The sequence below is a fragment of the Bidens hawaiensis genome, unplaced genomic scaffold, assembly GCF_021521415.1.
Source record: "Bidens hawaiensis isolate Kalapana, Puna unplaced genomic scaffold, B.hawaiensis_p1.1 tig00032395_1, whole genome shotgun sequence".
Lineage (NCBI taxonomy): Eukaryota > Viridiplantae > Streptophyta > Magnoliopsida > Asterales > Asteraceae > Bidens > Bidens hawaiensis.
The window spans coordinates 74,424-146,512 of record NW_027495512.1 but is presented as its reverse complement, the minus strand read 5'-3'; the positions used below and the strand labels follow the sequence as shown (position 1 = coordinate 146,512).

General features: G+C 37.9%; 4 protein-coding genes across 5 annotated transcripts; 3 read left to right on the top strand and 1 right to left on the bottom strand.

The window, feature by feature from the left end:
* Positions 1–19,930: 19,930 nt before the first annotated feature.
* On the top strand, positions 19,931–21,224 carry LOC143583414 (disease resistance protein RPV1-like). The gene is made up of 2 exons (XM_077065725.1): positions 19,931–20,425; positions 20,646–21,224. Exons 1-2 carry the CDS (start codon positions 19,931–19,933, stop codon positions 21,222–21,224), a joined length of 1,074 nt encoding a protein of 357 aa, XP_076921840.1.
* Positions 20,636–22,989, top strand: LOC143583422 (disease resistance protein RPS6-like). 2 transcript variants are annotated; one of them, XM_077065732.1, is made up of 4 exons: positions 20,636–21,772; positions 21,863–21,928; positions 22,497–22,709; positions 22,810–22,989. In XM_077065732.1, exons 1-3 carry the CDS (start codon positions 21,254–21,256, stop codon positions 22,575–22,577), a joined length of 666 nt encoding a protein of 221 aa, XP_076921847.1. In that variant the 5' UTR covers positions 20,636–21,253; the 3' UTR covers positions 22,578–22,709; positions 22,810–22,989. The 2 variants fall into 2 exon arrangements, with proteins under 2 accessions (XP_076921847.1, XP_076921848.1); XM_077065733.1 differs by having other exon boundaries at positions 21,863–21,951.
* Positions 22,990–27,830: 4,841 nt separating this feature from the next.
* Positions 27,831–29,576, top strand: LOC143583421 (uncharacterized). The gene is made up of 4 exons (XM_077065731.1): positions 27,831–28,287; positions 28,366–28,954; positions 29,031–29,110; positions 29,302–29,576. The coding sequence occupies exons 1-4, from the start codon at positions 27,913–27,915 to the stop codon at positions 29,548–29,550; spliced, it is 1,293 nt and encodes a 430-aa protein (XP_076921846.1). The 5' UTR covers positions 27,831–27,912; the 3' UTR covers positions 29,551–29,576.
* A 25,148-nt stretch (positions 29,577–54,724) lies between these two features.
* On the bottom strand, positions 54,725–55,939 carry LOC143583412 (uncharacterized). The gene is made up of 2 exons (XM_077065724.1): positions 55,421–55,939; positions 54,725–54,892 (listed from the first exon to the last, which is right to left on the bottom strand). Exons 1-2 carry the CDS (start codon positions 55,937–55,939, stop codon positions 54,725–54,727), a joined length of 687 nt encoding a protein of 228 aa, XP_076921839.1.
* Between the last annotated feature and the right edge of the window lie 16,150 nt (positions 55,940–72,089).

Genomic DNA, 72,089 nt, shown 5'->3' with positions numbered 1-72,089 from the left:
AGCAATAGATATCTTCAAGAACACTCACTCTGTTCACAGGACCAAACAAATCCATGTGTAGATGTTCTAAAGGAGTATTGATTGATTTGATCAAATTTAGTAGATGTGATTTCTTCTTTTGTTTACCTTTCTTGAACGCTACACAATGATGTGATTTCTTCTTTTGTTTCCCTTTCTTGACCTCATATGGTTTGGTTTAAATGGTAATCATCATTTAGTTAACATGTTGGTTTTGGGTAGGGTTATTCTGGTATCGGAAATTTGGACTGATTAAAAGCTATAAGTTGAGTTTTGCAACAATAGCCACCAAAGTGGGTTACACCCATAGTAGCATAAAAAAGCGAAGTTGTTCAAGAGATCAATGACATGTTACTAGCAAGGTTTCTCGGAGAACATAATAAATACCTAAGTTCTGATAGTATTGACAAGCTTGATTACGTAAACGGAGATTTTGATATGAACTTATATTCACCTGATGTTCTCAATGGTTTAAAATTTCTTGGTTGTCCTAGTCACCACTGAAAGTGGGTGTCCTAGTTATGCTAATGTTAATAAGAAGAATAGATTATGTAATGGAGCAAAGTTCATAGTAAAATCTTTTAGGCTCTGTTTGTTTTTTAAGACAAAAATTGTCTACAATCTGATTAATCTGATTTCATGTCTGCAACTGAAGATGTGGTCTAAAGGTCTGCAATTTGAAAATATAATACTGTTTGTTTTATAAGCTGGATATCGTCTGTATAAGCTGAAAATTAGTTACCTATCATGTATATCATAATTGATAGAAGTCATTTAACGTCTGTAGACTACTAAAATAATTGGTGGTGGTGTACAAACTTGGAAGTGGGTAGTGGTGGACTATTGTGGTAGGCGGTGAACGGTGGTGGACGATGGGTGGTGGTGATAGACGGTTGTGGTGGGTGGTGGACGGTGATGGTGGTAGTGGACGGTGGGTGGTGGTGGTGGCGAATGGGTGGTGGTGGTAGTAGACGATGGTTGTGAGTGGGTGGTGGTGATGGACGGTGGTGGTCGTGGCGGCGGATGATGGTGGTGGCCGACGGTGGGTGGTGGTGGCCGACGGTGGTGGTGGTGGGTGGTGGATGGTGTTGGTGGCGGACGGTTGGTGGTGGTGGTGGCGGACGGTGGGTGGTGGTAGTGGATGGTAGTTGTGGCTGGCGGTGGTGGTGATGGACGGTGGTGGTGGTGGGTGGTGGACGATGGTGGTGGCGGATGTTGGTGGTGGGTGGTGGTAGTGGACGGTGGTTGTGGCCGACAGCGGGTGGTGGTGGTGATGGACGGTGGTGGTGGGTGGTTGTGGTGGCGGATGGTGGGTGGTGGTGGTGGTGCACGGTGGGTGGTGGTGGTGTTAGACATTGGGTGTTGGTAGGATGCTAAGAAGTGTGAAGAAGTTGAACAATAACTTATTTTTTAAGACCATAAAACATTTTTCAGATCTTAAAAAAAAAACAGCTCAGAGCTTATGTCTGTGCGCCCGCAGACATATGCCCCCCGCAGACCTTTTATAAAAAACAAACATAACCATAGTAATCTTGTTATGGAGGTAGAGATCATATCAATATATAATGCAGTAGCATTGGCAAATGTCATGCTATATTCATAGTTACTTTGACTCTACCTGATAAAAGGTTTCCATTCAAATTCCAAAGAAGATATTTTCCTCTTTTTGTAAGCTTTTTTATGACTATTACAAGAGCCAAGGATAATTTTTTTCTAGGGTTGGTTTATTCATATGATGTCCTGCTTGTTATCTAATATTGCATAAGAAAATTATCTTTTTCCATAAGCTACATGATTGTTCTTTGAAATGTGTATAAAATCTAAAAACTATTTTTAAACATTTTTAAAAAGTGATATATATAAAACCTGAGGATTTAAGTGATTAAATGTTTTTAATATATATATATATATATATATATATATATATATATATATATATATATATATATATAAAAAAAAGATAACAATAGTTATACCATTTTGTTAATGTTCAAGCCAAAAGGGTGTTAAATTGCCCTTACCCACTTGTCTAACAAACATCCCATTCAAGTTGAGGCTAATGATTTTAAAATTTTTATCGATCTTAGCTATGTTGTTCTACGACCCCTGAATAGATTGCCTAGCCAACCTACCATCCTGAAAACAAGTATAGCAGATCGATTTCACACACTTCGCACAAAGGAGATCTTTTTCGGTTCTACACCACCACCATTGATTTAGGCCACCAACTCCTAGACCACCATATTGTTTGGGTTTAAGTATAGAGTCCCAAGCCACCCAATTGATTTTCCTTTTGTCTTCAAGACCGCCTCACAAAATATTCCTCAGTTTCTCAATCTCTTCAATCCACTTTAACGGGGCTTGAAAAAAAGAAAGAAATTATAAGGGCAAGCTCCCAAGAACAACTTTAACAAGCACAAGGCTACAATTGTAACATTCCAAAAATTTTCGTACCAATTTTTGACAATATTTTTAAAAGTTAAGGTCTAGTTGGTCATTTAATCAAAGTTAAACTACAAGGACTAAATGATTCTTGCTATGTTACCGACCTCCGAAATGGTCAGCCCAATCCCATACAACTAACTTTTGTTGGAGTTACCTTATGTCCCGAAGCTATCTAAAAAAGCACTTTATACTAGCCAAATTGATTGTATAAATTGCATTCCAATACCGATGAAGATAACATCATCCGTGTTCATAACGTAACATAGAACTAGTCCGTCATGTGTTAAATCATGACCTTAACTAACTTGTTCATAGTGGCTGATTTCATGACCTTGTTTAACCCCCTCCATCACCAAAATGAAAAGGAAAAGCGCTAGGGGCTCACCTTATTTTACTCTGTTTAGCACTGCTAAATTCATTTATGTTTTAAACTCTTGCATTACGATATTTAGCGCAAATATTGCCTATCGCGTGTGATGTAGGCTGTCGTGGTCTACTCAAAAACAATTAATTAACACTTAAATACCTATAAACTAGTACAGGTAAGTAAGGTCGTCTCCACAGGAACTCAAGGAAAGTGCTAATTTTAATATGACTAAATTAATTAATTAACTATGGCGGATAGACGATGTCAAGCGGTTTTTAGAAAAGATTTAATTAAAACTTAATTATTACTTAAAAATAATTTGTAAATAATATTAATAAAAACATTCATTCTAGGTTCGGGTAATGTGACATTCAACTTAATCACATATTTACTTGTCTTGATTGCGCAGTAATTACTAGACCTAGTAGTTTGATTGTGATGACAAACGATACCCTAACCGAATTGTTGACACAATTGAACTCGATCTACATAATTACCAATTTATGTCTTATGACAAATAATTAAGTAGCATGAGCCGATGATTATAAGTTCAATGACACAAGCGCCTAACCCTAAGTGTTGATGAACAAAACCAAACAAGTGATGCACTAATCAATACTCACAAATATAAATTGTTTAAACAACCAAACAATCAATTAAACAAGATAAAAGCAATAACTCAAATCAAGTTCATAACTTTAAGCATAGAAAATCTGGTCTCAAGAGGAATTACACAAAACCCTAGCCTAGAATGAACAAAAGACTTAGCCGAACATAATCATAATGTCAAAACACTTATCTTTGATGAACATGCAAACCTGAGATGATCCGGAAGCCTTGGAATGGTGAGAAGTCGTCTAACACAGCCTCTTTTGCCTCTGGAAATCCTCTCTAACCGAATGGGGAGGTAAAAGGGTTTATATAAGGCAAAACCTAAATTTTTGGCCGACTTAAGCATCTTCGCATATCGCGAAGATGTCCCAGCATGCTTCTTCGCGTATCGCGAAGGACAAAATAGTCGCGGCCGACATCCTGCAACTTCGTGTATCGTGAAGTTGCCCTTCTTTGCATCTTTGCGTATCGTGAAGATGTAAAACTTCATATTTTTCATTTTTCTTTTCTTGAATGCCTCGTGATGCGTGCACGTCCAATCTCTCACTTCGTTCCAAGCCCGTAAATATCCTCGTTAAGCTCCATAGCTTCCAATATCCTAAAACACGTAAACAATGCTTGAAGTACCAATGTTCATTCGATTATTTAACTAAATATAACTAATTAATATATAAAACTAGCTATATTTTACCTAACCATCAGCGTGTAAATTGTTTCCTCACTGTTGTTGATGATTATACTAAATCTGTTTGAGTTTTTCTTTTAAAACACAAACATGAGGCTTGCATGCCTAACCAATTTTCACAAAATGATAAGAGATAAAAATTGAAAAAATCTATTAAGAAAAGTAGATGTAACAATGGACGAATGCAGTTACATCTAATTTCATGAATAAAATTTTAATTATGCCCAAAAAGGAATTTATTAGGACCTACTTGCTTGTCCCCACACACCACAACCATGACCACATGAAGGTGTTTTGTTGCCTTGTTAATTTATTTCAACTAGTGAGTTATCCGCGTGTTGCGCGGTAAAATCGGTCAGCAAAACCCGGGTGCTGCAGTGATGAATCAACGTGAATTCAGGTAATAGTACCTACGATCATTACAGTGTTGAAACTAAATCAAAATTGAAACAAAAAAACAAGAATAGAAGTTGCGGTAGTCCATTAGGGTAGCGTCGGTTGGTCCCGGACGACAACAGCTAGTGAATGTGAATGTAGTTAGTATTAACTGCGTTCGTTATGGTAGTGGAACTAAAACAAAACGAAAACAAAAAATAAAAACAAAAGGTAAGGTGAGCGAATAGGGTGACGTCGCGATCAGTCCCTGACGCTGAGGCAGTGACTCTAGGACACTCGTATAACATATTATACTTTTTTTCCTTACCATATTTAAAGCAATGTTTATTTGGTCGGTAAACCCGAGCGTTGGTAGAAGCTGATCATCGAAATGTCGACTCGACTCGTATTCAGGCATTTGTGGTAGTGAGTCGGTAAAACTGGGGCGCTGGTAAAAAACCGAGCTTTTCTGCGGTGGGTCAACGCGAATTTCATAGTTTTCGTTTACATTTGTTACAGTTCGGAACTAAAACAAAGTTTGGAAAAACCCGGGCGTTGGTAAAACCCGAGCGTTGTCGGTACTGGACGTTGTGCGATGAGTTGGTAAAACCTGAGCGTTGTTAGCCCAGACGTTGTGGTAGTAAATCAACACGATTTCAGTAAAACAAAAAACATAATGCTTGTTACGAATGTAGGAAACAAAAAAAAGAAAACACATTTAACCGATAAAAAAATTAAAAACAAAACTTAGCACCAATTAAAAAACAAAAAAAAGTAAAATAATAAAAAATGAATCTTGTGGCACCGACATGTGTACTTTACTTCTGTTAGGCCCCGTTTTATATATTTAGTCTTTTGTATTGATTCGGTTATGTATTTGGGCCGATAGGTCATTTTGTACGTAGTTGGGCCACGGTCCATTGTAAAGAAGCCTATTGGGCATTGGATAAGTTTTACTTCTCATGCATGCTTCCCTATAAATAGGAAGCATTCCATGAGAAGTAGAGAGTGGATTTATTCAATAGAAAACCATTTGGCAAAAATTCTATCACTCTAACTTTTTCTCTTCTCATCTCTCGGCTCTCTCTCACTAACCTTTCCTTAACCGAAAATAAACTCAAGATCCGAGACCTCTTGGTTGCTTAGTGTGATTTCCGCTAGCACTAAGTTAGGTTGATCCAAAGGCGTTGTTAGATCCACCCACGTTGGGACCTACAATTGGTATTAGAGCATCGGCTCACTAGTTGAGGGATTTTGGATCACAACCTTGGGTTTTGATCTTGAAAAGAAGAAAATAAGTGTTCAAGTGTTCTTGACAAGAAAAATATCAAAAATACAAAAGAATTGGCAAAAACTTCATAAAATGTCTTAGAAAGTGTTCTTGGTGAAAGTCTTAAGTGTTAAAAGTGGTGTTTACGGGTTTCAAGTTTGTTGGTTTGATAAGTTAAAATTTCGCTTCGCTCAAGCATTGTACCAAACCTTGTACTTGTACTGACAAAAGTGGGTGAAACAAATCCCAAGGAAGATTTGCTTTCAGAAAGATAAAATTCTTTTGCTTCGCTTGGATCCTTTCGCTTCGCTTGGATCCTTTCGCTTTGCTTGAAGCTGTTTCGCTTCGTTTGAAGCTGTTTGTGCGAAAAAGTTGACTGTTTTGAAGATTAAGCTTTGTTGAAGGCTTGTAACTACTTAGACCATGGCTAGCACTGATTCAGAACTATTGAAGGGTTATTTGCTATTGGAAAATCAAGTGGGAACACCTCAAAAACCTCCTAAGTTTATGACCTTAGATGATAACTTTATTGATTTTAAATGGAGGTTCATGAATTTTATCTCATTAACTGAAACTGTTTTGATGAGATGTTTTGAAGAGGGTCCTCATGTTCCAGTAACTCGCATTGATGCTGGGGAACAACCTAAGGCACCTGAAAATTCTGATCAAGATGATATGGATAAGTTAGCACAAGACAAGAAAACGTTTCTGCTGTTGACAGTTTGTCTTTCAAATGAGATCACAGAGACTCTACGTGAACACAGAAGTGCCAAAGGATTGTGGGAAGCTCTTGTTGAGATGGTTGAAGGAAATGCTAAAATTAGAGAAAACAAGAAAGCACTGTTGAAGGAAGAATTCAACATGTTCAACCATCTTCAAGGTGAGCTGTGCTAGACTTAGTGAAGAGGTTTGAGAAGCTCATGGTCAAAGTAAGAGCTGCAGGTGTTAACATTCCTAACTCTGAGGTCAATCACAAGTTGATGAACTCTTTGCCTTACAGTTGGAGTGTAAACACAATAACGATCAAGAGAACCACCAATCTGAATGGGATGACAAACAGTGAATTGATATCCACTATCAAATCATTTGAAATGGATGAACAGATAAGAATGAACAATCACATGAATTCTCTGAATCAAGCCGGAGTAAGTGCTACATCTTCAAGTGTGCCAGCTGCTTTTGTCAGCAAAACCCAACAGAATGTGTATCCTGTAACCAATCCTAAGTACTTACCAAGTGTTCCTTCACAATCAACAGCATTCATTTCTACCAGCAACCCTTCAACTCCATCCAGTGCAAGTTCGTTTCAAAAGGCAGTTGACAGTGCAGTTGCTCAAGCTCTGAAGGCTCATGGAATTTCTGCAACAAAACCTCAAGCAAACAAGCCCTCCAGCTATTGTGAAGCCATTCCCATGCTGAATGATTCAAATGTGACACTTGTTAAAGCTTTTCTGTCTTGTCATGAAGAGCTATTGCAAGGGGATCTGTTACCGGCTCAGTTTGAGATAGGTGATTTGAAAGACATCAATCAAAACGGTCTTGAGAAAATGGACATCCAGTACCAGATGGCCATGGCTGTGCAAAGGGTCACCAACTTCATCAAAACCTACGGGAAAGACAACTTCAATGATTCTGATCGAAAGCAAATTGGTTTCGACAAGAGCAAGCTTTGATGCTACAATTGTGCAGAAATGGGTCACTTTGCCAGGGAGTGCACAAATCCTCCCAAACCAGCAAACGATATTCATGTGACAGAAGTAACTGATGAAGAGAATGCGAAAGCTGCAGGAAAGAGGCCTGAGGAACAAAAGCTAAACAACTCAGCTCCAAGAATCGAGAATCGTCCACACAAGGGCAGCTCAAGCTCAAACTCAAGAGCCCTTGTCTCTCAAACAGAGGTCCACACCGGTATGGATTGGGATGAATAGTTTCAAGAGCTGCAGAATCCTCTGAATATGGCTGGCATGGCTTTCACTTCAAACAATGAAGCCTCTTCATCTTCTGCTTCTGGTTCAAATGCATCGCACCTTGATGAGGTAAACGAAATTTTTGCACGGAGGCTTGTGTTAACAAGGTTACATACTATAGATACTTACAAGACGAAGTTTTGAAAGAAAATGCAAAACTTCGTTAGTTGAACACTGAATATGTAAAAGCTGATAAGATCTACATTGAAAAGATCAAAACTCATCATGATGATGTAGCTAATCTTAGACTTGAAACTTTTTGTTCAGCACAAACTCCCTCACCGCCCCAAGACGGTCAATTCCATAAACTCCACTCTTCAACTGTTGCATATGGATCTTTTTGGTCCCGTTCAACCAATGGCAATAGGTCGAAAAGCCTATTGTCTGGTTATTACTGATGATTACTCGCGTTTCAGTTGGACTTTTCTGCTAGGACACAAGGATGAGACATCTCAGTTTCTTATCAGATTTATTGTGTTGGTTGAGAATCAGACGGACAAAAGCGTCAAGTGCATTAGAAGCGACAATGGAACATAATTCTGCAACAAAGTAATCAACGAATTCTATCACAACAAGGGGATTCTTCGTCAATTCAGTGCACCCTACACTCCTAAACAAAATGGGGTGGCTGAACGACAAAATCGAACACTGGTTGAAGCCGCAAGAACCATGCTGTCATACTCCAAATTCCTTTATTCTTCTGGGGGGAAGCTATTAATACTGCTTGCTACACTCAGAATCGTGTGTTGCTGAACAAAAGACTGAATAAGACACCTTATGAAGTCTTTTATGGAAACAAGCCAAGGGTTAATTTCTTCAAGACATTCGGATGTCCTTGCACAGTGCTTTAGTCAAATGTTGCTACAACTTCAAAGTTTACTGAAAAGGCGGATGAGTGCTATTTTGTTGGTTATTCCACTGTCAAAAGTGCTTATTGTGTGTTCAACAAGAAATCCCGAGTGATTTTGGAGTCCTACAACATTGATTGGCAAGAACCGAACCCTACCGATGCACACAATGGTCATGATTGGATGTTTGATTCTGAAGGTTTGTTCAGGCAGTTTCGAGGAATGCATGTACCACCTTCTGCACTAGTGATGTCTCCTGTTGTTTCTGCACCAACTCCGACAAATGTTGATCAGTCAATATTGATGCATGCCGTTGTGAAAGGTCTGACAGATATTCAGATTGCTGCATCTGCACCCGCACCTAATGTTCCACACGTGGCTAATCAACCAGTCCCGATAGTCAATGTGCAAACATCTGCAGACTCTACTGAAATACCCACTGTCGAAGACACAGATGATTCAGACACCGACTTATTTATGTCAGCTGACAATATGGATAACGTCCAGACCAATCAAGCGGCGGATCAACAAACCCACCAAATGGAAACTTCCCCAGCTGATGATCCAAGTATAGTTGAATCAGTTCCTACACCTTCTTCTGAAGAATACATTCATGGATCTGCTGAGGAAACTATTCAAGAAAATGTGCAAAATGACACCGTTCCTATTGGAACTTCTCGCAGTACTGACTCATCGTTGGTTCCTGCAATCGTCGTACCTTTCTACGACAATCTATGGGAAGGCACCATCGCTCAGAAACATTTGGTTGATCAAGAAGAAGATGCAAGCGATCCCCAACCAAATGCTGTTGTCGATGTGACCGCAGTCTTTCATCCCATAGAGATCTTAACCATTGAGCTTGAGGCAACACCAGTCGAGAGTGTCGAACAAATTCCATAGTTACCAATCCATCGCCGACATCCGGCTGAGAACATCATTGGAGATCCGTCCGCTGGCATCCAAACACGCAGAACCTCTGGTAACATTAACAAATGTCTTTTTGCTTGTTTTTATTTCACAGGTAGAGCCCAAAGACTACAAAGTTGCTTTGAAAGAGAACTCTTGGGTTGAAGCAATGAAAGAAGAGCTGTTGCAGTTCAAGAAGCTGAACGTTTGGAGGCTAGTGAAGAAACTAGATCACAAGAAGCCGATCGGAACAAAATGGGTGTTCCGGAATAAGAAAGATGACAAAGGAGTGATTATTAGAAATAAAGCCAGGCTAGTTGTGCAAGGTTTTTGGCAAAGAGAAGGACTTGATTACGATGAAGTTTAAGCACCGGTGGCCAGATTGGAAGCAAGTCGTATCTTTTTGGCCTACGCCTCGTACATGAATTTCAAAGTATATCAGATGGATGTGAAGAATGCTTTCTTGTACGGGAAAGTAAAAGAAGAAATTTATGCTAGCCAACCACCAGGTTTTGAAGACCCAAATTATCCTGACCATGTTTACCAACTTGACAAAACACTTTATGGTCTTCACCAAGCTCCTCGTGCTTGGTATGCCATACTGGCTGATCATTTAGTGAAGAATGGATACAAGAGAGGCATTGTTAATCAAACTCTCTTTGTCAAGAGAGTGAAGGATGATTTGATTCTCGTTCAAGTGTATGTTGACGACATTATCTTTGGGTCCACGAATGAGAATCTGTGCAAGGAGTTTTCTGAGATCATGCAGAAGCGATAACCGGACATCATGTTCCCTGTTTGTCAATGTGCCAGATATCAATCTGATCCAAGAGAATCCCACATGACTGCTGTCAAGCGTATCTTCAGATACTTAAAAGGGAGACCACGTTTGGGTCTTTGGTATCCAAAAGATTCTCCCTTGGAACTTCATGCTTACACCGACAGTGATTATGGAGGGTGCAACTTGGACAGAAAATCTACATCTGGTGGATGTCAATTCCTGGGAGATCGGTTGATCTCATGGCAGTGCAAGAAACAAGTCACTGTGTCTACATCCACAGCCGAAGCCGAGTACATCGCCGCATCCAGCTGCTGCTCTCAAGTGATATGGATCCAGCATTAGCTGCTGGATTATGGTTTGAATTTCTATGGATCAACGATCAAATGTGATAATGAGGCGGCCGTTGCTATTGTCAAAAACCCGGTCCAGCACTCAAAGACTAAGCACATTGACATCCGGATACATTTTATTCGTGATTGTTATGATCGCAAGCTTGTCGACATAAAACGGGTCCATACTGATTTTAACTTTGCAGATCTCTTTACAAAAGCTTTCAGTCGTGCCCGATTTTTGTTTCTCGTTGAGTCATTGGGCATGATTTCCTTTCAGTAAATTTTATCGTTTATCTTTTAATTTAAAACTGTAAATATTTTTCAAATATGTCACAATTTTAGAGGGAGAAATGAGTTAACTTTAACTCACCAAAAAGATTTTAAATTTACTTTCAGTAAAACAAAAATCGAGTCACTTGACTTAACAAAAAGATTTTATTTTAATATATAATATTGATTTCATCTTTACTCCTATTAAAGTAAATTCTAAGAAAATTCAAAAAAGAATTGTCCCGTTTAGAGGGAGCTCCTGCTTAGAGGGAGTCAGATAATTAAAATTCTCAATCAAGAATTTGATCCGACTTTATGGAAAGTGAGAGTACATTGGTTTGTAATGATTCTAGCGCGTTAAAAGAATAGAACAAAAGGCTACAAGGTCATTCATTGATGTGTAGGTAGGCTTGACAAACAAGTAAGTGTCGGGTGATATAAACTTAAACTAATGCCGGTACTAGTGGATATACAATTATGAAGCGGTTGCATGATTCTGTAAAGTCATATTCATGAAGGCAAAAATGTAACTATACATGTCATACCCAAGCCTCTCTTTACCCGATCACAGTCGTCTTATGAAAGTCAGTGTTAATTTTAATTTTCATTGAGTAAAGAAAAGAGTCAAGAAAAAGGTCAAGAAAAGCAAGAAAAAGAAAAGAAAAGAAGTCAGAAAAAGAGTCAGTCCTAGGAATTTTAACTTCTGCTTTATTTCTTCATTTATTTTCGACTCAAGCCTTGGACTTTCTACGTTTGTAGTCATACAAGATCTGATTGTTAAGGCCCTGAGTCTTCTGCTTTGTTTTATTTTCTTTCTTTTGTTCAAGCCTTGGACTTTCTCTGCGCGATAATATGGTATTATCCGACCTGATTGTTATGGCCTGAACTTCTACCTTATTTTAATCTTTCTAGATTGAGTCAAGTGTGCAAAGCACAAAGTGTCATGTGTACTGTGTACAATAAGTCAAGTTTGTTAATAAGATTACTATGATCAACTAAGAAAGGTCTAAGTCAAGTTGAGGTGATATGTTAACACAAAGTAGGCCTGAGATATGATGGAATCAGTAACATGTCTGATTAAGTGGGGACCACATAATCACCGTGCCTAATTGTACTTTAAACGTATCATTTCTGGCATCAAAACACTTGTCAAGTTAAAAAGGAGGACAATATCTACAGTCAATGATGAACTTGTGTCACAATAATTTCAAAATGGTAACGCAATCTAGGGTTTTGCAAATCAATATGATTCCATATCGTGATCATTCTTTGAAAATTAACCAAAGAAAATACTATGTAAATTAATTTAATATTATTGATTTTAACTTTAAAATGTTTTAAATTTTTAAGTATCTGCATAGTTTAATTTTTAATTTTATTTTAATTTTTATTTACTTTTTTTATCTTATCTTTAATTTTAATTTTAATTTTATTTTTGATTTTATTTTAGTGTCTTCTTTTATTATGTTTTGTTTTGACAAAAGAGATCGATCGTGCAAATGTTAACAGTTAAGGATCTACAAAAGAAAAACCTTATAAATAATCATGTGGTCGGATTTGGTGGGTAAATGTTTTTCGGGTTTGAAAATGCATATATTTTTAAAGACCGAGGTCTGAGAGTGTATTTTCGGTGAATAGTCACGATGTTTTGACCTTATCGCGAGATAGGCTGACCCTATATATAACGGAAACCTAAAATATCTTTCAATATTCACCAAACACTTTTAAGTTTTACTCTCTTCTCTCTCAAATCTTCAAACTCTCAAACCCAGATCTTCATCTATTTTTCAAAGAATCCGGCCCTCATAATCACAAACATGACGTTGAATCCTGAGTATCAACCCTCGGTATAACATCAAAACACCATAAATCATTTCATCTTCATGTTTTCTGGGTTCTCGTGGATCGAGACGACGGTTTAGATGAACCGTCGGCTAGATTCATGACTGATCTTCGTATGAAATTTATTCATATGTTGTGAATATTTGTTGTTGGACTTATTGATCTTGATTATCATCATTAATTATTAGAATTAGGTTTGTTTGTGTAAAGTTCGTAGATTTAAGTGTTTGTTCATATGTTCTAAGGACAAATTGACCTAGTAAACAAAGGAGTTTCAAGTTCAAACTTTTCAAAAACCTGATTCGCATCTAGGCGACCTTGAGTAAAGAAAGGGAAGGATCAAAAGGGGATAAGTACAGGTCTTCGCATGAAAGGGTCTTTCGCTTCGCTTGAACCCATGCGAAGCGAAACACCTTTCTGTTTCGCTTCGCTTGAACCCATGCGAAGCGAAACATGTTTCTGTTTCGCTTTGCTTGAACCCATGCGAAGCGAAACACCTTGAACCCATGCGAAGCGAAACACCTTTCTGTTTCACTTCGCTTGAACCCATGAGAAGCGAAACATCTTTCTGTTTCGCTTCGCTTGAACCCATGCGAAGCGAAACACCTTTCTGTTTCTCTTCGCTTGACCCCATGCGAAGCGAAACAATGTCTCATGCGAAAAACCTATACTTAGCAAAATTTTTAGAGTCTCAAACCAATTGCTACTGATCTGTTTTTAATCAAATAAACTGTTTGGTCTAGTGGACTGGTTAGAACTTGATCTTTGTACATTATGATCTAATTAACTTATAGATTGACTAAAATTAACTTATTAACTTATTAAATCTAGAATGTACATAATGACAGTATTAAATCTAATTTATCTAATATGTAAATACTTAATGTCTATGTACATATCTTGTTTGTCTTGTTTTGTCTTAATGATGATTCTCATGATCTCTTGACTTTCAATTTCAGGGTCATAATAACTTCTGTGCTCTCGAGTTGCCTAAGGCAAAGGCTGATAAGGTGTTCACTCCTATGGTCAAGAGGCTCAGGCAATCACCCCTTGCCTATGCTATCACTGCAAATCCAGCCATTTACTACAAGTGGATTTTAGTTTTCTGGGCATTCGCCAGGGTTGCGGATGATTCTCTATCATTTACAACAACCGTTGCCAGACAGGAATTAACTATTACCGAAGATGACATTAGAAGGGTGTTAAAGATTAATGACCAGCCCGATTACAAGTATGAGAGAGGAAACAAAAGGAAGCTGGAAGGTTTTGTTGCTCAGATGGGGTACGACACGGAATGGAAGAGCTTAGAGAAGAGTCATCTGTCACCATACTGGAGATTTCTCTTCCACATTTTCACTCATTGTTTCATAGACATTCGAGGTGGTTTTGACAGCATGAGTATAGACCGGGTTCATATTATGTCCGCATTGACCAACAAGGAGAAGTTCAATTACTCAAGACGGATATTTTTGTGCATGCTTGTGAACATCAAAAGCGGGGCTACATGGTTGATGTACCCAAGATTCGTGCAGCTGTTGTTAGATGATATGATTCCAGATGTTCAAATGCCGGGATTCAAGAAGGCAGAGGACAAGAAGTCACACCCCGATCCATTTCATGTACACGAGATCAAGGTGTCAGTTTTTGGTGTGTTGTTGAGCACCAAGGGCAAAGGTCATCAGTATACAGGACCACGACCTGGGCCCAAGTTTGGTTTGTTTGAAGAGACAGAGCCTGCTGGGGAAGAGGCGTCTGGTGAAGATGAAGGTGATGAAGAACCCGTAGTTGAAGGTGAACAAGATTCATCTGATGAGCCGGCCGAGGATCGAACAAAGGCCAAGCATGATTTGAAGAGAAAGGTGGCTGAAAAGGGCAAATTGATAGAACTTGAGGAGGAGGAAGAAGACCAGCCGCCCCTGAAGCATTTGAGGAGACTTGGAGACTCCCATATGTCAACCATGTCTCATGTCAAGTCTCCCTCACAAGACAAGCCCTCAGACAAACCAAAAATAATCAAAGAAGCCTTGGCCCAAGCCTTCAAAACCCTAGATGTAACTAAAATACAAATCCCTGCCTACAAGCCACCAAAAACCAGAAAGAAAACCAAAGCCAAGAAAACCAAGACCCTACTTCATGACTCACCTGAATCCTCACCTGAACCCTCACCAACAGACCAACCAATTTCAACATTCCTACCCCAAATACCTTCCTTACCACACTCACCACCACAACAACAAACCCAACCCGAACCAACTCAAGCCTCAACACCACCTACACAACCAACCTCATCCATATTAACTTCTTCAGTCTTTAGCTCCCCAATACAAACAACAAGCCTATGGAGCAAAACCATCCTTACTTCCCCAACCCAAACCGTCACACCATCTACAATAAGACCAACACCACCCACCACTATAACTCCACCAATCCTTACTCAAGCCATCACCTTACCTTTTCCAACAACCTCACCACCCATAACGACCACCACCCCACCATCCACCATTATCTCACCCAAACCCATCTCTTGAGGGATGTCTTCGACACCTCCAGTGTACGTTGATCCTATCCTCGATAGGATCGTCGCACTGGAGGGATCAAACGCTAAAAGGGCGGAACGAGAGATTGTGCTCCTCAAGCTCATCAAAGATATGAAGCAAATGGCTCTTGAGGATGAAAAGGAAAAGACAGATCTGAGGGAAAGGATCCGGGTGTTGGAAGAACAGAAGGCAGCAAGCGATGAAATTGCTGAAAATCAAAGGTTATTGACCAACACCTTCCACACCCGAATCCAGAATCTACAAACGTTGATGAATCATGAGGCCTCTGAGAACGCTAATCTGAGAGCAGATCACACTAGACTTGGAGATAGACTGGCTACACTTAAAAGAGACTTACCAAGTGCTAGTGCTCTCAGAACTAGCGTAAACAAGAAAATAGAGGATGCAACACGTAGGTGGGATGTTGAGAATGAAGCCACAAACTCCAGAGTCACAGCTTTAGAGAATCAGCTCACCTCAACTGCTTCCCTGGATTCACTTAGAGCCGAAATGGAGAGTGTTCAAGAGAAATTAAAGATGCAAGATCGTCTAAATGAGCTTCAAGTCAAGACAAATGAAGAAATGGTGGGAAAGTACCAAGCGGCCTCAGACCTAATGGGTATTCATGAAGATGATTTTCACGGTCTAGAGGATAGGCTTGACGCTATTTTTGGAACTTGGAGAAGGTCTGGTGAGACTTCTCAAGTTGGTGGTTCACAACCTGCCGCAGGTCCTTCTGTGACCGTGCGAGGCGTACAGGCTGTTGTGTCTGAAGAAGAGGCGACTGTTGGTCGGTTAGTACAACAGGGCGGCCAATCTAGCGGTGTTGGTGGTGGTTATGATGGTGATGAAGAAGATGACAGTGATGAAGATGATGATGATGATGAAGAAGAAGATGACGATGATGATGAAGTTCATGACAGCTTTGATGATGATGATGGTGATGGTGACAACGGTGGTGGTGGAGATGGAGGGGCCGGGGCGGCAGGAGGTGGAGGTGGAGATAACACTCAATCACTTCCACACTCTCAACACGATGCTCAAGACCTTGCTAACCCCGGCTCAGCCAGCAAAGTCAGAGAGGATGACTCACTACTTGATAGCTTGTATAAAGATATCATCTCTCCGACTGACAATACAGGTGTGATCGTTGATTTTATTAATGTAGGTATGAGCTTTGAGGAATTCATCGAGGGAACGAGAATGGAGGAGGCAGTAAATGAACAAGACGATGACATTAACTACTCGCCAAATCCGGATACTCCTCCCGCTCAAGCTTTAGAGGCTCCTGCAACCGATCCTGTCATTGACCATCCGCCAAAGAAGAAGCAAAAGACGCACATTGTCTCAAGCTGTGCGTCTGCCCGCGTGCTCAACTATCCATATCATGACGACTCGCTGATCGCATATGCAAAGTATGATCAACGGAATAAAGTTTGGGCCATCAGACGTTACAGCGGGGACCTCATCTATCTCAGTCATCACGAGTTGAAGATTCTACCTGAGCTTGATCTGAACTATCTACAGAAAGCTCTAGGTCATGGTGCTACTGGAAGTACGCTGGAAAGTTGGGTCCCGACTTATCTACAGCGTCAATCAAGAGTCAACTACAAGGACTTCAAGCCGAATAAGGGTCGCAAGTACAAGAACCCAAGAAAGATAAACCCGGCTACCGGAGAGCCTCGCACGATGTGGAGATACAAGGCACCGAAAGAATGTCACGAGATTTATCATGGCGAGCCTTATCTTCCCAACACTCTCCGAGACTTCATCGATTGGGAGTTAGACAACACAACCGGCGAGGCCGTCATTCACTGCCGTGATATGCACGAGATCAGAGTGTTTGACGAGCATGAGCTTATGGGACTACACATTGAAGATGTGAAGAAGCTCTACAACAAGCCGCTGGGAACCGTCTAGGATTTGGGACGTCAGAATACCGACCGGATAGTGAAAGCCTTCAACAAGTTCGTGCGTAGACTTGTTGAACTTCCACTAACCGAGGACGAATGCTTGATATACGACACCGACGGGTTTCAATACTAAAGACTAGAGGGAGATTGTTAGGCCCCGTTTTATATATTTAGTCTTTTGTATTGATTCGGTTATGTATTTGGGCCGATAGGTCATTTTGTACGTAGTTGGGCCACGGTCCATTGTAAAGAAGCCCATTGGGCATTGGATAAGTTTTACTTCTCATGCATGCTTCCCTATAAATAGGAAGCATACCATGAGAAGTAGAGAGTGGATTTATTCAATAGAAAACCTTTTGGCAAAAATTCTATCACTCTAACCTTTTCTCTTCTCATCTCTCGGCTCTCTCTCTCTCTCTTTCACTAACCTTTCCTTAACCGAAAATAAACTCAAGATCCGAGACCTCTTGGTTGCTAAGTGTGATTTCCGCTAGCACTAAGTTAGGTTGATCCAAAGACGTTGTTAGATCCACCCACTTTAGGACCTACAACTTCTATACGAAACGTCGAGTCGACTCGTATTCGGGCGTTTGTGGTGGTGAGTCAGCAAAACTGTGGCGCTGGTAAAAAACTGAGCTTCTCGGCAGTGTGTCAACTCGAATTTCATAGATTTCGTTTACGTTTGTTACGCTATCGGAATTAAAATAAAGTTTGGCAAAACCCGGACGTTGGTAAAACCCAAGTGTTGTCGGTACTGCACGTTGCGCTATGAGTCGTTAAAAGCCGAGCATTGTTAGACCCGGACGTTGTGGCGGTAAAGCAAAACGATTTTAGTAAAACAAAAAAATAATGGTTGTTACGAATCTAGGAAAAAACAAATAGGAAAAGCATTTGACTCCCATCACGATTTCGGTAAAACAAAAAACTTAACGCTTATTACGAATGTAGGAAACAAAAAAAAAAGAAAACACATTTAACCAATAAAAAAATTAAAAACAAAACTTAGCACCAATTAAAAAACAAAAAAACAAACATATTTTGAAAGAAAACAAAAGTAAATAATAAAAAATGAATCTTGTGACACCGACATGTGCACTTTACTTCTATACGAAACGTTGAGTCTACTCGTATTCGGGTGTTTGTGGTGGTGAGTCAGCAAAATTGTGGCGCTGGTAAAAAACCGAGCTTCTCGGCAGTGTGTCAACGCGAATTTCATAGATTTCGTTTACGTTTGTTACGCTATCAGAATTAAAATAAAGTTTGGCAAAACCTGGACGTTGGTAAAACCCAAGTGTTGTCGGTACTGCATGTTGCGCTATGAGTCGTTAAAACCCGAGCATTGTTAGCCCCGGACGTTGTGGCGGTAAAGCAAAACAATTTTAGTAAAACAAAAAAAATAATGATTGTTACGAATCTAGGAAAAAAAACAAAAAGGAAAAGCAGTTGACCCCAACACGATTTCGGTAAAACAAAAAACATAACGCTTGTTACGAATTTAGGAAACAAAAAAAAAAAGAAAACACATTTAACCAATAAAAAAATTAAAAGCAAAACTTAGCACCAATTTAAAAACAAAAAAACAAACATCTTTTGAAAGGAACAAAAAAGTAAAATAATCAAAAATGAATCTTCTGACACCGACATGTCTACTTTACTTCTATAGGAAACGTCGAGTCGACTCGTATTCGGGCGTTTGTGGTGGTGGGTCAGCAAAACTGTGGCGCTGGTAAAAAACCGAGCTTCTCGGCAGTGTGTCAACGCGAATTTCATAGATGTCGTTTACGTTTGTTACGGTATCGGAATTAAAATAAAGTTTGGCAAAACCCGAACATTAGTAAAACCCAAGCGTTGTCGATACTGCACGTTGCGATATGAGTCGTTAAAAGCCGAGCATTGTTAGACCTGGACGTTGTGACGGTAAAGCAAAATGATTACTAAAACAAAAAAAATAATGGTTGTTACGAATCAAAGAAAACATAAAAAGAAAAAACATTTAACCAATCAAAAAAATTGAAAACAAAACATCTTTTAAAAGGTAAGAAAAAAAAACAATAAAATATAGTCTTGTGGCGTACCCTTTCAACTTTACTTAGATTAGATAATAGCAATGAAACAAATAAAGATAAGTTCAAATGAGAGGGAGACCCAGCCAGGGTATTTTTGGGTCATACCTATCAGTAGGGTCATCTTCGAGAATCTTTTAAAATTTTGGGGCTTGTGACAAGTAAAAAGAGGACCCCTAAAATCGTGTTCTCAATTATGTAATAGATGATTTGGCAATTTTACTAATAAGATTTTCTTTTAAAAGACCCAAAACAAACAAATAATAATAAACATATTACTAAAATGACTCGTTTAAAACACAAAGATTTGAATCCATGACTTTTGTTTTCATAGTTTAGGACACTTTCCATTTAACTAAAGACTCATTTTGTAGGTTTCTTTTTTTTTTTAAACAATATTATATATAAAATATAAATTTTACAGTTTGGATTTGATCAGGTAAACGGTTTGAGCCGTTAATATCCTTGCATATGCAGAAATGTGTTCTGAAGGGGCTTAAACGGTCGTGTTTCATGCACGTAAGAAGTAAAGGCAATAAATATATTCAATGTGAAAGTATGACTTTTCAGTCATTTTTAATGGTAGAAATATGAGTCTAATGACGTATTTTTCCCTGGATATTTTGACCTTTTGATGGCTTTATATTCTTCTCCACATTCACTTCATTTCACAACCTCAGAACCTCTTGTTATCTACAAATGGCCTCTTACCTAGTTTCAATGGCTTCTACTTCATCTGCTCCAACCCCTCATAAATATGACGTGTTTCTTAGTTTCAGAGGTGAAGACACTCGGTATTCTTTTACAGATAATCTTTATGAGGCCTTATGTAAAGCAGGAATTACTACCTTCAGAGATGACGATGAAATCCGTGAGGGTCAAGAACTGAAGCCAGAAATTGAGGGAGCGATAACAGAATCTGGGGCTTCTGTAATTGTAATTTCCAAGAATTATGCAAATTCAAGTTGGTGTCTTAAAGAGCTTTGGTTGATCCTAGAACAAAGAAGGACGACCCGCCATTTCGTTTTGCCGGTGTTCTATGGCGTCGATCCTTCAGATGTCAGGAACCAGCAAGGAAGCTTCAAGATCAAAGCAAAGCATATATTTACAAGATCAAAATGGATAAAGGATAATGTAAACCGGTGGAAGGCAGCCCTAACAGAAGTGGCTGATTTGAAAGGGATGGTTGTTTTGGTATGCAACAATATCTCTATATAAATAAATTGCTACTGGATAGTTCATATAGCTTGTTACTGCTACTTTAATTTTGACTAGCAATTTTAGGATTTTAATGACCCATTCAATCTAAATTGTTTTTTTGTTTTTTTTGGATCTTTTTGATCTAAATGTTTTGGATTTTAATGCCTTGCTCTGAATCTGCTTTTTTTTTATTCTTTATTCCAGCTATGAAAAGGACTTAATTGCCAAAATTGTTGACAAAGTTTACCATCAACTAGGTTTGAAAATCCGCAATACTCCCACTGATTTAACAGGGATAGAGACTCGAGCTGAACGTATAAATTCATGGTTGAGATCTGAACAGCCTGATCACCCGGTTCTAGCAATTTGCGGTATGGGAGGAAGTGGCAAGACAACACTTGCCAAACATATTTATTATTCAAACAAGCATCACTTTGACGGTTGTTGTTTACTTGAGGAGATTGGGAATCAACCTTGTGATTTGCTAGGTGCACAGAACAAGCTTCTTAGGGATATATCTAGAAACAATAATATGATGATATCAGATGTTTATGAGGGAGCACTTCTGCTTCTGAACGTCATACAAAAGAATAGGGTGCTAGTTGTTGTTGATGACATTGATGACAAAGACAAACTAAGCACTTTATTTGGAATGAAGGTGTTCCATACTCAAAGAAAGATCATCATAACTACTAGGACTCTAAACATCGATACATGGTTTGGGTCCATATCATGGAGGTGTAATGCCCATGAAATTGAATTGTTGAATCCGCTTGAATATTGGAGCTTCTAAGTTTGCATGCCTTTGGAGCCAAATTTCCTATGGAAGATTTTGAAGAGCTTGCAGTAGGGTTAGCACAATATTGTGGAGGCAATCCGCTAGCTCTTAAAGTATTAGGTTCTTCTTTAACTGTTAGGGCTCAAGATGATCAGTGGACACAAAATAACATGATTGAAGTATGGAGAAGTAGAATGAATTCACTTAATTCCTTGAAAGGAGATCTTGATCATAAAATCCAATGTGTTTTACGTAAGAGTTTTGAATCGTTGCCAAGTCACAGTCTCAAAGAATTGTTTCTTCATATTGCTAGCTTGTTTATTAGGGAAGCTAGATATGAGGTGGAAGAGGTACTCGAGAATGATAATTGGCATGCTACATATGGGGTCGCCACCCTCATTAACAGATGCCTTGTTACCGAATCAAGATATGGTTCTTTGGAGATGCATAAACTCCTTCAAGATATGGCAAGTCAGATTGTTTCTGAAGAGTCAAAAGATCTTGCAAAACTTAGTAGAGTCTGGCATAAAGATGAAGCTTATCCTTTGTTAAGGAAAGGAGATGTAAGATGCTTTTGTGTGTATCTTTAAGCTCATTTTACATCTATTTTGTAAAAAAAATCCTCTAATTAATTTCATGTCTTTCTTTATTAGGGTTCAGAGAGAATTGAAGGTCTATTAGTTGACATGCAAGAGCCAGAGCAATGGATGACATCAGAGGTAAGTCAAATAAGTATATTAGTGTATATTATTTGGTAAGACGATAATGCTTTCTCAGTATAGTAAGTGGCATGCACTAATAAGGGCATAATATGTTCAGCACGTGTTTTAACAAAAATGGGATATGTGGAAATAAGTATGTTAATCTTCTCCAGGTTTACGATTCTAATGGATTCCAACACCGTCAAATTGAAAAAAGAAAAATTATTTGGATCTTCATCGCTTGTAATTTGGATTATTTTGTAGTTATTTAAAGATTTAATAATCAATATTACATTTAGGATTTCATTCTTCAATGTTTGGATATTTATCTAAATTGTCTCACAAGTCCATGGGCGGAGCCAAACCCCTTTTCTTAGCAAGTCGGTTCATTTTATTTTTTCTTGTTTACTGAGTTCCGTGTATCTATATGTTTGATTACCGACTTAGGGTGCTGATATAATAAACATGAGTTTAGTCTATATCGTGTCTGATTATTATCTATGCTTTGATATCATTCGATCTTGAGTCACATGGGTTCAAAAGTGCGTACTGACATTATGACATTTGAGGCATGCTAAATTTGCAGGCATTTAAAACTAGTTCTCTAGTAAATGAAGAACCTAAAATTTCTCCAACTCAATTTTGTGAAACTCAGTGGGACCTATGAGAATTTTCCAGATTTAATATGGTTGAGGTGGGAGGATGTAATCTAAAAACAATACCCCCTGGTCTATTAACATGCTGCTTGGTGGCTTTATGCATGACTCTTGGAGATTTGGAAAAGTTTGACCCACCCATGGTATACGGAATTTAGTCACTTTACCTTTTAGCTTCACAGTTTTAAAAAATCCTTATTTGAATGCATTATGATAAATTCAACTTGTTATTCATGGAAACAGGTTCTTAGTTCACTCAAGATTCTAGATCTTTATTACTCTAGCAAGCTTGTCAGCATCTTCAGTCTCATCCGACTCCCTAAACTTGGGAATTTGAACCTCCGTTCTTGTACTAGTTTGACTTATATTTGTAAAACCGTAGGAGACCTCAAGAACCTTTTTTACTTGAACTTGAACGGGTGCACTAAATGATGGTTTGATAATAAACAACGTACAGAAAATTATTTAAGCGGAAGCAATAGATTCAAATCACTAAATTGATTGGATTGAACTGCATACTTGATAAAGATTACAAGGAGAGCTTAAATAGAAAAACTCAAACGGCTAATTGCTAGAGAACCGGACAACCCTAACAACTTAAAGATTAGCCAGTTTATTTTGAAATTTAAATAACATAAATAAAACATAAATAAAAACTTGTAACACATCCTTGTATGCATGCAGCTAACGTGGACTTGGATCATATTTTATCACCCTCCCTTGATTCAAGCTCCATAACTCCTAACCAGTGACGAAAATAAACAAACTTCTCTCGGGCTAAAGCTTTTGTCAGCATATCAGCCATTTGTTCATTTGTTCTGCAGAATTCTAACTTCACTTGTCCTTGATTAACCATTTCACGAATAAAGTGATGCTTGAGCTCTATATGCTTGGATCTGCTATGCATGATAGGGTTCTTACTCAGATTGATAGTGGACTTATTATCACAATACATCACAGTTGCCCCTTGTTGTTTAAAACCCAGATCTTTCATAATTCTTCTCAACCACAAGGCTTGACAGGTGGCGGCAGTAGCAGCTATATACTCTGCCTCAGTGCTTGAAAGAGCAACAGTTGACTGTTTCTTTGAGCTCCAAGTTACTACAGCACTTCCTAGAGTAAATACACAAGCAGATATACTTTTCCTATCATCAGCACAACTTGCCCAATCACTATCTGTGAAACCAGGCAAATCTCACTTCCTGCAGCATACCATAAACCAAAACCAGTAGTACCTGCTACATATTTAAGAATTCTTCTAGCAGCACCATAGTGTATTTTAGAGGGACATTGCATAAATCTTGAGATCAAGCTCACTGCGTATGCTAAATCTGGACGTGTATGAGTTAAATAGATCAAACCTCCAACCAGACTTCTAAAAGTTACTTCATTACATTTGTCAGCCTGATCTTCAATTTGCAGTTTTTCGCTTGTATTCATTGGGGTGAGCTCATGTTTGCACGATGTCTGCCCAAACTTTGACAATAAACTCTTTGCATACTTTTCTTGACATAGGAACAACCCATCTCTAGTTTGTTTAACTTCAAGGCCTAGAAAGTACTTCAACAAACCTAAATCAGTCATCTCATACATATGTTTCATACCATCTTTAAACTCAGCAATAAGATCAGAGGAAGAGCTGGTGCATATTATATCATCTACATACAAGCAAACATACATAGCTCCCTGAATTTCATCTTTCTTTACATATAGTGTAGGTTCATTTTCACTTCTTAAGTACCCATTGCTAATAAAGTACCCATCAATCTTAGAGTACCAGGCTCTTGGTGCCTGCTTCAGGCCATACAAGGCCTTCTTTAGTTTATAAACATAGTCTTCCTTTCCTTGTGTCACAAAACCAAGGGGCTGTTCAACATAAATTTCTTCAACAAGATCACCATTGAGGAGCAGACTTCACATCAAGTTGATGAACATTCCATCCTCTTTGAGCTGCAACACTTAGAACCACCCTGATAGTTTCAAATCTAGCCACAGGAGCAAATGTTTCTTGATAATCGATACCTTGTTGTTGAGTGTACCCCTTTGCTACTAGTCGAGCCTTATACCTCATTACCTTTCCATCAACCCCAACTTTAGTTTTGAACAACCATTTTAAGCCAACCACCTTCCTGTTACATGGCTTCTCAACCAACTCCCATGTCTTGTTCTTCTCTATGGCATCCATTTCTTCAATCATGGCATCTTGCCATTCTTGTTTCTGATATGCATCATCATAATTTGCAGGATCAGTAACATTAAGAGCAAATGGCAAGCATAGAAATCCTCCTCCACATCAATCTTATTAGCTTCATCATAAACAGTTTCTAGGCCTTTTAATCTGTGTTGTCTATGTGTAGGGGTGTAAGGAATGGTTGGGTGAGATGATGTAGTAGATTGAGATGAGTTGATAGTGTGTGTGGTTTGAGAGTTGGCTGATTGAGGTGAGTTGACAGTAGAAGTGGTTTGTGAGATAGAAGATTGGGTAGGTGTTGGTGTTTGTGTTTGATTAGGGTTTTGAGAGTTAGGAGTTTGAATAGGACTTTGTTCATATGTTGGCTCATGGTCATAGATGGTTCAGAGGTAATAGGAAATGGATCTGTATAATAGGTCTGGGAAGTATTGGTTGAGGTACTACACCATGTCCACTTCTCTTTTTCAAAGAAGGTGACATCCCTTCTTGTAATGAACTTTTTAGTGGTAGGATTATATAGTCTATACCCCTTACTTTGAGTAGAGTACCCAATAAAGACACACTTCTCAGACTTGTCATCCAGCTTCCTCCTAAACTGAGATGGAATCAGCCCATATGCCACACACCCAAACACCCTCAGATGGTTCACAGTTGGCTTCCTGTGACTCCAAGTTTCTAAAGTTGTCTTGTTTCTTACTGCCTTGGTGGTTGCCCGATTGATAAGATAGACCGAGGTTGCAACAGCCTCAGCCCAAAATTGATTAGGCAAACCCATCAGCTTCTTCATGCTCCTTGTCATTCCCATTATGGTCATGTTCTTTCTTTCCACAACACCATTGTGTTCCGGTGTATATGGAATAGTCAATTCCCTTTTAATACCAAAGGATTCACAAAAAGCATTAAACTCGTTTGAGGTGTATTCTCCACCTCTATCAGATCTTAAGACTTTGATGGTATGTTCACATTCTTTCTCTACCATCAGTTTAAAGCTTTTGAATTTTGAAAAAACTTCTGACTTCTCAGTTATAAAATAGACCCAGCATATTCTTGTAAAATCATAAATGAAAAGCAAATAAAACTTACTTCCACCAAGGCTAGTGGCTTGCATAGCACCACAAACATCTGTATGCACCAATTCCAGAGGTTTAGTGGCTCTCCAGGACTTGAACGGGAAATATTCTTTAGCTTGTTTCCTTACCACATAGCCTTCACATTTGTCTGCTTGCTTTATAATAGGGAGCCCGATAACCATTCTCTTGTCATGCAACAACTTTAAGCTTTGTAAATGGTAGTGACCATACCTTTTATGCCAAAGTATAGATACATCATCAATTGAAGTCTTGACCTCAGGGGCACTTTCTTTTACTGATTCAGCAGCATTCAATAAGAACATGTTATTATTTTGTACCGGTACTTCTATAAGAATAAGACCAGATGCTTTGCTTTTAATAGCACACTTCCCATCATCAAAGAGAAGGGAATATCCCTTTCTCATAAGCTGGCCTACACTTAACAGATTGTACCCCATCTGAGGTGCAAAATAAACATCTTCCAGCAATCTTGAACTTCCATTAGGGTTTTGAATTTTAACTGTACCCTTACCTTCCACTGAAAGAGCCTTCTTATCTCCAAGCCTCACCATCATCTTGAAATTGTCATCTAAGGATATGAAGCTTTCCTTAGAACCGGTCATGTGATTGGATGCTCCTGAGTTAAGGAACCATAGATAAGAAGTGTTGGCCTTATCACCATTTCCTGCCATGAGGAGAAATTGATCATCAACACAAGCCATGAATAGGTGTTGATCACTTTCTTCATGATTATCTTTAGAATCAGCAGCCATATTAGCACTTGAGGAATCATTGAGATACCAACAATCCTTTGTCATATGACCAAGTTTGCTGCAATTGGTGCACTGTGGAGTCTTGCCTTTATCTTGATTTCTTCCTCTACCTCTACCTCTAAAGGACAACCATCCCCTTCCTCGGAAGGAGGTATTGTTCTTGAAAGGCCTATTACCATCTTGCATCGCCTGCAAAGCTTGTTCATCACCACTGCTTTGTTTTTCAGGAGTTGTTCTACTATTCATTCTCTCTTCTTGTGATTGTAAACATCCCATCAATTTGACAGGAGTAAGTTGGGACAGATCATGACCAACCTCAATAGAAGGAACTACATAATCAAATTTGGAGGTTAAACTACGGAGTACCTTTTCCACAATTGTCTGATAAATGATGTTCTCACCATAGGCCCTCTTTTGACTAACAAGAGCCATGACTCTCCCAAAGTAATTACCAACAACCTCACTTTCCTTCATAGTAAGGTTTTCAAAGTCTCTCCTCAGACCTTGTAATTTAACAGCCTTAACTTGAGAATCACCTTGAAACTCCATCTTTAGAATCTCCCACGTTTCTTTTGCCGTGGAAGCAGCAGCAATACGTGAGAATAGCTGATCATGAACGGCTTGTTGAATAATAGCCATGGCATGTGCATCTCTTTTTTGAGAATTCTTCAATTTTCCAGAATCTTTTTCTTTGTCATCAAAACCATCAGTAACTAGATCCCACAAATCCCTTGATCTGAGTACAGTCTTCATTCTCACACTCCAGTATTCATAACCTTCCCCTTTAAACACTAGGACAGGGGATGGAGCTGTAGGAAGGGTACTAGCATGATCGGCCATGAGTTGTGAGTGGATGATCGATTAGGGTTTTGTGGATTAAGAGATCGGATCAGGGAATTTTGTGGATTGGGGGATCAAATCAGATTGGCTCTGATACCAATCTGATGGTTTGATAATAAACAACGTACAGAGAATTATTGAAGCGGAAGCAATAGATTCAAATCACTAAATTGATTGGATTGAACTGCATACTTGATAAAGATTACAAGGAGAGCTTAAATAGAAAAACTCAAACGGCTAATTACTAGAGAACCGGACAACCCTAACAACTTAAAGATTAGCCAGTTTATTTTGAAATTTAAATAACATAAATAAAACATATATAAAAACTTGTAACACATCCTTGTATGCATGCAGCTAACGTGGACTTAGATCATATTTTATCACTAAACTGTGGAAGTCGAATCCGATATTTATTTTTGGAGAGATTCCAGAACTGCCTTTGTTTTCCTTACCCCAGTCATTGTCTATTATGACTTTAGCTGTCAATTCATTTGAGATGTTGCCTAGTCACATTGACCTTAAAATGCTTTGGTCACTTGAGTTGACAGACTGTTCAAACCTCAAGTCTCTCCCATGTCTCCCAAGTATGCTTGAACGGTTGTATGTGAATTGGTGTTCATCACTGGAGAATATAACATTCCAGTCAGGTCGGTTTACACTGCAGGTTTTTAGTTATGAAGGTTGTTTCAAATTGTGTGAGATTCAAGGCCTTTTTAAGTTAGTGCCCATAGCCAAACTTGAAGAAGCAGATCTAGGACATATGCAATGGATTAAAGCGTATCAAGGTCATAAGGTTGACCTGGTTGGTGATGTCATTACTGAAGGCAGACCTTTTAATGTCCAGGTTATCCCTCAGTTCTCTCAAATATTCAACAAAACGTTTAGTATGATGAAGCAACAGAATTTTGTGTGTGTAATGCAGATGTTGTATGAATATGGCATTAGGAGCACCTTTCTACAAGGCATAAAGGATCAAAGCATGCTGACACATGACTATACGTCATCATCCGATTACTTATCTTTTCATGTGCATTCGCATCCAAAGAATCATAGGATCCAAGGATTATATGTAACTGTCTTATACAGATCATTAGGTGAGGATAGAAATATTGAGTCACCGCCTGTGTTTGCCAGAATTAGTAACAAAACCAAACGTGTTACCTGGGTATACAACCCTGTGGTATATTGCAAACCCAGAGTGGGTGAAGATGCTATCTGGTTAAGTTATTGGCCAATTGGCAACACATTAGACGCTGGAGATGAAGTTCATGTGGATATCCTTGGGGATAAAGGAACGATATCAACAAGTGGGTTTGGTGCGAGCCTTGTGTATATGGATGCTGGTGAAGTGGAGAAAGAAGAAGAAAAGAGTGAAATGATGAAAAGCGAAGAAGTGATTGGAGGAGATCTGTCTTTGTTCCATGTCAAGGGAGGCTATTATCTTTGCCGCCGTGATTTCTATGGGTCGATAATCCCTGCTTGTTTTTTTGGTGACAACATTGAGATTACAGGTTAGTTGAATTGATCATGGGTTTTTTAGAGTTGGTATATATTAAGCTGCAGATAATGATAACATTTTTTTCACAGATTCAATAAGATGGAGAACACATCATCAGAGTACAAATACCTATGAGGAGCTGAATAATTTTCAGAACCCTAATCGTTATGTATGTGTACATCTTTATTTTTGTTGTCATTCCCGTTATTTATGTGATACAAACAATGTCTTTAATGTTAAAACCCTTAGCAATTTATTTCCATATAAACGATTGCTTATTTCCATTTCATTTTGCTTAATATATTATTTTTACTTTTATGGTTCTTATTATCCTTTGTTGTTTGGTCATATTTATGTCAGAAAATTGAAGTAACATTGGGGTTGAGCTTTGTTAGTGAAAGTGAAACGAGAAAGATCAAGAAGGCGGTATCTAATGTTGAGGGTGTTGAATCTGTTTCCACTCACAAAGAGACTGGAAGACTGATTGTGTGTGGATGTTTTAATCCTCAAGCAGTGGCAACGTGTGTGAGGGAATTTAAGAAGTTGGTTCAGATCTTAAGCGTTAAATTTAAAAGTGAACCTTTGTTTGATGATAATTTACAAGTTTAGGTGCGAAAAAACATTTTTGGAAGTTATTATAGTGAAAGGGGATGCTTCTAAACAGGTTTATGGCAACAATCAAGTAAATTGATTGTGATACTTTTGTACTTGCTTTTACCGTTATTATTAATTCATTTTGATACTATTTTTTATAACCGGGAATATCTCATAGAATATTAACCAACTTTCAAAAGTATTTTAATTAGGTCACTCATGCATATTTTCCTTAAATCGGGTCACTAAATCTTCATATCAAGTCTCACCGATTTTTTTGTGCTTCAAGAAAGAAATGGAGGATAAGATGTGGAGGTCGGAATTAGCAATAAATGTAGTTAAATTTAAAAAACTTAAAAAAACATTAATTATATTAAAATTTAAAAATAAAAAATAAAATCCACGTCGCCACTCAACGTCAACTTCAAAAAAAAGATAAAAGATTTCCTATGTTAAACAAAAAAGAAAAAGATTAAAAAAATATGTTAAAACCTTTAATTTAACAAAATATGAAAGTTGAATGACTTAATTGAAACATTTTTTTAAGGTTAAGTGACCTAATTGAAAAACTTTCAAAAGTTGGTTACTATTAAATGAATTCTTTTGTTGTATATGACATTTTCACGAATCAACACCTCTTTTAAATCAGCTCGTAAGTCGAATTCCATTGAGTTTAATCATGATTGCTCAAGTTTTTGTATTCAAAACCTGAAGTTGCTTGAGGTTTATAAACTTCTCCATTAATAGAAGAACTATTATGTTTTACACTAAAATTGACCTTAAAACCCCACTCTAGAGACAGACGGATCTCACTAAACCAGCAGCTTGGAGTCACATGCCACAATCTTAACCTGACCCACAATCTTGAAGAATGAAGGTCCACACGTTGTCGCAGAATCTGTACGTGTGCAGATGCCCCTGTAGCGTTATAAGTAAAAGTAGCAAAACAAAACAAGTTTGCCGAGTCAAACCGGGACATCTTCAAGTTCAAGCCAAAACAGGTTGTTGTATGATTGAATCAAATATATTTACAATAGTTATATTGTTATAATACAAAGATTTAGGAGGTTTTAAGCATTTGAGTGCATACACGTCGTACGACTACTGACCTGCTTAGCCCATATTACCCTTTACACGTATTTTTTTTTATTTTCTATTTTATTCGTTTAGCAGGACATCAATACAAATCATCTCAAGCAATCTGTTTACTTTAAGGCTGTTCAAAAAGTTCGTCGACTCGGCTCGATTTCTAACAACAATACAAATCATCTCAAGCAATCTGTTTACTATAAGGCTGTTCAAAAAGTTCGTCGACTCGGCTCGATTTCTAAACGAGCCGAGCTAGAGCCAGGGTTGGCTCGTTTATATTAAAACCTGAATTTTAATATATAATAATAACAATAATAGCATACCAAAATAAGAAAAACTAAAAAAATAATACATATATTATGCCACTCGAGCTTTAAAAACTTTATAAAAAAACAAGAATCTAACTATACTATTAAAGCAAGATGATTCCACATGTCACCATTATAGAGTGTCCACATTGGATTTCACATATGCAATTCTTTTAAATACATTTTCCACCTAATTAACATTTAATTAACATTCATTAAAATGTATAACAATCCATTAAATGCATAAAATCCTTTATCCATTATTTTTCTTTTAGTTACCATTCTAAAATTATATTAACTTATTCATATAAATTTAAAAAGACTAATCTTTAACCTTTTACAATTCAATATAAAATTCTTCATTAATTTTATTTTATAATCATTTAAATCAATAACAAATTTTCGACTATATAAATCAATACAATGGCTAAAATCTTATGAACTTATTAAATGGTGAAATTCATGGACAAATCTTTTAATTTTTTTTATGTACATATATTTCAATTTTAATACTTTTAAGTTATAATTTGATTTAAATGAATATAAAATAAATCTCATAAATAAAACTTATTATATAAAATAACTAAATTTGTTTATTACATAGAATAATTTTATTTTTATTATTATTTCCACCCGTGTAAAACACGGGATCTAACCTAGTAAAATGAATATTATAAATTCTTTACTTTTTAAATTTATCATAAATTGATGTTAAAAATTATATTTTTGTCATTTATATATCAATAACTAGTAAAGTAAAGAAATAAATAAAAATAAAAAAATAAAAAAAATAAAAAGTAAAAAAATTAACAAGCTCGGCTCAACGAGCTCGAACTTTAAACGAGCCGAGCTCGAGCCAGCTCATTTAAGTTCGAGCTGAAGCCTGAGCCGCCCTGGCACGGCTCGGCTTGATGACAGCCCCAGTTTACTACCTGTTAAGGTTTGGATTGGGTCAAACAGTTAGGAAACATTAAGAAGGTACTCTACTTACTACCCTATAGGCGAAATAGCACCCCCCAACTCCCAAGTCTACTTGAAACCTAAGATTGTCATTGACACTCTGTTATGTTGAAAGCTTTTAAATGAGCTAGTGGCTTGTTAATATAATCTGGAAATTAAAAACCAAAATGAAAACAGAAACCAATCTACTAAATTCCTATTCTAAGGAAGTATTTGTGTAGGGCCAATATTCTATATTGTTATTAGGATTGTGCATGTCGTTCTAGTTTGCTTTTAGTCGATGTATTACGTACTCAGTACGTTTATTTTGTAAGTTTATTATGTAAACTTTGGAGAAATTGAGACCCTATAAAAGGGTCACTTTACCCATTTCTCCAAACTCAACTCTAACTCGAAACAACTCTAACACAACTCCAAGACAACCTTTGGAAATAAAAGAAGTTTATCTCTCCAACTTCATCTTTTTCTCGCTTTTTACATAATTAAACAAAACTAAGATCCGAGTGTTGTTGGTGATTTCCGCTAACCGACAACACGGATTGATCCGAGTAAAGTTGTGAGATCCATCTAGAGGACCTACAAGTGATATTAGAGCTTTCGGCTCGACTTTTTGTGGTTTTAGGGACAAACTTTTCGGATTTTGATCTTAGTTTTTGTTGCATTTGAGGTTAATTTCGTGTTACTCACATCTTTTGGAGTCCCTTACACCTTAGAAATACACGAGAATCACCAAATCTAAGTTTTTAGCGCTTTACTTTTTTTTTGTGCCTGAGCTCAGATTCGGCTTAAAAACTCATATCTAGGCCGATTTATTGATTTTTAGACTAAAGTCTTTTTTGACTTTTTGGTACTTTAGGTGCTATATTTTCAAAAAAAAATGTACTGTAGCAAACTTGTCGCATTACTGTAGCAAACTTGTCGCATGAGCACTGTAGCATGCGGTTACTGTAGCAAGTTGTCACATGAGCACTGTCGCAATGCGATTACTTTAGCAACAAGTCGCACGGGCACTGTAGCAACTCGGTACCGTAGCAACCCGGCTACTGTTGCAACTCGGTACTGTAGCAATTAAAAAAAACCTTAATTTTTTTTCTCTTTCTCTAATAATAATAATAATAATAATAATAATAATAATAATAATAATAATAATAATAATAATAATAATAATAATAATAATAATAATAATCTAAGCTTGGGGGAAATCTGGATACGGGAGAAAGCCGAAAGACAATGTTAAAAGGAGAATTCGACATGTTTATACATATTAAAGGAGAATCGGTTGCCTCTCTCATCAACAAATTTGAGTCACTCGTCTCTAAAATGAGAAGTGTCGGTATCATCAATGGTTTGTTTGAGATCAATATGAAGTTGTTGAATTCATTACCTTACTCATGGTGCATCAATGTGGTTACCATAAAGAGAACCACAAATCTGAATACCATAACACTCTCAGGGTTGACTTCTACCATCAAGTCTTTTGAAATAAAGGAGGATAAGCTCCAAATAAACAATCTGTCCAAAGAAAATAAAGTTGGTACAAGTGCTGCTGGTGGAATCAGCCATGCATGTCCTGTCTTTCCCGAGGTACACACAAATCTATGCACACAAGCTTGCATTCAGAAATTTGAGTTTTATAGACATAATTATGATGATGCTTTGAAAGAAATTTCAAAGTTAAAGAAGCTGAATACTGAATATGTAAAAGTTGATAAGATTTATGTTGAAAAAATTAAAACTCACCAGTTGGGCCAAGTTGTTCGTTTATGTGTTTAGAAAACAGTTATGGGGAAGTAAGTTTGGGTAAATGTGTTGGTCGATAAAATGATTAACTTATAAAGAAAGATCACACATTGGGGTTCCAGATTCGCTATAGGGCCCGTTTCCGTTTATTCAGTTTGATTTGAGGAGAAACGCGCACAATCTATCCAGATTGTCCAGGTTTCTCATAAAATAGTTCGTTTTTTACATAATTAATCCAAAAATATGATTTTTGATCACTTTTGGTGTCCTGATATTCCTGCAGGTTCATTAATCACGAACTTGCAGGTTTTTATTAGAATTGAATTTGTTTAATATTTAAATTAGCATAATTAATTAACCGTTAATCATTAAATTATGAAAATTTAGTCACTTATCAAATAAAATATGTATATTTTTATAAAAATGTTTTTGGAATTATGTATTAGTTTATTAATTTATAAAAATTCATTTTACCTGCTATATTTAGCCCGAAAATCATCCGTTTATACCAAATGATTTCCTAAAATTCCAGGATACTCAAATTATATCCCAAAACCATCTGTATCAATTCCAGAATGTAACAACCTTGTTCAATATTTTTTTCGGGCCAAAACGACTATAAAAACTCATATGAACGCAAATGCATAAAACCTACTTAGGCTTTTCCAAATACTCCCAAATTTCAAGTGTGATCAAAATATACCAAATCTGAGTTCCCCAAAAGTTTTCATAATTTTTCAAGCATTTTAACTATTTTTCCTAAATAAATGTCTCAATTCGGTAATAAATTCACCAAATATTCTCGGATGGTCGAAAAATTACCAAATTTGATAAGTGACTCAATGATATGATCCCTAATGTCCCTGAAAAATTTCAAAACCTAACAATATGCACATCACAATCGAATCCTAAACAGCCTGTAATCGAGTGTTTCGGTATTACCTTAGCGGTTTTGGTTCGTTTTCGCCCTTCTAATATTGTTTTCGGGTTCTTGTGCTTCTATGCAAGCTAGATACCGGTCCTATATAACAAACCAAGCAAGTTTCATCAAAAAAACAGCCCCTTAACTTAGGGTTTCGGCTAGGGTATAAAACCGAACTTTTGAACCGTAAAAACGCCGTTTAAACCCTCTAATCCGTGTTTATGGCAAAAAAAAAGAGTATGATTCTGATTTCTAACCATTTGTATGATCAAAACATGTTTTTGGATCATTTTTAGGAATTTTGCACGGTTAGGAATGATTTTTGGTAATCATACTATGTTTATACGTAATCAAACAAGTTTAAACATGCATAAAAATTGATCAATTTGCTAAAATACCATAACTTTTGGTTGAGCTTTGTTGGAATAACAAGGGTTAAGTATTGAAGTTTTGGAAATTGGAAAAAAAATATCCAAGTTTGCTTACTTTTAAAGTAAGGAGTTAATAATAATTTTGGTAAGAAATGGCGACCGGAATTTTTTTATGGGCCCTCTTGGGCCTCATTTGGCCCAATGGCCTCGATTTGCATGCTCGAGAGTGAAATGCCGAGTCCAAATTATTTCGGGTTTGGTTTTTTGTGCGAAAAATATATCGGGTACGACGAATCGCGAGAAAACGAGTGTTTTTCGGCTACTTTTGTGTAAATTTATAAAAACATACAATACGTTTGTAAAAATCGAAAATATTTTCACGGATCGCTTAAAACATTTCATGTAAGTGTTTGGTAAGTCTTTTTCGGCTTAACGGATGATACAATGCTTGGTTTGTAACTATCTTTCGCGTTTAAATCTATAGCGGGTAATTAAACGAGCATGTTTTCATTTAACTTGTTTGCTATCGAACTAAGGCCATCATACTAATATATTAGCTTATATCAATTCCTCGTTATAATGTATTTTACCGAACTTTGACCGTTGAAATTATGTTGAGTCGTAACTGTTTGATATTCCCGCCTATTATTTATACGTGCTCTTTACAAAGTTTAGTTATGTGTGAGTTTTCAAGTGGTACTATCATCGTTTCGTCAATAAGGCACTTGTTTGTTTCGGTATATATAGGAAATTACTAGTAGAACTAAATCGAGAGTGAACTCGATTCTATAGATAGCTTATTCAATATGCTATGGAATTAACTTTCGAAACAGCCTCGTACAAATCTATGTATGTTGATGTCAACTTATCAGTTTTCTCAACTCGAATAACACTTTTCAAAGGTCAACAATTCATTACGTACATCGGTATAGTTCTTTTATTAGCCTTATGCGGCTTTTAGTTTGTTTTGAATCTTACGAGTTTTATCTGTGGTTTCAGTAATCAAATTGGATTTTGGATTTTGAGTATTGCTAACTTTTAGCCTATTAAGGTAACGATTTATATTTTTGCTCGTATCATACCAGTTATAGAGTCGCTCATATAATATTATGGTAACTATTATTATACGAGGATTAGACCAGTGGAAAATGCTGGCCTTAATTTCCTTCAAGATTTAGTATACAGCTGCAATGTAATCATTCCAATATTTGTATAGTTCGCCCAGATCGATCTTTTATTTGGGAATGACAGGTCGTGCTTAAACCGAATCGGTTTCCTAAGTTTTGCCAAAAATAAGAGGCCTGATGTCTATTTCGATCTGAAATAAACGGGATAGACGTGCCATTCTATGATTTTTAGTTGCGTAGTTGTTATAGGTCGGGAGAAAGTATGCAATTTAAGTTAGCCGGCCAATTAGTACCCGGGTCATACTATGTTCTCGGAATGATTTACGAAAGTGTGTTGTGAACCCGGAGCTTCCGGTTGTTATAACACTACTGAGGCTTTTTTTTTTTTTTTATACTCAGCTTTAATTCTAGCACGAGTCAAACATTCGGATCACCAATAATATTTATTTGAATTATTGTGCATCTTATCGGCACCTAGATGAATAGAATCTTTGGACTTATGTGCTTCGTCCATGATCAGGTCATATAGTTTAACAAAAGTTGGAATCTATATTCGGTTTGTTGGAGGTATAAAATTTCATCGGTTTTCCTTTCCAAAGTTTTTATCGTCTCCGTACAAAATTTTGTTTTCTAAATGTTATGCTCTTGGGGACTTCTTTTGGGCGATATGATTATGCCCGATAATGTTTGTCTAAACAATCGTTTCAAATACCCGTACTTTCCAATGTTTAACTTTTAACCCTTCATCTTAAAGCATCGGTTTTTCTCAATTACAATTGTTCCATGACTCTACTCGTCTTCCTTACCCCATATCTAGTTTTGACCGCTCAATTGCAGGTCATAGGCTTTCATGATTCATGAAAATTGTGCATTTAATGAGATAAAAATAGCATGCCCATGTATTAAATGCAAAAACAATCATCCCATAATCCGGGTTAAGGATAGTAAAATTTTCTCGTGCGCTTTTGATTGTTGGGAAGCGTACGTTATAACCTTGTTTCTCTGCATTAGTACGCATCCTAAAAATTTTTGGGATGCATCACAATAGATTACAAGATCATCTTAGCATAGGGGTTTGACAAAGTTTCTGTCTCAGCAACTAAAAATCCATTTTCTTGTTCTTCTCCCCAATCATAAATTCGGTCCTTATGGGTTAAGAGGGTTAAAGGTTGTGCTATACTGGAAAATTTTTTTAATAAGGCGCCGGTAATACCCAGCTAATCCCAAAATTTGCGAATTTCTCTTGGTAACTCTTGTGTTTACCAGTTTTGCTTGGGTTTATGTGAATTCCGTGTCGACTAACTACGTGTCCTAAGAATCGTACTCCTTGTAGCCAAAATTCGCAGTTGGATAACTTAGCATACAATTTCTCCTGCCTAAACAACTTCAAGTTTGTTCGTAAATGTTGCTCCTTGGTTTTCGAATATATTAAAATATCATCAATAAACACTATAACGAATTTGTCGAGGTACGGCTTACAAACTCGGTTCGTGAGATTCATGAAAACTGCGGATGTATTAATCGGTCCGAGGGTATAACTAAGGATTCATAGTGATCATACCGAGCTCAAAACACCAATTTAGAAACATCTTCCACTTGGATCTTAACTTGAAGATAGCCGGATCGGAGATTGATTTTTGAGAAGTACTTCTGTCCCTGGAGTTGATTGATCAATTCGTCGAATCATGAGAGGGAATGTTAGTTTTTGATAGTGATTTTTATTTAGTTCTCCAGTAATCAACACACATCCTAAGCCTCCATCCTTTTTCTTTATCAACAACACCGGTGCTTCCCATTAAGGATAGCTATGTCCCATAAAGCCCTTATATAATAATTCTTATAGCTGTGTAATTAGTTCTTACATTTCAGAGAGTGTCAGACGATAAAGTGTCCTGGGTAATAGGAGTTGGTCATGGGATTAGGTCGGTTCAGAATTCAACTTGTCGGATAGTAGTATTCTGGGTAGTTCATCAGGAAAGACATTGGAGTATTCAAGTACCACAAGGATATCTTCTATATGTTTCATTGGGGTTTTTATGGTTACATTTTCCAGAAATTCCATACACCCTTGGCTTAAGAGCTTTAATACATTAAGATGAGGCACGAAAGGTGATATTGCACCAAACTTCTCTCCTTGTATCATAATTGCTTCATCATCTAAAAGAGGAATTTTAACTATTTAGTCATCACACACGATTTCTGCTTTGTATTTAGCTAACCAGTCTATACTGACAATTACATCGATGCTTTCCAACTAGACCGAGAGTAGGTCAATAAAATTGGTTGGTTGTTTAGGATAACAAGATAGTATTGGAGTATTTGGTCAATAGTTCTAGGTTTACCGTTAATGAAGTCTATAGCATAAGGATCTATTAGTTCACTAACTAGTACATTTTCCGGGGAAAAGAAGTTAGTGGGGATAAGACTTCCCCCATTGCTTATATCAAACGAGACTAAAACATATTAATCAAAATTTACAAATGTACTTTTCACCACATTTAAGTCTTGTCGTGTACTATCTGATCTAATCACTAAACACGGCCTCTAGCCGAGTTAGACGTCGATGCTTGTTTTTGGTTTAACTAGGGACAATTCTTTTTGAAGCGTTTCATACTTCCATAGTCATAGTAAACATGAGGGGTTGCCATAGTTTGTGATCGAATTGATTAAGATTGAGATAACTATAAGTGATAAGGTTAGCATGGTCGGTTTACGATGTTCATAATGGTTTCACGGCTACAAGCATAGTATCCAGTCTTCCCTCTTTTATGGCACGCCTTTATTCGACATATCCTTTGGTAAAGGCTCATTGTATATGTTTAATTATGAACTAGAGTTAATTGTCATATTATTGTGAGATGTAGGGTACGCACGTTTAAATTGTTGTAGTTCTTGTACTCCTGTTTCGTGATTAGCTCATTTTGTACTAGATGATTTCCCGGTACTCTCAACATACCTTTACTGACCGAATTCAAAGTTACCACCCCGGCTTGAGCCCCAGTATTCTCAAAAGTTAAGTGGCTAACTGAATTAACTAGGGTCTCTACTTCCGGATTACTAACCATAGTATTAGTCGAACCAGATTGTTAGAACGGTTTGTGCATTTCAGTTGACCAACCCTTTCATTTTCTATTTCATTCCTTGGACAAATTATTTCAATATAAGGGTTTTAGGTCTTGCCCAGATCATGCTGATAATTACCTTTTGTTCCCAAATTCGTACAATCACTTTTTTTTCCCACACAAGGGCGTGGCTAAGTAGTGTAATAGTTACATAATTAACGATACAATTTGATGGGTGCTACTGGTCCAGATAACAGACTTTATCGTCTCGATCCAATTTACTAATTCCTTTGCTTCTTTAGTACCACTAAAATTTACAGGGTTGCAGAGTTAAATCGTTTAAACGAGTATTCCCGTCGTGAAGGATCATGGTTGTTACAACTAGTATTCATTTTCAGTAAAAGATTTTTGTTGCCAATGGCATTTAATGGGGGAAATTATCATTATCGGTAGTAGCATTAGTGCTCGATGGGGGAGTATTATTTGTGAAAATGTTTGTATTTATCATGAAAATAACATTTGTAACCGTATTAGTATTGGGCGGCGAAATAATATTCACGACCGTATTAGTGTTTGGCATTTAATTTGTATTCATTTTTGTATTAATGCCGGCAGCGAATCGCGCTGCGATTGTCAGAGTTACTATCTGCAGTTGCCGAATAATCATTTCAGCCACAACTGCCTCAAATCACATGTTTGCTTTCTTAGGGGCCATTCTATAATGATAAACAACTAAACTTCACATAATAGTAATTTTCCCTAGAACTCATTGCGTAGGGAATCACATTAGCTAACAGTCAGGTAATTCAAATAGTAGACACGTATTACACATACCAAATCATATATCCATATATTCAGGATAGCACATAGATTTAGCCTAACAAGGCCATTGTTTGAATATATACATCGAAAATTGTCATCCCGTGACAAGTAATTTTAACCCGGTAAGTGTCAATGTTTGTACTATTAGATCCAAATCGTCTCCCATATCAGCATAGCACACTACCAAATGCTTGCATGGGGTATCGAAACTATACACCATAGTGTCATACTATCCTTGTCTATCCGAGCACACATTATAACAATCACGAATAGTTCACAACTTGTACAACAATTATTCAGATGTAATCCCACCATCAGGTAACTCTCCCGTAAGTAGACATTTGTTCGCTATAAGTTTAAACAGTATATTGTAATTGGGAGGCATTTGTATATTTTCCTTGACCTTTGGAAGTTATTAAATGTAACTATATAATATTCTTTCATTAAGTCTGTCGGCACCCACAAGCATGCTGGATCTACTAAAAATGATAATTTATTAGTTAAGAAGGTTCATCAAGGTTGGTGGTACTGGTGAGATATTGAGGAATTATTATTTTCATAACTGGTGTATGATACATGTAGGTGGTCATGGTTTGTTATATTATTAAAAATTAATAGGATAGCTATTATAGTTATAGTTTGAATAACCTTACTCTTTCTTAAGTATTTTCTTGAGAGTAGTGTTTATTTTTAAACAATGGAAATGGAGAGATGGCTAGAAAACAGTTCAATTTGCTGTTAGAAACTGGTATGTGAGATAAAGACTAGGCCCGAATCGAGAAGTGTCGTGTTCCTTTGAGATAGACGTACGTATATCATACCTTCCGCAGTTTCTTTCTAGGCCCTGAATTTACACTCGGTCCGTGATTCAATAATACAACAAGGTTTAGTTTGGACTCGCTAGGACGTCCTTACATTTCCGTTTACAGGCAACATTATTTCTTCATCCAATATGAGACTGCTGATTTCAACATCTTTCGTTTTCAAAATTCATCATAAAAATAATATTTTTCAGTAGTAGGAATCATAGTAGAAAATATTATTACTTAAGGCCAAATAAAATATTTTATTTGTTATGGTTAGGTACAATATTAACTATGATAAAATATAATAATATTATTTTTAATAAAATACAATTTTTAAATTAATATTGATTATAATCGAATATAATATTCGTAACACAGATACTTAGTATTATCGACAGTACAGTACGTACACGTATTCGTAAACCTTGTTCCAGATAAGCACGTATGCATGTTGTATACGTATACATACTCAGCATTTCCTTTTATGCACATATGTTGCCATTTTTACCTACCCGCAAGTTCCGCGACTTCTCCCCGAATTCCCTCGTACAAGCAAGTCTGTTATTATGTTCCGGACCACAATAACTCACTTGCCCTGCAAGTTCATCCCGGAATCCATCAGTATATAACATTAAATTATTATTTATTTCCCAGAGTTAATCGAGCTTACGGTTATATTTAGATATCCTAAGGGAAAACCTAAGCCTTTATAACCAATGGCTCTGATACCAACTTCTGTCACACCCCGTTAAGCGACTTGCGAAAGCGTAAAACGGAAATGTCACAGAAACCTCTGGTACCAACCACATTGTTTATAAAGAACAATACAAACTAATTTACAATATTTTACATCGGTCTAACTTTGTTTTACAACTAGGTGATACAAACTAAATCCAGCCCGTTAAGCGGCTTTACTTCCTATTAGCACACTTGTATCAATTCACCCAACATTGATCGCAAGTCAAACATGTAGCACATTGACTTTCTAATCCGATCAAGTACCTGAAAAACATGTTAAAACGGGTCAACTACAAGTAGTTGGTGAGTTTCACGAGTTTCAAGAAATCAGTTATGCGTACAACAATCACAGTTTGTAAATACGCAAGTATGTATGTATGTATGTTCACAAGTACGTTTGTTTGTATGTTTATGATGTAATTATGCTAAGCTACAGTGAAGCCTTGACTATCTGTGCTGCGTGCATCCATTTCCCACGCCCAATCAACCACTGTAGCTCCCCTTCCGCCCACAACATGCCCCGGTAGCTATGTCTAACACTACATAACCTGTTTGTATAAGAATGGTCATGTGCAAACGGCTTTATGTGACACGGAAACCAGACCGATTCCATTTGGGTTTGTCAAACCAATAGTACTATTCACAAGCCACCGGCTCGAAGTTAATCACTGTGTTCATGGGGACTTTCGTGTGTTAGCACTTAGATAATTCCTGTCATCAAACAATTCAAAGTATATAGATATGTATCAACATGTTTTTCACCCCAAAAGTTCATAAAAAGAGTTAAAGTGGGGTCATGAAACTCACTGTTTTGTAGGTACTCAGTGCGAGGTCAGCTTGGGGTTCGTTTCCCTTGCTATCACTTAGTCCCTATAATTAATATTAATATAATATTAATATTTTAATATTATTATAATCTCAATACTAAATCGGGCTGGGTAGCTAGTCTTGATATAGCTGTTACATCCAGAAAGTGTCAGTAGGCTTAGATTGTGATGTTGTTCAATGTCTAATACTTAAAACCGAACTTGGCTTAGTTTCTCCGTTTTCCTAGGTGGACCAAGTTGTTCGTTTATGCGTTTAGAAAAAAATTATGGGAAGTAAGCTTGGGTAAATGTGTTAGTCGATAAAATGATTAACTTATAAAGAAAGATCACACATTGGGGTTTCGGATTCGCAAAGGGGCCCGTTTCCGTTTATTCAGTTTGATTTGAGGAGAAACGCGTACAATCTATCCAGATTGTCCAGATATCTCATAAAAAGGTTCGTTTTTACATAAATAATCTAAAAATATGATTTTGGATCACTCTTGGTGTCCTGATATTCCCGCAGATTCGTTAATCACGAACTTGGCGGTTTTTATTAGAATTGAATTTGTTTAATTTTCAAATTAGCATAATTAATTAAATTTTAATCATTAAATTATGAAAATTTAGTCACTTATCAAATAAAATATGTAGATTTTTATAAAAATATTTTTGGAATTATTTATTGGTTTATCAATTTATAAAAAATCATTTTACCTGCTATATTTAGCCTGAAAATCATCCGTTTATACCAAACGATTTCCGAAAATTCCACAAAAATTCCAGGATACTCAAATTATATCCCAAAACCATCGGTATCAATTCCAGAATGTAACCACCTTGTTCAATATTCTTTTCGGGCCAAAAACGACTATAAAAACTCATATGAACGCAAATGCATATAACCTACTTAGGCTTTTCCAAATACTCCCAAATTTCATGTGTGATCAAAATATACCAAATCTGAGTTCCCCAAAAATTTTCATAATTTTTAAGCATTTTAACTATTTTTCCCAAATAAACATCCTAATTCGGTAATAAATTCGCCAAATATTCTCGGATGGTCGAAAAATTACCAAATTTAAAAGTGACTCAATTATATGATTACTGATGTCCCTGAAAAATTTCATAACCTAACAATATGCACATCACAATCGAATCTTAAACAGCCCGTAACCTTGTGTTTCGGTATTACCTTAGCGGTTTTAGTTCGTTTGCGCCCTTCTAATCAAGTTTTCGGGTTCTTGTGCTTCTATGAAAGTTAGATAAAGGTCCTATATAACAAACCAAGCAAGTTTCATCAACACAACAGCCCCTTAACTTAGGGTTTCGGCTAGGGTATAAAACCGAACTTTTGAACCGTAAAAACGCCGTTTAAACCCTCAAATCCGTGTTTATGGCAAAAAAAGAGTATGATTCTGATTTTTAACCATGTGTATGATCAAAACATGTTTTTGGACCATTTTTTGGAATTTTGTACGGTTAGGAATGATTTTTGGTAATCATACTATGTTTATATGTAATCAAACAAGTTTAAACATGCATAAAAATTGATCAATTTGCTAAAATAAATTAATTTTTGGTTGAGCTTTGTTGGAACAGTAAGGGGTTAAGTATTGAAGTTCTGGAAATTGGAAAAAATATCCAAGTTTGCCTACTTTTAAAGTAAGGAATTAATAATAATTTTGGTAAGAAATGGCGACCGGAATTTTTTTATGGGCCCTCTTGGGACTCATTTGTCCCAATGGCCTCGATTTGCGTGTCCGAGCATGAAATGCCGAGTCCAAATTTATTTGGGTTTGGTTTTTGCGCGAAAAATATATCGGGTGCGACGAATCGTGCGAAAACAAGTGTTTTTCGGCTATTTTTGTGTAAATTTATAAAAACATACTATACGTTTGTAAAAATCGAAAATAGTTTCATGGATCGCTTAAAAAATTTAAAATAAGTGTTTGGTAAGTCTTTTTTGGCTTAACGGGTGATACAATGCTTGGTTTGTAACTATCTTTAGCGTTTAAATCTATAGCGGGTAGTTAAACGAGCATGTTTTCGTTTAACTTGTTTGCTATCGAACTAAGGCCATAATACTAATATATTAACTTATGTTAATCGTATATCACTTATAGATTGCCCCCTGAGATAGATATCTGGGTCATAACCGGACCCGTTCGGTTAATCGTTCGTTCGTTACGTAATAAGCGTTTAATTGCTTATTCGGTTTGTAAATACCGAGGTGTATCCGGTTTTGTCATGAATGTCACAAAATGTGTCAATGAAAGTAGGCCTGTCGAGGTGAACATATCAAGTTCTTCATCATCAAGTTGTGAGACTAACGTTAATCAAGTAAAAGTAAAGTTTTTGAAAATGAAAATGCAAGTACTTCGTGTAAATATGTTCCACCAAATAAATGATCATTTTCTCAAACAACCAATCAACTATGAAATCCTCAACCATACAACTTCTATGATAACAACTACTATGGTCATTATCAACAAAATTTTGTTGATCCATATTACACAAATGTGTTTTATAATCATATTCCTTTCCAAGGATCACCTTTCCCACCGCACCAACCACATTATAGTTCAGACGAGTTCTATGGCACTCCTAGGAGAAAGTGTTGTTTTGTGTGTGGCCACTTTTCTCACCTTGCAAGACATTGCAAGCACTGGTTCAAGTAACAGCTTGATATTAAAAGGCGGCTTAGTCAGGCACCAAAATGAGCTTTTAGTATCCTAGATTCAAGGACTGATCAAGCCGATAGTGAACCAAGTGAAATGGATATGAGATCCAAAGTAAATAAAGTAAAACACAAAAAAGAAGACTTTTTGAAAAAATAAGAAGGATAAAATAAAAAAGAATCCTAAGACTGTAAAGTCTGAGGATTCACCAAAAATAGTTTTAAAATCAAGAAAAGAAAAGTCCAAAATTGCCAAAACTAAGGAATAAGTTTTTACTTGGATTCCTAAGGACTGTTCTTCATCAAGTGAGGCTGTACCAAGAAAGGAATGGTTTTCAGGAAATAAAATTAAGTTTGGTTGGTTTACGGTTGACCTTCCCTCGACAAAACTGTGCCGGGAACCCATGTCTATTTAAACACTTAGTGCATGCAGGGTCAATCAAGGAGGACTATCAATAGTATTAGGTACTTAGATAGTGATTGCACCTGGCATATGATGGGAGACGAACCTTTGCTATTTGATGCTAAACCATCCGATGGTGGATTCGAGTCTTTCATAAGCGACATGGGAGGGCAAACTTCAAGGAAGGGAAGTGTTTCATATGGCTCAACCACAACTTATCTAGCGTTCCTCAAACTAGCCTCGTCCAACTACTTTTCTCAAGTGATGGATCCATCATCAGCTGTTGGGTCTCGGTTTGAATCTCTTCAACCTTGTTATACAATGTGATAATGCATGCTTAAGATAGTCCATCTGACAACAACTTTGCTGACCTTTTCACTAAAGCCATCGATCATGCCTGATTTGAATTTCTGGTCAAATCGCTCGACATGATCAATTTTGATTAAAACAACCTTTCTATCCTTTTGTTTTAAAATTGTAAATAGTTTTCAATATGTCACAATTTTAAAGGAAGAAATGAGTTATTTATAACTCACCCAAAAGATTTTCACTTTGTAAGTTTAAGAAAAACTAAAATGAGTCCTTCGGCTTATAAAAAATATTTTACATTATTTTATGAAAATAAAAAAAACGTTTCTAAAAGTAATTTCCCGCTTAGAGGGAGCTTCTGTTTAGAGGGAGTCGGATACTTTTAAAACTTTTGAGAAATTGATCCGACCGTTGGTGATAAGAAATTATCTCTAACGATTCTAGCACATGAAAAGAGTAGATCAAAATCCAATAGATCATTGCTTGATGTGTAGATAGGCTTGACAAATGAGTAAATGTCATAGTGATATAAACTTAAATATCTGCTTATGCTAGTGGTTACACGTTATGAAGCGGTTGCTGACTCCAACTAAAGTCATATCGATGAAGGCTGAAATGCAATTAAACATGCCATACCCCCTAAGCCTCTCTTTATCTGATCATAGTTGTCTTATGAAATTCATGTCATTTTAATTTTTAATTGAGTCAAGAAAAACGTCAAGAAAAGACAAGAAAAGAGTCAGAAAATAAAAAGGAAAATGAAAAGATGTCTATCTTAGGATTTTTAACTTCTGATTTATTTCTTCCTTTATTTTGATTCAAGACTTAGATTTTCTATTTTTATTGTAATACAAGATCTGATTGTTAAGGCCCTGAATCTTTTACTTTGTTTTGCTTTCTTTCTTTTTTTTCATGCCTTGGACTTTCTCTGCGCGATAATATGGTATTATCCGACCTGATTGTTAAGGCCCTGAACTTCTGATTTATTTTAATATTTCTAGATAGAGTAAAGTGTCCAAAATAAAGTGTCCAAAGTGTCTGTAAGTGTACTATGATCAAATAAGAAAGGTTTAAGTCAAGTTGAGGTGACATGTGAAAGCAAATTAAGCCTGAGATATGATGGAGTCGGTAACATGTCAGATTAAATGGGGACCACACAAGCGTTGTGCCTAATACATACCTTAACATAAAACGTTGACATCAAAATAGTTGTTAAGTTTAAAGTGGACAAATTATATCTACAATCGACTTTGGGTTCTTGGCATAATAATGTCCAAACAGAAGTGTGATCTAGAACGTTTAACAGATAATGTGATTGTAGGTCCCGAAACCGGATCCGACAACGAACGGCTTTGTTCTTGATAATTTTGCTCGAGATGGGTGCGGCAAATCAAACGAACGAACATAAATAATATAAAGATAAAATAAATGAATGATCTCGTTGTCGGTTAAATATTTGATATATTAATAGACGAACCGAACCACCCAAGGTGAGCTCCCCTTGGGTAGATGATTTACACCATGGAAAACACATACATATCACCCAAGCCACTAGTAGCTGGCGTTGGCTGCTGCAACGAACTCCGCAATGGAATGATCCAGTGATCGAACATAGTCCTAAAATACTCGCGTGACTCATCCATATACTCCCGGAACTCATCCCGGTACCCATGCAACTCGTCCCTCATCTGTAACTGCTGATCAAACATGTAGTCTAACGTCATGGGCTGCGGGTGCTGTACCTGTGGTGGACTAGGTTATCGCCTCTGACGTGGCTGGGCAGGTGGCCTCTCCACATGCTGCCCCCTCGAACTACCCTCTGCTCTCACATCCGCCATTCGTGGCGGATCACCATAAGTAACTATGCCCGCATTTTTGGCATCATCTGGTGAAACCACATCCGTATCTGGACCCTCCTCAAAATACTCTACCGGATAACGTCTGAACACACCCAAAGAAGTAGCAATCCGCGTGATAATTGGCCCCAATTCCATCCTACTCGCGGTCGAACTTGCTCTACGACCTCCACGGGCAACAGAACTCAATAATAACGTAGCCATATTAATATTCCTACCTCCCACCGTGGCCATTAAACACATTAAATCAATGTTATTACACTTATCTAGTCCCGACTGTCGGCCCACAAAAGTGGAACCAATAACCCGTTGCATGTACCTGTGAAGCGGATCGCGAATAGCTGACGAAACCGCACTACTAGAATGCGGCCCATTTGCAATAGTGCTCCAAAATTCCGCTAACTCATTAGTAGAAATCCACTGGGGACGAGAATCAGTAGAACCAGTGGTGAAACCCCGAATACTCTCCCTAAACTCGGGACCAGTAACCTCATGTTCCCCATACAAACCTGCTACAACAGCAAATCGAGGCACCGTGAATTGAAACAACTGCCTCCCCAAAGCAAAACTTACCGCGTGTGGCTCCTTGAAATCCCCCGGATTATATCGAAAAGTAGAGTAAAACTCATAAACCAATTCCACATACTGCTTGTCATTAAACCTTAAAATATCGGCCCAGCGTCCCGGTAGGTAACTATTAACTCTTCCAGCCTGCTCAATTGATTCCAACACGTCCCAATCAAATGTACGATGTCTCAATAACTTCATGCCCCGAATCTGCTCAAACATCTCATGTTTCGGGTGACCAGGAAGGAATTGTAAAATAATGTGATCGTATTCATCACCCCCTGTTATATCCTCAACTACAGCGCCGAAAACCTCTACTTCATCAATAGCATATCTAATCGGTGCCCTCAAATACTGCTGTGAATCATAATCGAACGTTTGTTGCTTTTTCGATCTCTTCCTTGACATCTGCAAATAAATATACCAAGTAAGTCTATGTCTAAACAACTGCGGGCGACAACCGTATAGCATTTTGGTTCGATTGTCTTCAATAGAGAAAACTTATAATTAAAAATAACTATAAAAATATTTTTGAATTTTTGAATTTTTTTTTTAACTCAAACTAAAAAAAACACAAAAATACCAAATTCCTCAAACCGCATGTGCAAAGACACAACGTGCCAGAATCACATCCGACAAATTTAATAACCAACAATCCGAATAAACACTTTGAACTCTTGGCCCCATTTTGCCGGAAAATTTTTGATTACCCAAAAACTCACAATATCACCAACCTTTTCAAAATCCCGACTCATAATACATACTAAATCACCCACTTTTGTTAAACTTTTCCAAAATCTTTGACTCGAAATCTCACCGGAAAATAATTCCGGTGACCATAAACTGTTTGAAAACACAACTATTCTTCAAAAACTTCAACAACAATATCCAAAATCCGGCCAAAACTTCAATAATCCGGTAAACCCAACCCGGAAAATCCGACATCAACTACCCACGAAATCAACTAAACCCGTCAATCCCGACCAAAAACACACCCAATCACATGCATTTAACAACCCCAAACAATCTAAGATAAACAATCCAAACTAGAAACAAACCAATTGCAAACGAAATTAAACACATACCTTTCAATCGGATTCGACAGAGATGATGAAAATAAACAATGAAAGTGATGGTAATGATGGGGGCGGCCGGCGACGGTGGTGACAGGGATGGTGGCGGCCGGAATGTGAGATTTGGATAGGGTTAGAGATAAGAGATATGTGGTGAAATGTCACACCCCAACTAGCACAATGCGGAAGCATAAAACGGGAATGCAACAGACACCTCTGATATCAACACATTGTTTATAAAGAAACATCACAAACTAATTTACAATATATTACAATTCATTGTTCTATCATTGTTTTACAATCTAGGCGATACAAACAAAACTAGTGCGTTAACTATACGATCTTACTACTAACGCCCTTGCTAGCATCAACCACACACCTTGGGCAAGTAACAAATCACCAAATCATTCTGATTTAGGTACTCCTGAAAAGCAGTTTAAAACGGGTTAACTACTAGAGTTGGTGAGTTTCACGAGTTTCAAGAAAACAGTAGTGAGTATTCACAAGTCAACACTTGTAATTATGAAATAAGTATGTATGTATGTAACCGATGTAATTATGCTAAGCTACAGTGAAGCCTTGACTGTATGTGCTACGTGCATCCATTTCCCACGCTCCATCAACCACTGTGGCCCCCTTCCGCCCATAACATGCCCCAAGTAGCTATGTCTAACACTACATAGCGTGTTGTATAATTATGGTCATGCGCAAATGGGGTAAAGTCTCAGCAATACATGCCGGCTCCGTTTGGGTTTGTCAAACCAATAGTATTATTCACAAGCCACCGGCTCGAAGTTAATCACTGTGTTAATGGGGACTTTCGTGTGTTAGCACTTAGATAATTCACATCAATACATGTTTCAGGTATGTATATGTAATCAAACATGCTTTTCATCCCAAAAGTTCGTAAAACTGTTTAAAGAGTGGGGTCATGAAACTCACGGTTTAGTAGATAATCAGTACTGTATCAGCTCGTGGTTTGTTCGGTCCACTATCAGTAGTTCCTATAATCAATATTATAATAATATTAATATTTTAATATTATTATAATCTCAATACTAAACTGGGCTGTATAACTAATCTGGGTGTAGCTGGAACGCCCAGAAAGTGGCAATAGGCTTAGGTTGTGATGTTGTTCAATGTTTAGTACTTAAAACCGAATTTGGCTCAGATTCCCGTTTTCCCAGCTGGACCAAGTTATTCGTTTACGCGTTCAGAAAACAGTTATGGGAAAATAAGCTTGGGTAAATGTATTGGTTAATAAAATGATTAGGTTATAAAGAAGGATCACATACTGGGGTCCCGGATTAGCCACGGGGCCCGTTTCCGTTTATTCAGTTTGATTTAAGAAGAAATGCGCACAATCCATCCGGATTGTCCAGGTTTTTCATAGAAAAGTTCGTTTTTACTTAATTAGTCCAAAAATATGATTTTTGATCACTCTTGGTGTTTTAATATTCCCGCAGGTTCGTTAGTCGCGAACTTGCCGGTTTTTATAAAAACTGAATTTGTTTAATATTTAAATTAGCATAATTAATTAACCGTTAATCATTAAATTATGAAAATTTAGCCACTTATCAATTAAAATATGTAGATTTTTATAAAATATTTCTGGAATTAGTTACTGATTTATTAATTTATAAAAATTCATTTTATCAGCTATATTTCGCCTGAAAATCGTCCGTTTACCCCAAAAAATTTCCAAAAATTCCACTAAAATTCTTGAATTCTCAATTCATGTCCCAAATCAGCCTGTATCAATTCCAGAATGTAAAAAGCTCGTGCAATATTCTTTTCGGCCCAAATTCAGCTATAAAAATTCACACGAACGCATATCCACAAAACACCTTTAGACTTATCCAGTTGATCCCAAAATTCATATGTGATCAAAATACATTAAATCTGAGTTCCCAGAAAAATTCCATAATTTTTGAGGTATTTTAGATATTTTTTCCCAAATAAACGTCCTAATTCGGTAATAAATTCGCCAAATATTCTCGGATGGTCGAAAAATTACCAAATTTGAACAGGGACTCATTGACATGGTACCTGATGTCCCTGAAAAATTTCAAGTCCTGAAAATATGCACATCACAACCTTAACCTAAATAGCCCGTAAGCGAGTGTTTCGGTATTACCTTAGCGGGTTTGGCCCATTTCCGCCCACAACATGCCCCGGTAGCTATGTCTAAAACTACATAGCCTATTTGTATAACTATGGTCATGTGCAAACGGCGCTATGTTACACGGCAACCAGGCCGATTCCGTTTGGGTTTGTCAAACCAATAGTACTATTCACAAGCCACCGGCTCGAAGTTAATCACTGTGATCGTGGGGACTTTCGTGTGTTAGCACTTAGATAATTCACATCAATACATGTTTCAGGTATGTATATGTAATCAAACATGCTTTTCACTCCAAAAGTTCGTAAAACAGTTTAAAATTGGGGTCATGAAACTCACGGTTTAGTCGATAATCAGTACTGTATCAGCTCGTGGTTTGTTCGGTCCGCTATCAGTAGTTCCTATAATCAATATTATAATAATATTAATATTATTATAATCTCAATACTAAACTGGGCTGTATAACTAATCTGGGTATAGTTGAAACGCCCAGAAAGTGGCAATAGACTTAGGTTGTGATGTTGTTCAATGTCTAATACTTAAAACCGAACTTGGTTCAGATTCCCTTTTTCCCAGCTAGGCCAAGTTGTTCGTTTACGCGTTCATAAAACAATTGTGGGAAATTAAGCTTGGGTAAATGTATTGGTTAATAAAATGATTAAGTTATAAAGAAGGATCACATACTGGGGTCTCGAATTAGCCACGTGACCCGTTTCCGTTTATTCAGTTTGGTTTGAGAAGAAACGAGCACAATCCACCCGGATTGTCCAGGTTTCTCGTGGAAAAGTTCATTTTCACTTAATTAGTTCAAAAATATTATTTTTGATCACTCTTGGTGTTTTGATATTCCCGTAGGTTCGTTAGTCGCAAACTTGCCCGTTTTTATAAAAATTGAATTTGTCTAATATTCAGATTAGCATAATTAATTAACCGTTAATTATTAAATTATGAAAATTTAACCACTTATCAATTAAAGTATGTAGATTTCTATAAAAATATTTCTGGAATTAATTACTGATTTATTAATTTATAAAAATTCATTTTATCAGCTATATTTCGCCTGAAAATCGTTCCGTTTACCCCAAACAATTTCCAAAAATTCCTGAATGCTCAAATCATGTTCCAAAACAACCTGTATCAATTTCAAAATGTAAAAAGTTCGTGCGATATTCTTTTCAGCCCAAATTAGGCTATAAAAATTCACTCAAACGCATATAAACAAAACACCTTTAGACTTCTACAAATGATCCCAAAATTCATATGTGATCAAAATACATCAAATCTGAGTTCCCATAAAATTTTCATAATTTTTGAAGTATTTTAGCTATTTTTCCCAAATAAACGTCCCAATTCGGTAATAAATTCGCAAAATATTCTCGGATTGTCGAAAAATTACCAAATTTGAACAGGGACTCAATGACATGGTCCCTGATGTCCCTGCAAGATTTCAAGGCCTAACAATATGCACATCACAACCTTAACCTAAACAGCCCGTAAGCGAGTGTTTCGGCATTACCTTAGCGGGTTTGGCTCGTTTCCGACTTTTAATCAAGTTTTCAAGTTCTTGTGCTTCTAAGCCAGCTAGGTATAAGTCCTATATCACAAACCAAGTAATTTTTCATCAACATAACAGCCCTTAACTTAGGGTTTCGGCTAGTGCACAAAAACGAACTTTTGAACCGTAAAAACGCCGTTTCAACCCTTTCATCCGTGTTTATGGCCAAAAAAACTATCAAAGCAGGTTCCTTACTATGTGTATGATCAAAAAATGTTTATGGACCATTTTTAGGATTTTTACACAGTTAGGAATGATTTTTAGTAATCAAGACATGTTTTTATGGTATTAAACAAGTATAAAAGCTACTTATTTAAGCTCCTTACCTTAGGGTTTGAAGGTTTTCTGGAACTCAGGTTTAGAGCTGCTTGGACCTCAATTTTTATCAACTAAAATGAATAAACAAGCTTCCAAAACAAGTTTTATAAAAATAATGGGGGGTGGGGGTGGCTGGCCGATCGGAACCCATGGGCCTCCCCTTTGGGCTGTTTTGGCCAAATAATCTGGTTTCTCAAGCCCAAATACGAAAAGCCCGGTCCAAATTTAGTTCGGGTTCGGTTTTTGGCGCGAAAAACTTATCGGGTGCATTAAACAGCGCGAAAGCGAGTGTTTTTCGGCTAGTTTTGTGTAAAATTATAAAAACATACTATATGTTTGTAAAAATCAAAAATATTTTCACGGATCGCTTAAAAACATTTCAAATAAGTGTTTGGTAAGTCTTTTTCGGCTTAACGGATGATACAATGCTTGGTTTGTAACTATATTTCGCGTTTAAATCAATAGCGGGTAGTTAAACGAGCATATTTTCGTTTAACTTGTTTACTATCAAACTAAAACCATATTTCTAATATTTTAGCTTGTATAGATCGTATATCACTTATATATGGCCCCCCGAGATATCTGGGTCATAACCCGACCCGTTCGGTTAAACGTTTGTTTGTTACGCAAAAGGCGTTTATTTGCATAATCGATAAATACGTACTGAGGTGTACCTTTTTTTGGCTCAAATGTCACATGAAAATGCTAGGAAATCCGATTTTATGTTATTTGTTTTGTCAGATTTGAGCATCTTCGCGCGGCGCGAAGATGCCCTTCATGCACCTTCGCGCCGCTCGAAGTTGCAGTTGATTTTTGACTTTTTGACTTTTTGATTGTTGACTGACCATTTGACTTCCGACATCTTCGCGCTGCGCAAAGATGCAAGACCAGCAACTACGCGCCGCGCGAAGTTGCATTTTCACATAAAAGTTTTTGCATTTTTGACGTTTGAAAATATCAATCTTTTAAGTGTCCTTGAGCTCCTTTCCCCCGCCACCAACTTCGGTCACTAAATACCAATCACTTACGTACCTGGGGCTCCCTCTAGCGACGCATGTGCTTACCAATTTTTGTCAATGCTGATCATCGTGTTGCTTCCCCACACTTGATCCTTGCTCTAAACTGCACGTTCTGAAGAAAACTATTAGCTAACTCGGCTCAATATACACAATTTACAACTTACAAATGCCGGGTTGCCTCCCGGTTAGCGCTGAATTGAATGTCTACAGCTCGACATTCCATGGTTTTTTCAGTCAACCGAATATGTCGGCTCGTCTGCCAAGAGGTAAACTTTCGACTCATGTATCTCTTTGTTCAAGTCAGCATCTTCCAAATAAGGCTTCAAACGATGGCCAGTCACCACTTTCCTCAGATGATCATCAAAATCTTCGATCTCAACTTCTCCATACTTTCCAACTCTCTTAACATGATAAGGCCCCATCCACTTGCTCTTTAATTTGCCCGGAAAAAGCTTCGATCTTGAATTATACAACAACACACTTTGACCTTCTTCGAACGACTTCCTTCTTAGCTTAGCATCGTGGACTCTCTTCATTTAGTCTTTATAGGAGGACGCACATTCATAAGCCTCATCTCTCAACTCCTCCAACTCGTATATGTTCAGTTTCCTTTGCTTACCTGCATACTCATAATCTAGGTTAATATTCTTAACCGCCCATAACACACGATGGGCTAGCTCAACATGTAAATGACACCCTTTTCCCTAAACCAACCGATAAGGGGTGGTTCCAATAGGCGTCTTGTAAGCTGTACGGTAAGTCCATAAAGCATCATTTAGTTTATTTGACCAATCCTTCCGATCGGGCCTTACCGTCTTTTGTAAAATCTCTTTAATTTGCCTATTAGAAACCTCCACTTGCCCACTCATTTGAGGGTGATAAAGGATGGCAATACGGTGGTTTATGCCATACCGTTCAAGTAGTTTGCCAAAATTGAAGTTTTTGAAATGTGAACCCCCATCACTAATAATAATGCGGGGGACACCAAAACGTGAAAAAATATTAGACCGGACAAACTTACAACCAACGGTATGGTCATTTGTCTTGGTGGCGATTGCTTCTACCCATTTAGACACATAATTAACCGCCACCAAGATGTATAGATTACCAAATGAATTAGGGAACAGGCCCATGAAATCAATCCCCGAAACATCAAAGATGTCGACAACGAGGATTGGTTGCATGGGCATCTCGTCCCTCTTTGAAATACGCCCCATATGCTGGCATCTAACACAATTCTTAACAATAGCTGATGCATCCTTAAAGATGGTAGGCCAATAAAATCCACACGCAAGCACACGATGTCTTGTTTTCTGGCCGCTGAAATGGCCTCCACAAGCTGACGAATGTGCATGATGCAAGACACTCCGAATCTCTTCCTCCGGTATGCACAGCCTCATCACTTGGTCCACTCCAACTTTGAACAAGTCTGGATCTTCCCAAGCATAATACTTCACCTGCGAGAGGAAATGCTGCTTCTGCTTCTTCGGCCAAAACTCCAGAATGGTATCTGCAACAAGAAAATTAATAATATCAGCATACCATGGCAAGGTTGAAACAGAAAACAATTGCTCATCCGGGAAGAACTCATTGATGGACCTCTCGTCTTTCTCATCTTCTTGTGCTACAAGTCTCGACAAATGATCCGCTACCACGTTCTCGCTTCCTTTCTTGTCACGGATCTCTACATCAAACTCTTGGAGCAGCAAAATCCACCTGATCAAGGGTGGCTTCGCGTCCTTCTTCTCCATCAAGTATTTGACTGCACTGTGATCTGAACAAACAATAACCTTGCTCCCCCATATGTAAGATCGAAACTTATCAAGTGCATATACTACCGCAAGCAACTCCTTTTAAGTAGTGGTGTAATTAATTTGAGCATCAGAAAGGGTTTTTGGCTTCTTATCCACCCATTTACCCAACACAGCCCCGACCGTATAATCACTTGCGTCACACATAATTTCAAATGGAAGTGACCAATCAGGTGACAACAAGATCGGGGCTTCAACCAATTTGTTTTTTAATACATTAAAAGCCTTAAGATATTCTTCATTAAAAACAAATGGCACATCTTTTAACAGCAAATTACACAACGGTTTAGATATGACACTAAAGTTCTTAATGAACCGTCGGTAAAAACCAGCATGACCCAAAAATGCCCTTATTCCTTTTATATTAGTAGGCAATGGTAAATTAAATATGACTTGGATTTTTGCCCGGTCAACCTCAATCCCCCTACTTGAGATGACATGTCCCAAAACCGTCCCCTCTTGAACCATGAAGTGGCTCTTTTCCCAACTTAAGAGAAAATTCGTTTTCACACATCTTTTTAAAACTTTAGTTAATTCATTTAAGCATTTTTCAAAAGATGAACCGAAAATCAAAAAATCGTCCGTAAAAATCTCAAGTGAATCCCCGACCATATCTGAAAAGATACTCATCATACACCTTTGAAAGGTGGCTGGGGCATTACATAAACCAAAAGGCTTTCTCCTAAATGCGAAAGTGCCGTATGGACACGTGAAAGTGGTCTTATGTTAGTCATCGGGGTGAATCGCAATTTGATTGTACCCCGAATAGCCATCTACAAAGCAATAAAATTTCTGACCTGCTAGTTTCTCAATGATTTGGTCAATGAACGGCAAAGGGAAGTGATCTTTGGATGTTGCCGCATTCAGCTTTCTATAATCAACACAAATTCTCCACCCGATTACCGGTTGGGTGATAATTTCCTCACCATTCTCGTTACGGGTTATCTGAATACCCGCTTTCTTCGGAACCTTTTGTGTTGGACTTACCCAAGTGCTATCTGAAATTGGGAAAATGATGCCCGCATCCAACCACTTCAAGACCTCCTTCTTCACTACCTCCCGCATGTTTGGATTTAACCGTCTTTGTGTATCATTAGCGAGTTTTGCCTCGGGATCGGTGATTATCTTATGCATAACAATGGATGGGCTGATCCCTTTTAAATCTACTATCGTCCAACCAATTGTTGCCTTATGCTCTATCAAAACCTCCCCCAACTCCTTTTCTGGATCCTCGTCCAGATTTGAAGCAATGATGGCCGGTAACGTCTCTCCTTCACCCAAAAACACATATTTGAGGTGTTTCAGGAGTTCCTTCAACTCAACTGCCGGTGGACTTTCCAATGATGGTCTCAACTGTGAATCAATAGTATCAGGCAACCTTTCCACGTGCTGAGACCAAGGCGGTTTCCCAAGACTCGCAGCATATAACTCCACTGCCTCTTCTTCTTCTTGCAATTGTGATGCATGCTCAACTGCTTCCCTGCAACAAATAACACACTCCTCTGTGGCATCTTCCTCACTTTCGTGAGGGTTCAACCCGTTAATGACTTCAGCCACGAAGCATTCGTCACTCACCAAGGCTTAAACACGTTTGAAAACACATTAAGCCTAAGATTTTTATTGCCAAAAGCCATGTCCACTACCCCGGTTCTACAGTTAATTAAAGCATTCGCGGTGGCCAAAAAGGGTCAACCGAGAATCACGTTCGGTTGCCATTTCGGGTCAACCGTCACGTAGTCTAGAACCAGGAAGTCAACTGGATAGTAAAAATCTTCAATCATCACAATCACATCGGTCACGATTCCCCTAGGAAGCTTGAGTGTCAAATCGGCCAACACCACGGTGGTGTCGGCTTTTCTAAGTGGGCCAAAGTCGTATTGGTCATACAAGCTTCCCGAGAAAATACTCACCTGATGGTTGGGTAAAAGTTAGTTATTATTATATATTAATTAGTTATATTTAGGTAAATAAATGAATGAACATTGGTACTTCAAGCATTACTATGTGTTTGATGTGCAAAACGCGGGTCTATAAAAACCTAACTAACTTAGACACTCTAGTTTTAAATTTATAAATCTAGACTCTCATAATGCTAGACCACTAGACAGGCAAGTGTACCTATCGACTGTAATAAAGCCTAATGAAGTTCGGATATCGAACTCACAGTTAACTAGTGACACCTAAACTAGACTCTGACTAATAAATAGATTTTTTTTGTGTTTTTTTTATTATTAAATATAAACTAAAAAAAAACATAAACTAAAACTGACACTAAAACTAGACACGAACAAATCAGACCGAAACTTATATAGGGGAAACAACTACCTAGGCAAGGAATCCTACTAGTCAACTCGTAAACTCTCGGAATTGGATTTATGATCGGTAACCGGATTCTAAAAATATGAAACTTAAGGCATAACTAAAGTATGCTAGATCACCTCCCGGTCTCACCAACAATACCTAAGAACCCTAAATATCATGTAAGGTCAACGGTTTAATGGTTCGGATCACCTCCCGGTCTCACCTTACCTAACTATGCTAAGATACCCAAAGATTAAATCACCTCCCGGTCTCTCTAATCACAAAACACCCTAAGGCGTAAGGGGTATTCTTATTAAATTCGGTTATAATTCTAATCTGTAAGAATCTAAAGAAGTCTAGGGTAACTCACTCCCGTGCAATCACTACCCAAACCCGCAAAAGACCAAAACAGACAACACTTAATTACCTCCCAGTCTCTCAAATGGCAGAATATAAGGTATCTCTAAACTCTCAATTAACGTTCCTATGGCAAACGTTAACAATAAACCATAAACTAGTTGTAAAAACACAGTAAACAACCTAATACGCATCCATACATTAAAGACATTCACAAAGACGCATATGGAACAATAAGTTGATTATAAATTAATACCAATCAATAAACAATCAAATATAATAAAAACTTTTATGATAGCAAAAACCAATCAATAAACAATCTAAAACCAAAAATAAAACAAGTCTAAAAAGTATTCATCAAAACCCAGGCAATTTACAGATTTAGCTGCTCATAATAATTGATGAAACAAAAATAAAATACAAGTCACTGTTCATCGTAAAACAAATAATATTAATTGAGCTACCTGATTGTGAACTTAAATTAGTTGAGCTGTGTGCCCGCTTGCTTATTAATTCTCTTCTTGATTTCTTTTGACTTTTTGCACCGTGAGCTGCTCTCTTTTCTTTTTTTTTTCTTTTTTCCGATGTCTCAAGTTGTAGCCCACAACAATAATAACAGCTAGAATAATTATGAATTGCACCCAACAGGGGGCGCCGACCACCACCCCTCTGATTCGTCCTCTTGAATTATGGTTTTCCTCTTTAATTTATAACATGGGTAATCTATCTTTGTTTATTCGTTGGGCCCCAACAGCCCACAACAAATGTGAAAGCAAATGTGAAGCCCAGGTTCCCTTTAATCTGCCGTAGGTTTTTCTGAAAAGCTTCTTGTTTTTTTTATGGGTGTGTTTGGCAATGAGTTTTTGGGAATTTTTAGGGGTTTCAAGCTTCAAGTTTTTAAGAAAAAACTCATACTTAATTAAAAGTCTTATTTGGTTGGAGAAGGTTCAAGCTTTTAATTTTGGAGAAAAATCTCCTTTTTTAAACGCTACTACTACTAGCGTTTAATTAAAGCTAGAAGCTTTTACAATTTAATTTACAATTTTGGTACTTGAACTTTCATCAACTTTTGTTAATTTATATAATAGTTATATATTTTATCTTTATTCAAAACTAACTACCATGTGACTCTTTAAAAGTCAATAACTTTTTCACACGTTAATATTTTTTTAAATAAATTACATCATAAAAAAGAGCATTTTATTCTCTTTAATTTGAGTATGATATTGATATACTTCTTTACCGGTTATAATAGGCAACAAGTCGAGTCAGACGAGCTCGAGTTATGTGTAAGACCAAATTAGGGTCGGAACGAGTCGATAAAAAAGAGTTAATTTACTTCGGTTCATGTCGGTACGATTTTGAGTCGAAAGGGGCCAGGTCAAAACATGTTTCAGAGTAAAACGGTGTCGGGTCGGAAAGGGTTTCAGATCAAAAGAGGTTGGTTTAACAAATTATCTATTTGAAATTACTATATATTTTAGCTTTGTTTCTTGATTTTCGCCACTGATTACACACTTACTGCCTTTGTACGAAGTACACGTCTGCATTCGGGTTATGCATGTACTAATATCAAGTGAATCACGTACCGACACTGATTATGCGGTTGATGTCAGGTTGCGCGCGCACTCCGCCGCACCGCCCTGGCACCCAATTAGATTTATTAAAAGCTCCATCTACTCTGCCAAATACCTAAATATATCTAAAAAGCTCCAGCTAGTCTGCCAAACACCTAAATATATCTAAAAAGCTACAGCTACCAACTAGCAGCTTCCAGCTAACAGCTAGTTTTTGTCAAAAGCATGCAGCTAGTTCTGAACAAGATGGGTTACTAGGAAAGTGTCTTTTAGTAAAACGGAGTCCATAATATATAAATTTCAGGTTTCTTAACGACACTAATCTGAATATCAAGTTGGTTTGCATCTTCGCGCGACACAAAGATGCTAGACATACAACTTCGCGCGACGTGAAGTTGCTTAAAACCGAAAAAATCTAGGTTTTGCCTTATATAAACCCATTAACCTCACCATTCGGATTATTAAGACTTCCAAAGGCAGAATAGGTGTTCTAGGGCGAATTTCAGCCATCCCGAAGCTTCTGGTTCCATCATTGATCGCATGTTCATTGATGTGCGTCGGATATGCTTATAAGAATAACCCTCACAACTAAGCTTTAATATTAAAACGAAAATCCTAAAACCACAAACAACCGGCAAGTGTACTGATCACAAGTAGTATAGACCTAGGAAGTCCGAGTATCGAACACGTAGACACGTAAGACGCTAACGATCACTAACCCTAGACAAGACCTACCTTAGAATAATATTTAATTTATTTTTGATTTTTAATTACTTAACTGAACTAACCTAACTGACTAACAAAACTTACCAAAAATAGAAAACTTAACGAGGAACTAACTGTGTTAACTTAGGATGGAGAAAAAAGTCTACCTAGGTCTGAATCAAACTGTAGGCCTAACAAGCTAATGGATTGGCTGACTTCAAGACACCGGTCCCTAAAGATGACACGACTAAGGATCGCTCGGGCTCACTGGATCACATCTCGGTCTCACTCAATTAACCCTAACTACTCAAAATCAGCTAAAACAACCAAACAGAGAAACAATTGCTAACGTGTTCTAATGATGGATCACCTCTCGGTCTCACCAACACTCGATCCTAATGGCAATGAATACTACACAACCAAGGATAGAGGAATAATTCAACTTAAACTAAAATAGATCAACTAGTCGCTCAAAACACCTAAACCTGACAAGAAACGAACTCGATCTCGCGCAATTCTTATTCTAGCATGCAAAGGCAATGAGACGGCCCTAACTTCCTATCACCTCTCAGTCTCAAAGAAGGTGTTTAACCGCTGTACTTAATCCAATATATCATGCAACAAAACCCTACGGTGGTACCTACCGCAAACAAACCCTAAACACAAAGTGTAGAATCAAAGAATGCACCGATCAATCAATACAAAGCTAATCAACCGACACAAGAGGTTTATGCAATGAATTACCAAAATTTCAAGCCCTTAAACACAACCTATTTCATGTCTAAATCAAACTTTACAATAACAATATACGTCTATCAATCAAACAATCCAACAAACTCATCAAACACTAACAATAATCATCATTCCTAGGTATAACTAACAAGTTTAGCCGAGAATCATAATTGAAAAGCCATGAATACTCATTAAAAGCATCATAAAACTCATACCAATCATCTTAAAAATTGTCCAATAATCAATTCTAATCATAAACAATTCAATCTCTCAAATAATTGCAAAACAATTAAACAATTAAGCAAGAATATCAAAGTGTATGAACAATGTAATGAATGAAAGGATATAAGATGAGTATGGGGCTGTTCTCGGCAGCCACAACTGACGGTAAACGATCCCGAAGCTTGGTTCTTGTGTCTTCTTCATTCCCTAGCCGCCACAACACTTGAACCCTAGGCACAAAAAAGATTTTTCTCTTTGTTCCCTTAGCTGAAAGCTGCGATCGGCAGCTTGTAGTGGCTGTTAGGTTTTATTTTTTTTATATATTATAAGTATAATGTAAGACTTGGGCCTCCATGATGTATATGGGTCGGGCTTTGAGCTTTGTCTTGAACTTGTATGCATAAAAGGCTCGTAAGCTCCTCGAAAAGTCCTGGTTTCTTTCTTTCTTTCACCCAAAACCTACACGATTATTAAAACGATGTAAAACCTATATAAATCAAGTAAAAACACATAAAATATAATATAATACGTAGATAAAGGGTGCGGAAAATACGTGTGTTTTACAACACATCAAATATCCCCCACACTTAAGACTTTTTCGTCCCTGAAAAAAATTACTACACTGGATCATAACCGAGTTCAACCGACAACTCTTGGTCTTATTTATTTATTTATTTATTATTTATTTATTTATTTTAAAGTATTAGAACAAGTGACCCGTTACCCAAATATCTCTTCCAACTTTCACTTTATAAGTTAGATCAGGTTGATTGCCGGTATTGCTATCCACTTAAACCCATGCCCCCAATACTTACCGAGGCAAATAAGGCGCGACAATTTTTTAGTTTGAATAAAAGTGGGACCCAACAATTAATAACCATACCAGACCCGAGTCACTCCAATTTTATTTAAACCTTATATCGAGTTGATTAAAACATGAAGTGCCATTTTTTTTATGAATAGCTAAAGACAATCAAGGGTATTGTATATCCACCTAAGCTTAAGCATTAATGTCTACCTAGCAGCCATTAGATACGATTAATGTACGTTTAAGTAGCTAACTAGTAAGTGTTCCCCACTACATGGCATACCCCCGTTATCAAGCAATACCCCAAAGTTCATCTCCAATGGTGAGTATGCACAAATTCATTTGTAGGGCTTACATATGACGTGTCCCTTGTGGCCCGTTTCTTAATGGTAATAAGGCGCGAGCAAGGGGACCCCATATGACTAACAGCGTGTATGATCAAGTCAGTAGTGTATTTGTACTTTGAAGTACGAGGTGATCATGTTTATTGACTTATATTTGGCAGATAAACTGCGGGTTTGCTCTTTGAGCTCTTTTAATATTCATAACTCCACTTAGGAGATGTGAATACCCAGATGATAAATCGCATAAAGACCCATGGTGTCCGTCCCCCGGGGCATCCCATCAATACAGGATTTAAGGTTATAAAACCATACACCTATGAAGTGTTAACCACTAAAACTAGAAGCATGAAATTTATGTTTATATCACTGGTTACTTTGCATACCCTCATGTTAAGCCTACCCAAGCATCGTATGATTAGTCTATTCCAATTTCTATAAAATTTTTAATTTTACGATCAAACTAAACATAAGGCTTGAGTATGACCCGCCTTTTCATCCCATTTTATAAAGTTCAGTCAACAACCAAACTGCTCTTTCATTCTTGAAGGCTGAGCCTACCAGCACATCGATTACTGAGTATAAATTATTCGGTTGCCATACATTACGTGAGGGTCTAATGGGCACTGTTCTTATTTATTATATATATATTTTAAAAACACCAAGAAATTATAAAATAACCACTACTCGGTAATAATATCATTTCCTGTTTAATGTAGAGAAAACATATTTCAAGGGACTATTTTTTTCAAATTTTGTCAATTTTTTTTTATTTTTTTATATATTTTTTTTCTACAACGAAGTAAAATAAACCCCATTCCCACACTTAGAACGAAAATCGTCCTCGATGAGTAGAAGGAAAAGAAATAAAATAAAATAAAAAGAAAACAAAAAGTAAAATTATAGTATACAAGACTAAAACAAAGAACATGTTACTCCCCTGGTTTGTGTGCAGAATCTTCAACAGTTGAGTAGTAACCAAGCGACCGTATAGCATTTCATTCGCGGCCGTAACCTCGGGAGAACCTGTTCCAAGACGCTATCGTAGCTACCATGCGCATAATATAACCTGCAAAACTCAAACTAGCTCACATGTAGCGGCGTACAACACGGAAAACAAAAACATAAACAAATAAACACATTTTTGTGTTTTTGGTTTTTTTTTATAATTTTTTTTTATTTTTAATTAGAAGAACACCCCTTAAATCGACCGACTCGAATGGAGATTGAATACGAGCGGTTTCATCTTGGAACATCCTGAAATAGACAAAACAAATAAAACAGATATCACACACAAATATAGAAATACAAACTCTACAACTCAGGCAGTCTCCCGAGTGGTGCATCCACACGTCTACGTCTCGGAGAGCGAGTCAAGGTAGAATACCTCGACTGTCTAATCAGTCATCGGCTCGCCAATGTGGTGCTTCAATCTATGACCGTTCACCTTAAACGTCCCGCCTTTATCCTTTATCTTGACAGTGCCATACGGGAAAACCTCAGTGACCCTAAACGGTCCCGACCATCGGGATCTCAACTTTCCCGGGAATAGCCTCAACCGGGAATTATACCATAAGACCAAATCCCCACACTTAAACTGCTCAATACCCTTCAACTTACGATCCTGCAGTTCCTTCATCTGCTGCTTATAATGATATGAATGCGCATAAGTATGGTCCCGTAACTCCTCCAACTCATACAACTGATGAACACGATGATCTCCGGTAGATAACTCAGAATCAAGGGAAGACGACTCAATGTCAGCATCAGGGGGGGTGTTTAGTCAAGGCGACCATCTCAACCTCTGGAAGCTCCCTATCTAAAATCTGTGTGTCTGGGGCGGAGCCTCCACAGAGATCACTGGAAAACTCCCGCACATGAATCATGATCGTATCAATGAAGTATAGGGAGTCATCAGCCCATTTGGGATGCTTAGGTGACTGTCGAACGTCAAACGTGACGTTCTCATCCCCGACTCAAAGGATCAGTTTGCCATAGCAAACGTCGATCAACGCATGTGCGGTGGCCAGAAAAGGTCTGCCCAGAATGAGTGGAACATCATCATCCTCATTCATGTCAAGAATAACGAAGTCCACCTGGAAGATGAACTTACCAATGCGATTGAGCATGTTTTCGACCACCCCTCGAGGGTATTTCACAGAACGATCAGCAAACTGGATACTGATCCTGGTAGGCCTAGGTTCGCCTAATCCCAGCTTGCGATACAAGGAATAAGGCATGAGATTAATACTGGCACCAAGATCAGCCAGCGCATGAACTACCGTATCATCACACAAGGTGCAGGGAATAATGAAGCTCCCTGGATCAGCCATCTTTTCTGGTAACTTCCTCTGTAAGACAACAGAACAACTAGCACTCAAAGGGATGGAAGCGACCTCAGCTAACTTCTCCTTATTCGAGAGAATATCCTTAAGGAACTTCGCATGTTTAGGCATCTGATTCAGTGTCTCAAGGAATGGAATATTAAGGTAAAGCTGCTTCAAAAGATCAAGGAATTTGGAGTTCTGCTCCTCATCTCTATCTCTACGGAGTCTCCCGGGGTATGGCAATCTAGGTTTGTAGACTCTCGGTGGCTCACTTGGTAACTGCTGTCTCTCGGCCTGTGTTGAACTCGTTGGGCTGCTCCTCTGATGCACCTGGGCCGGCGGAGACTCCAACTATATCTCCTCATCCACCTGCTCCTCTACAACTACTACAGGCTCCTCGACTCCTCCTCCTCTAGACCTCTGCTGAATCCCAGGCTCATCTCGTGCCCCTGCACCGCTCCTCGTAGTCACAGCCTTCAAGAATCCTCTCGGGTTCTGCTCGGTATTACTCGGTAGCATACCTTGCGGCCTCTCGTTCAATCGACTGGCTATCTCTCCCATCTGCCGCTCGAGATTCTGAATCAACGCTCCCTGATTCCTCATGAACTGCTCGTGCTCCCGAAACTTCTCCTGGGTCTCCTTATGTCGGGAATCCTCTCGCGTCATAAGCTGTGATAGCATATGCGTCTGCTGCGCCATCATGTCCTCCAAAGTGGGCTTCTTCTCCCCACTGCTCCCTCCCTCACCGGCATCCTGGAATAAACTCTGATGCTACTGAAAACCGGACTGATTACCGCCCCTCCAATTGGAATTCTGGTTGCCTCTCCATCCCGAATTATAAGAATTGAAAGAATTTGAGTTTCGGTATAGATTTCCTATAAAGTCAACGGCCTCCTCCTGCGAACTAACTGGGCACTGAATGGTATCATGCCCTCCTCTGCATATCTCGCATAACCTGCTCTTCGTCTGCAAGTCCTTCACAATCTGCGCTAAAGCCTCTACCTGTTCCGTGAGTGCGGTGGTCGTGTCCACCGAATGCATGCCGCGTGATATGGAGTCGACGGTCTTACCACCCTTGGCGGGTGGTCGCTGGTAACCACTCATAGCTAACCCGTTAAACAAAGCGATGCACTCAAGCATGTTTTGCGTCACGTACGTTACTCCATTATAAAACTTCTCGACAACCACCCAATCTTGCAAGCCGTTGTTCGGGCACAACGCTAACAGATTCTTAAAACGCTCCCATCCTCGTAGAAACTCTCGGTATCCTCCATCTGAAAAGAATGTATCTGGTTACTCAAACGAACGGCCTCAGCCGGAGGATCGTATATCTCAAGAAATAGGGTCTGCATGGCAGCCCAAGTAGCTATGGAGCCCTATGGGAGGGACTCGAGCCACAGACTCGCTTTATCGATGAGCGAGAACGGAAAAACGCAGAGTTTCACGGCATCTTCGGATATGCCGGCAAGATGGAATGTGTCGTAGATACACGCGATGCGAGTGAGATGATGATGCTGGTTTTGGTGAAGTAACCCGTGGAACTGAGCAGAATGAGAAATGGTGTTCAGAATGGTTGACGGAATCTGCCAGTTCACGTTAACTCCAATGGCGGGTGGTGCGATGCTGGATCTCACGCCAGCATTGGCCGGTCGGGCCCGGTCTGCAACTGTCCTCCTCGGTGGTGGATTGTCGCCCATGATCCTATCTCTATCGTCGGATTCAATGGATGAAGAAGTGGAAGATGGTGAAACGGCGCGACGTCTCTCACGAAACTCTCTCTCTAGCTCGGGAAATGCTTCCGTGTCGGGTGGTCCTTGAGATCGAGTCTGTCGCACAAAACTGTAATTAGAAATACATTTAACTAAACTATTCTAACAAATAAGCAATACAAAACAAAAAAATAATTACAAGTAGCACACAAGGTAAGTCCTAACTCAGATTGCTTTCAAAACGCCTAAAACCGTGTCCCCGGCAACAGTGCCAAAAACTTGATGTGCGTCGGATATGCTTAAAAGAATGACCCTCACAACTAAGCTTTAATATTAAAACGAAAATCCTAAAACCACACACAACCGGCAAGTGTACCGATCGCAAGTAGTATAGACCTAGGAAGTCCGAGTATCGAACACGTGGACACGTAAGACGCTAACGATCACTAACCCTAGACAAGACCTACCTTAGAATAATATTTAATTTATTTTTGATTTTTAATTACTTAACTGAACTAACCTAACTGACTGACAAAACTTACCAAAAATATAAAACTTAACGGGGAACTAACTGTGTTAACTTAGGATGGAGAAAAACGTCTACCTAGGTCTGAAACAAACTGTAGGCCTAACAAGCTAATGGATTGGCTGACTTCAAGAAACCGGTCCCTAAAAATGACACGACTAAGGATCGCTCAGGCTCACTGGATCACCTCTCGGTCTCACTCAATTAACCCTAACTACTCAAAATCGGCTAAAACAACCAAACCGGGAAACAATTGCTAACGTGTTCTAATGATGGATCACCTCTCGGTCTCACCAACACTCGAACCTAATGGAAATGAATACTACACAACCAAGGATAGAGGAACAATTCAACTTAAACTAAAATAGATCAACTAGTCGCTCAAAACACCTAAACCTGACAAGAAACGAACTCGCTCTCGCGCAATTCTTATTCTAGCATGCAAAGGCAATGAGACGACCCTAACTTCATATCACCTCTTGGTCTCAAAGAAGGTTTTTAACCGCTGTACTTAATCCAATATATTATGCAACAAAACCCTACGGTGGTACCTACCGCAAACAAACCCTAAACACAAAGTCTAGAATCAAACAATGCACCGATCAATCAATACAAAGCTAATCAACCGACATAAGAGGTTTATGCAATAACAATATACGTCTATCAATCAAACAATCCAACAAACACATCCTATTTCATGTCTAAATCAAACTTTACAATAACAATATACGTCTATCAATCAAACAATCCAACAAACTCATCAAACACTAACAATAATCATCATTCCTAGATAGAACTAACAAGTTTAGCCGAGAATCATAATTGGACAGCCATGAATACTCATTAAAAGCATCATAAAACTCATACCAATCATCTTAAAAATTGTCCAACAATCAATTCTAATCATAAAAAATTCAATCTCTCAAGTAATTGCAAAACAAATCAACAATTAAGCAAGAATATCAAAGTGTATGAACAATGTAATGAATGAAAGGATATAAGATGAGTATGGGTCTGTTCTCGGCTGCCACAACTGATGTTCTCGGCTGCCACAACTGATGGTAAATGATCCCAAAGCTTGGTTCTTGTGTCTTCTTCCTTCCCTAGCCGCCACAACACTTGAACCCTAGGCACAAAAAAGATTTTTCTCTTGGTTCCCTTGGCTGAAAGCTGCGATCGGCAGCTTGTAGTGGCTGTTAGGTTTTATTTTTTTTTATATTATAAGTATAATGTAAGACTTGGGCCTCCATGATGCATATGGGTCAGGCTTTGAGCTTTGTCTTGAACTTGTATGCGTAAAAGGCTCGTAAGCCCCTCGAAAAGTCCCGGTTTCTTTCTTTCTTTCACCCAAAACCTATATAAATCAAGTAAAAACACATAAAATATAATATAATACGTAGATAAAAGGTGCGGAAAATACGTGTGTTTTACAACACATAATTCATCAAGATAAGTGTTTTAATCGATATGTCGATGCTCGGCTAAGTTCCTGTGTTCATTCTATGCTAGGGTTTGTGTATCTTAACTTCTGATCAGATTCAATATGCTTAAGGATTAAGAGTTTGATTGAGTTTATGGTTTAATCTTGCTTGTTTATCGCTTTGATTGTTTAAACAATTTATGTCATTGATTATTACTTGTTGCATCACTTGTTTGGTTATGTTTATCAACACTTAGGGTTAGCTCTTGTGTCATTGAACTAGTAATCATCGGTCTTTGCAAATTAATTGGTTTTCATAACATAAATTGGTAATTGGGTAGACTAAGTTCAATTGTGTCACAATTCGGTTAGGGTATCGTTTGTCATCACAATCAACTATTAGGACTAGCAATTACTGTGCAATCAAGTCAGTTGAATCTGTGATTAAGTTAGATGTCACATTACCCGAACCTAGAGTGAATATTTTTATTAATATTGTTTACAAAGTTTTTTCTAAGTAATCATTTAGTTTTAATTAAATTTTTTTCTAAAAACCGCTTGACATTGTCTGTCCGCCTTAGTTTAATAAATAATATTAAATTAGCACTTTTCTTGAGTTCCTATGGAGATGACCTTACTTACTCGTACTTATTATAGGTATTTAAGTCTTTAAAATTGATTGTTTGAGTAGACCGCGACAACCTACGTCATCACCCCAGCTCCAAGATCTAACAACACCCTTGTCATTTTAAAATCGCCCACTTGAATGGGTATAATTAGCGTTCCCGGATCTTGTAGCTTGGGTGGGAGGATACTCGTCAAGACCGAACTCACATTTGCAGTTAAATCGACTTGTTTGGGCAACTTATGAGTTCGTTTTTGAGTGCACAAGTCTTTTAAATATTTAGTATATGCAGGGACTTGTTTAATTGCATCTTTGAGGGGCAAATTAATTTTTACTTGTTTAAATATTTCCCACATTTCCTCCTATTGTGGGCCCATATATCTAAGTGCTAATGAGGTTTTGGGGTTCACCAATGCCTGAGGAAATGAAACGGTTTTACTCGTTGGGCCCGTCCCCTTGGCGGTTGGTGATCCCGTTTTAATTTCATTTTCAGTTTTATTATTGGCTTTTTTTCGTTTTAGTTTTTTGTTCAATTTCAATCTCATCGTAACTCTTCCCATCTTCCCCCAAGTCCTCCACCACACCATCAACAAAAGGTGGTGGAGGTACCCCATTATCATATACATTTCCACTCCTAAGGGTACTTACCTAGTTGATATGGGCATTCTTACCGTTTGAAGAGCTGCTACTCTGATGGCTCGGGTTCTTCAAGGTATCACTCGGCAACTTGGATGGATTTCTCTTCAAACTAACCACTTCCTCAGCAAGCTGGATCACCTGTTTATCCCTCGAAGCATTAGCTTTCTCTTGCAGCTCCAATCTCTGATTCACGCTTTTATTCTAAGCCTCCTGATATGTCTTCATCTGCTTCAAAAAGCCAATCACATCCTTAATCGACTATTCCTTATTACCTGATGAACTTCCTTGACCTTGAGCTGCCCCTTGACTTTGCTGCCCCTGCTGATAAGTCTTCTGATAACCCTTGTTGTAACCCCCTGACTCCTTTTGATTGTACCCGCTTTGACCATTACCCCTCTCATTCCCATACTGCCTCTAATTTGACTGATAACCTGCTTTTTGGGAATTACCTTGAAAATTAGGGTTTTGTTGTGAGTTCGGGTTTCCATAACTGAAGTTGGGGTGGTTCCGGAGGCCCGGGTGATAGGTGTTTGAATTCATATTCCCATTATTGTACCTCTTCTAACCGTGAACGAAATTTACCTCCTCTTCTTCCTCTTCTTCGTCTTCCATCACAACTCCACAACTCGCCACTACATGGCCTATTCCACCACAACCCTCACAAACTAGATACGCCTTTCCCGACTTACCTTTCTCTTTCACTCCTAACCCCATCAACTAATCCAACTTTCTCTCCAACCTAGCCATACGCTCATCCGACTCACCACTATCCACGACTTTCACTACCGCTCTTTTAACCATGCGGTTTGACTGAGCTTGTCTCTTCGAGTTCATTGCATGCCGCTCTAAGTGTTGCCAATATTCATTCTCATCATTAGTCAAAAACGACCCATTTGTGGTCGACTGCAGATCACGCACATCGTCGCTCGACAACCCGTCATGAAACGCTTTAATCAACTCCCACAATGCTATCCCATGATGAGGGCAGGTCCTCAATAACTTCTTGAATCTCGTGAAAGCTTCATGGAATGTTTCGCCCGATCCTTGTTGAAAATTTCCGATAGAAGTTCGGGCCTCGAACATTCTTTGTGGTGTGTAATACTCGTCCAAAAACTGTTGAGCCAGATATTGCCACATGTAAATGCTCGCTGACGGTAGAGATAAAAACCACTGCTTTGCTAGATCTTTGAGACTGAATTGAAAGACTACTAGCTTAACTTCATCAGCAATGAACCACTGACTTGAGATGGTGGCACAAATAGCATTGAACTCGCTCAAGTGTAGGTATGCCTCTTCTGATGCTTTTCCATGAAACGTAGGCATCCCAGTCGGGTTACTTTGTCTCACCGAAAACGTTCTTCCTTCTCTAACCAGGATGACAATCGAAATCGGGTTCGTGGCCACTTGTGGAATGAAATGGCTTTGAACTCCCCAAACGGGTGGTGGAACAAATGACCTCGGGACCCATCATCAGACTCGTACTCGGGAAATTATGGCTCGGGAATCTCCTGTCTTCTTTGGGCTCGACGGTCTCTTGGTGGTTGTGCGGGCTCGGGTGTTTGGTTTGGGGGGGGGGGGGTTGTTGTTGTCTTCTATAATATCGACCCCCTCGTGCATCTTCCATCTCTCTTCATCTTCAAACTGGTCGAATTCATCGAACAACCTCCGCCGATTAACTACTCTTTCAAACTCAAAATCGAGCCGATTATTTGGCGGTTCAGACCTCATGGATCGATCATCTCTTATTTGGTATCTTCTTTGAGCTCTTCGGTTTCGGTTTTGGTGAATGTGATGGTGAAGT

What these genes read in the sequence shown, in the direction of transcription:
- LOC143583422 (XM_077065732.1), top strand. Translation starts at nt 21,254, where the DNA reads ATGGAAGATTTTGAAGAGCTTGCAGTAGGGTTAGCACAATATTGTGGA. An exon ending in CTTTGTTAAGGAAAGGAGAT is followed by an intron (nt 21,773 to 21,862) that starts GTAAGATGCTTT and finishes TTTCTTTATTAG; the next exon opens with GGTTCAGAGAGAATTGAAGG. An exon ending in AGCAATGGATGACATCAGAG is followed by an intron (nt 21,929 to 22,496) that starts GTAAGTCAAATA and finishes CTAAATTTGCAG; the next exon opens with GCATTTAAAACTAGTTCTCT.
- LOC143583421 (XM_077065731.1), top strand. Translation starts at nt 27,913, where the DNA reads ATGACTTTAGCTGTCAATTCATTTGAGATGTTGCCTAGTCACATTGAC. An exon ending in GCAGACCTTTTAATGTCCAG is followed by an intron (nt 28,288 to 28,365) that starts GTTATCCCTCAG and finishes TGTGTAATGCAG; the next exon opens with ATGTTGTATGAATATGGCAT. An exon ending in TGACAACATTGAGATTACAG is followed by an intron (nt 28,955 to 29,030) that starts GTTAGTTGAATT and finishes TTTTTTTCACAG; the next exon opens with ATTCAATAAGATGGAGAACA.
- LOC143583412 (XM_077065724.1), bottom strand. Translation starts at nt 55,939, where the DNA reads ATGGAGAAGAAGGACGCGAAGCCACCCTTGATCAGGTGGATTTTGCTG. An exon ending in CAGCTATTGTTAAGAATTGT is followed by an intron (nt 54,893 to 55,420) that starts GTTAGATGCCAG and finishes CGGTTGGTTTAG; the next exon opens with GGAAAAGGGTGTCATTTACA.
- LOC143583414 (XM_077065725.1), top strand. Translation starts at nt 19,931, where the DNA reads ATGGCCTCTTACCTAGTTTCAATGGCTTCTACTTCATCTGCTCCAACC. An exon ending in TGAAAGGGATGGTTGTTTTG is followed by an intron (nt 20,426 to 20,645) that starts GTATGCAACAAT and finishes AGCTATGAAAAG; the next exon opens with GACTTAATTGCCAAAATTGT.